We start from the raw sequence: 72089 nt of genomic DNA on the forward strand, positions 1-72089 counted from the left end.
GGTGGGAGGAGCATTGTTCATTGTACTAAGGTCCCTGGCAAACAGTTAACATAATTTACAACGACAAGATTATCAATCCCCAGGACCTTCTAATATTTTGTCTGAAACCATTACTAAGATTTATACATGAGCACATTCACCAAGGTATATATGTTCTTTCTCCTCTATTTTTTTCCTTTAGTCTGATCTCTCAGTTCATAGGATGACATGATATAGTTTAAGTACACTCATCTTTTCCCAACAAAATTTCTTCAGAAATTTTCTTGCATACATATGGATTGTTCTCCAAGGTGATTCAGCACGCAGTCAAACTGTTAGCCATTAGATTATTTAGTAATTAGGCAGGCAATTTAATTTATGTACATATACTTCATTGTATGCATATTAAGATGTAGTTCTAAAAGTATTTATTTAATCAGTCCACATAATATAATTGAAAGAGTTCAACAGCAGCTCACATCTAAGAAGCTGAGACCCTAGAACCTAATAGTTGCTTACTGAGTGTCTAAGCGGTCATAGACTGATTCAGAGAGTCTGAGAATTCCTGCAGTACCACTGGTCATCACTGTATTGGAAATTCAGGAAAGCTTCTTTTAGTAACACAGGAGACATCAATAGGGGGAACAAAATAGATAAATTAAATCAACTTAGCCACAAGAGGGAGACTAAAGTAGCAAAAAGGCCGACAATTGACAGTCAATTATGTCCTTTTGTTGAACTCTTCACTGATAGGAGAAGGTACCATTTGCATGTACCCACACTTCCCAAAGATTTTGTCACAATCTTACCAGCTATATTATAAAAGAAAAACAAAAGGAATTCAGCTGCCCATTTTGAACAGTTCTATGTTAAAGCAAGTTGACATTTAAAATCAACCATCACCATACATTTATCTCATTTTAACTGTGATTTAGTCAGATAGATTGGCACTTTTTGCAAGTGGGAAAATCAAGGAAAAATGAACATTTCCCAAGCTCATAGTTGACAGAGAACCCTACCTCTTGGTATAGATGCTTCATCCCAATGCCCAGGTTTGGTATTATTACTTAATATCTTTACTACATTATTGGTTGTCTACTATGCCACTTCAGATTTGTTCAGTGGGTTGAAAAAGAGCACATCCCAAAGCTCTTTGGGTTCCAACATCCACTGAGGACATTCCTTCTCTCCCTTTGAGAACAGTAGACTGTTAACAACTGCTGAAAGCCTTGTTCTCTTATATTCAATTGACATTTATAACATCCTTTCTTGACTAAAATATGTAGCTTTGTCAAGGCACTGAGGTAGAGCGTGTGGTTCGGAAAGGGAGCACCTTCATGGAAGCAAGTGGGTGGGGGAGCAGGGATGAAACTGTGGGAAAGGAGGTTAACTTTTTTAAATGTAAATTCAGAGATTGTCCAATTTTTAAAAAAGGAAAAATGGTGCTTCCTGAGGCTGAGGAAACATTGATTAGACTATATCATTAGCTTCAGATTCCAGAATAAAATGTCTGAGTGAATTCGATGACTGAAGTGAGAATAGAGTCTGCGTATTAACAACAAATATGTTTCTGAACTGATTTTTAAAAATTTGGTTATTTTCTTTACTTACATTTCAAATGTTACCCTCTCCACGTTTAACCTTCACAAACCTTTTATCCCATCTTTCCTCCCTATCCCCTGCTTCTATGAGGGAGCTCCCCAACTACCCATCATTTCCTGCCTCCCCTCCTCAGCATTTCCATACACTGGGCATCAATCCTTCATAGAATCAATGGCCTCCCACTCTTTCTGATGCCACACAATGCCATCCTTTGCTACATATGCAGAAGGAGCCATGGGTCCATCTATGTGTAGTTATTTTTTTTTTTTTTTGGAGGTTTTGTCATTGGGAACTCTGGGGAGTCTGATAGGTTGATGTTGTTCTTCCTATGGGGTTGCAAACTCCTTCAGTTCCTTCAGTCCTTTTCCTATCTCCTCAAATGGAGTACCTGTGCTCAGTCCTATCCGATGGCTGGCTGCAAGCATCTGCCTCTGTATTGGTCAGGCTATGGCACAGACTCTCAGGGAACAGATATACCAGGTTTTTGTCAGCAAGCACTGACAGATATACAAGTTCCTGTCTAGGCATCAGCAATAGTGTTTGGGTTTGATGTCTGCAGATGGGGTGGATCCTGAGGTGGAACAGTATCTGGATGGCCTTTTCTTCAGTCTCTCCACCAGCCTTTCTCACTGCATTTTCTTTCAAACAGGAACAATTCTGTGCTAATACCATCCAGATTGTGCCCAATCTCATCTGAACTGAAGTTTTTAAATTAAACAAAACAAACAAAAAAAACAACATTTAAAAAAATCTAACATTAAAACAAATGTTTTAACTTCTGTATTAGGCCCATCCTTAATCTTCATCACCATCATCATCATCATCATCAAAATATTAAAGTCTCTATTACAGGGCTCTCTAACACTGCTTATTCTGTGTCTATTCTTGTTAAGAATAGAAAGATAAAGTTGAGCAACATATTTTAAAAAAAAATACCAGCTGATTTTTCTATGGTTTATAACCACTTCTACTATAAACGTGTTTAGAAAGTAGATTTGAGATAATGATTTCATGTCAAATGCATACAGTGTTTTAGAACCCTAGTGAGGTGCTAGGTAGATTGTGAAAGCAAAGTCACACCATGAGCTGGGAATCTAAAGAGGAAAGACTCAGTTCCCAAATTGTCCATCAAAGTTCTGTGTGCAATGGCTTAAGCTCCTTTCCTATTTCCACCTGATATTGATCCTATGAAATCCCAATAGCCTTGCTTTGGTGCATAAGCCTTTACTGAATAGACCCTTGATAGATAATTCTTTACCATAGCATTCTATATTTCTTCCTTAAAGATTTATATCCATCTCATATTTCATGATGCACTTAGTTCCTCTTGAAGAATTTCCAAGATCTTATCTCAGTATGTTTCCTCTAAATATCAACCATTTCAAAAGCTACACAGGCTGCCCTAAGATAGTGCTCTTGGAGTTTTGTCCCTGGGATTCATAAAATCATTGTACCACAGAATGAGTCATTTAGGGAGACGTTTACTACAGATTCATGGAAAGAAGTTTAAAACATAGAGGATAGAGGTATGTTTGTGAAAGATCATCAGAGAGATTTTTAAAGGACTAGTGGAAAAAAATAAAGTGAGGAATCAATAGGGTTATGAGCTAGTTACTACAGTTGGTCCAACTGAAAGGGGTTTAGTGCCTTCTATCCATTCACTTATGCCCCTACTTATAACATTCTGGTTGGAAATATCAAAGATTTCATTCGGCATTCGTGACATCCAGGAAAAATATGCTCAGAACTTTTGCTTTGCCAGCTATGTTTTTATTTGTACTTTCTATTTCTTATGTTCACCATCATGCTATTTGTGTATGTGTTTTTGTGGGTTTTATGTGTATGTATATACATATGAGTGAGTGTTAACTAAACTATTATATATATATATATATATATATATATATATATAATTGCATATAGAGAGTATATGTAGTATAGCATACTATACTATAATTATATTAATTGTATAGTATAGTTTATATAATATACTCTATATGCTTAAGTATAGTCTAATATATATTTGTAGACTGTAAATATATTGTACATACTATAATATATAATGTATATATAGTGAAATACATGTAGTCTAATATATATATATGCTATATAAATTGTATATACAAAGATATTATATATGCATATAAAATAACTAAACTATAATCCTTCCATTTACAAGTGTTCCATAAAAATTCAAAATCATTGGAAAAGCTTCTACACATTCAGGGTAGTAAGGATGAACATTAATTAAAATTTCAAATTCTTCAATGGATTAAACTTTAATGAAGTCAGGTACCCTGAGGATCTTGTCAATAGAAACCCTATCACCAATACTTCAAGAGGTGTGTTTTAGACTCTCTATATGTCCCTCAATTCAATACAGTTGACACTTTAGATTAATTATCACTTCCTAAAAACCATTGTTTGTGTGCCCTCCAAGCTAAATGAAAGAAAGCAGACTTGACATTCCATATGCCCATGAATCCTCTTCAAACTGATTCTGTTCTAAACATTATTTGAAAAAAAATGTCCAGTCCCATCGTTAACAATTAGAATTGCCTTACAGGCTTTGGAAATGCTGCTAGCTTCCACTCCTCCAGCCTTGTTATGAGTAGTGCCTGCATATAAGTGGGACTTATTGCACGCTTTTATGTATTTTTTATGTAAATTGGTGAAACCCTTTTTTCTGCATCACATTTCTGATTTTCACTGTAAATTGTCTAAAAGTATCCAGCAAGTCCTGTTCAGAGGTAGAATGTTATATTGCCTTGAATTCTTTTGTCCCAGAAAAAAAAAAAAATTGTGCTTTTTGTTTGTCTTGTGTGGTATGTATCTTTCGTATTCTTTATTTTTAATTTTAGAAAAGAGGTCATGCTACGTAATCTGATCTGACTTGACATGCACTGTGCACATTGGATATCCATGTAATAATCCTCATGTTCTCACACCTAGTTACTCGAGTACTAAAGTCATAGGCATATTGCAACTGCCAGCTCAGTTCTTCCAACTTATAAGTGGTTTTCTCAAAATTGTTTTAATCCTCTATAAAACTATCTCAAAGATTTTTTGACAACATAAGAAAAGCTATAATGAATGATCTTTTTTCCTACTTTGCCTTACTATAATAAAATACCTGACATGTTAGAAGTAAATGTGGGATTCATTATTTACAATGGCTTAGGATATAAGAAGTAACTTCAGAGATGCCACAGCAGAGTAAATACAGTGTATCACAGCTAAGAAGCAAAGTGTGAAAAAAACAGGTATCCTCAATTTCATTCCAACATAAAGACATATTGACCTAACCACATCTAACTATGCTGTACTCAGCCCTCTGGAAATCAGTCAATGGTTTGAAATGGACCTTTTCTTTGGGGGATTGTGGAGGGAGGCTCACATCATTAAATTACTGCTTATATTGTCTCCCTTCTTCCCAGGGTTCATTCCAGGGAATACTTTCAGTTTCATTATCCTTGTGCCTTGTGTTTTCTCTATGCTATGCCATTCCTCTGCCCTTATGTTCATTGGAAGGTGTTTTCAGATTTTGAAAAATGCCTTCTCTACATCATAGCCCAACTTCCAAATTATTGCTACACTGAAACATTTCACAACTCTTTTCCCTTTCCTCATTTTATTGATACTATTTCAGAAGAAAATAAAGAAAAATTTTAATAATAATAGCTAACACTTCTATCTAGTAAAAACTTGGGTGGAAAAACTGTCCATTTGGTGTTACTATACTTGATAGAGAGTAACTCATTACATTTTGTGTATAATGAGAACTTGTTTTGCTTATCCAAACCCAGTAATTCAAGGAAGTGTGCAGTTTTATAAATAACAGCATTGTATTCCACCATGTTTACTACTCTAAGGAAATGTTATCCTGAGGCATAGCACTCTGCTATACCTACTGCCTGTAATTAAACTGTGAAAATTAGCACCTGTGTGCAGATGCTATCATTCTGCCTAAAACAATAAAATTAAAGAACTGTTCTTGCTGAAGACTTTTCAGAGAAGGCTGAGGATATTAACATATGAATCATATTCTGGAAAACTTACTATTCAGTTTATACAGAAAGCATTTTAAATATGATTACTGCAAAAATGGCATGCATACATAAGCTGATTTTAAAGCCAAAATTCACTTTAAATATAGCAGTCCAAAGCTGGGCTTTGGATGACACTACATATGGTGTTGAGATCTATGCTGAAAATGCTCCTATAAGGTTTCTCAGCAAGGAAAAACAATTTGTTAAAAAAAAAAAAAAAAAAGAAAAGAAAAAAAAGAAGAAGAAGAAGAAGATGAGCACAGCAGAGGTTCTTTTTTACATATGTAAATTTAAATTAGAGAACTACATCTGTTTAGCATGGCATTTTATGATGGTTGTTTCCCTTCTTTATCTGTTCAAAACAAGGATTATTTGATAAAAATATTGTAATTTTAGTTTTTAGTTTAATTCTTGTATACAGATTGCTACAGTGAAGCTGATTTTTAAAAATCAGACCACTTTACATGGGCAGCTTATTAGAATTGTATATTTTAATCTAAGTATTTTGTTCTCCGGTCTTTCCCAGACGTAAATAAACCAGCTTTGATTGTTCTGCTATACTTCAAAGAGATCAAAAATTTGGTTGCAGCACAAACGGCTCCCTACAGTGTACAAGGAACTCAAAAAGCTAGACACCAGAGAATCAAATAACCCTATTAAAAATGGGGTACAGAGCTAAACAAATCATTTTCAGTTGAGGAACACCGAATGGCCGAGAAACATCTGAGGAAGTGCTCGACATCCTTAGCCATCAGGGAAATGCAAATCAAAACAACCCTAAGATTCCACCTCACACCAGTTAGATTGGCCAAGATCCAAAACTCAGATGACAGCAGATGCTGGCGAGGCTGTGGAGAAAGAGGAACACTTCTCCACTGTTGGTGGGGTTGCAAGCTAATACAACCACTCTGGAAATCTGTCTGGCGATACCTCAGAAAATTGGATATAGTACTACCTGAAGACCCAGCTATTCCACTTCTGGGCATATACCCCAGACATACTTTAATACACAACAAAGATATATGCACCACAATGTTCATAGCGGCTCTATTTATAATAGCCAGAAGCTGGAAGGAACCCAGATGTCCTTCAGAAGACGAATGGATACAAAAATTGTGGTACATATACACAATGGAATACTACTCAGCCACCAGAAACAATGACTTAACCAAATTCTTAAGAAAATGGCTGCATCTAGAGAAGATCATCCTGAGTGAGATAACCCAGTCACAAAAGAACAGACATAATATGCAGTCACTGATAGTGGGATGCTAACCCCAGAGGCTTGCACTCCCCCAGAAACAACTCACAGACTGTATGAAGTCCAAGAAATAAAGAAAACAAAAAATATACATATATTCACAAAACAAGAAGACTTTGACTATTTCCATGTTGCGTTTTGTTTTGCATGTACTTTACGCTTATTGCAACTAGTAGGTTTTCAATGCATACTGTCAAGCCCTTGAAAAAAATCAAGTACTGACTAAAAAAACATATTCACATGGTTTTATGTAAAATTTATTTTAATGTCTGAAAAAACAGTACTGACAAAAATGTATAATTTTAAGCAAAAAAAAAAAAAAAAGATCTATTCCAGAAAAAAAAAAATTGGTTGCTTTATTAATAAATGGGTGTCAACATGTTAAGCAATACTTAATTTGAAGGGTATTTTCTTTCTTTTTTAAAAAAAGAGAATTATTTATTCTACTTATATGAGTACACTGTTGCTGTCTTCAGCTATGCCAGAAATCATCAGTTCAGATTACAGATGGCTGTGGGCCATCATGTGATTCCTGGGAATTGAACTGAGGACCTCTGGAAGAGCGGAAGAGCAGTCAGTTTTCTTAACCACTGAGCCATCTGTCCAGCCCAGGTATTTTCAAACAATGAGGAACATGTTAGTTTTGCGGGAAGTGGTTGCATAGAAAGAAAGTTAGCCTTGTAAAAGCTATACATCTTTTCACTTCAGGCTAGTTTGCACTGCATTTTCTCTGCTAGTGAACATATTATCTATATATACTTATCAGTATGTGTATCCTTTAATTGCTTCTTATTCTAAATAATGATAATTGATATGAATTATATCTACCTTTATATATCATTGCCTGTATCATACTATTCTAAATACACTGTGACCAAAAATTACAGTGTCTAAGGTAGATTATTGATATTGTGATCAAATGAATCAATCTTTATTTTACCCGCAATTCACTGATGCTATCAAAAGACATACAAACTTTTCATAATTAATCAGAAACAAAATTTTAGTACAATATAAATATAATCCTTACATGTACTGGCTTGATTCGTTTGCAGGTAGAACAGCTAAATGTATGTTAGATTCTTACTTAATGTAAAGAACGTAAATGTCTATATTTAATCATAAAATATTAACTATTTCAATCACTGAGGCTTTATTTTGACATAAAATTCTTCCAGGTTCTTAGAGCTCTTGTTTTGCACATATTTTTATCTCAGTTATAAAGTTATTTTTTCTTAAAAATTAATATTTCAATTTACAAAATAACTTTCATTAAGTTCCTTGTGTACATTTTATTTATTTAATTATAATGCTTCTACACCGACTTCATATTGATTGTTACTGCCTGTTTGGGCAGTACTGAATGAATGCAATGTAAGAGCTTCTTCAAGCTTCTACTTCTTCCCAGTGATAGTTACATTGCAGTGGAACTCATAAGTCTAATGTCCATTCTTATCGCCTAGCCATGTTCCAGAAAGGTGATGCAAAAGGAATTTTTTTCTTTCTGTGTGTGTGTGTGTGTGTGTGTGTGTGTGTGCATGTGTGATTTTTAGAATTATTTTGCCACTGCACATATTATTGTACTTTCTTCTCCTAAGAAGATTTGGAATAATTACATATGCTAAAACTTCATATGCTTATAGGAAGTGGCTGCAATATATGTGTACAATTAACCTTAGGAAGGAAATGTGCATTTACTAGCACTGACTGTGTGAATCACTCACTTTTAAGACAATATCACAAGTATTCTGTCCTTAGTGTATAGAAAGTAGATGGTTCCCAGGGAACAGTTCTTACTACAACCCACTTTTTAAAAATGAATATACCACAGTATGTGAGAAAGTGAGAGTTTTGGAATCATTAAATAAAATGTGGTGCTGTCGAATTAAGTGTTGCACATTCTGTTCTACATAATGAAGACAGACTAGTTTCCTAGAAAATGATGGAGCCAAGTTGTACGGAAGTAAGGATTTCAAGCTTCACAGGACAGGCTTGGTCAAGGAAATGACAACAAATATAAAAGTGTACGTGTGCAGTTAAGATATTATAAGGCTGTTAATATTACAAAATAACCAACTAATGTGATAATAAGTTATAAGAAAATTTCATAGTGCATCACCAACTATTAACAAAACTCTTTACTATCTGAGATGACAATTGAGCTGTGAATTAAAGCTTTGTTTAGTTGAATTGGCTTCAATGTGGATAAGTAGTAGTCAGAATACCTACTTATAATCTTACTAAGATACAGTTTCCAGGACAATTTAGAAATATGTTTGGATCTATGAGACTAGAAAGATTTCTTAGTGGTTAGAGATAAATACAATAGGAACTTTTAATATGGAAGTTCCATTCCTTGGCCCCATATAGGCAGTATATAACTCTAGGACACCCTCTTTGGTCCTATGTAAGCACCTCCACTCATGCATATGCACACATTCATGTGTAAACTACACATACTTAATTAAAAATAAACCACTTTAAAATAGAGTCTAGGAGTGACTGTAGAAATGTGTGTAAGAAATAAATGTGAAGGGATTTTTTTTTTTAAACTTGGAGGAATTGTGAGATATTTGGTTATAATGTAAATAACAATGGTAGAAACCCAGGGATACAAGAACATTTGGAGTGTAATTATAATGCTGCATGACTAGAAATCTTGGTGTGATTGTGACTACAAAGACAGGAAAAATTACTAATTGTGATCTTACTTTATACAACCTCACACCATTCCTCAGTTCTCATAGAGATCACATGGTATAGTCAACAGCATTATCTTTGTTTTATATTAGAGAAAGCTAATTAAAAAGTAGCTATTTTCACGTCTAGGATGTACAGTTATAGTGTTCCTTTTACACATATATTTACTCACTTATGAGGGAGGTAGTGTAGGATATGGGTTTGCTGGAGTCCAGTGTGAAAGTCAGAGGACAAAAATGCATGGACTGGCTCACTCCTTCTTTCTTATGGGTTCTGGTGTTCAGTTTCAGTTTGTCAAGCTAGGAGGTAATTGCTCTTATCTGAAAACCTGTTTTTCTGGCTTAGTTTCTTGTATACTTCTTTTTTGATATAATAAAGCCATATTACTATGCATTTGAGTGTCATGGAAAATGACCTCCTATATACAGGACTTTTATTTTAAACTACTAATCATTAAAGCTATACACTTGAGGAGGGATAAGGAAAGAAAATTGAAAATGCCAACTTAAAGAGAGCAGTCTTTGAGGATCTTAGTATGGTTGGGGAGAATAGATGAGTTTATGACAGTGAGTAAAAACAATTTCTTTTTGGCTTGCTTTTGGTTTGTTTCTGCTATTTTTATGGAGGCAGTCAGTTGAGACTGATTTACTAAAATGAGCCTATTATCTTATAATCTTCAGTTAATGCTTTCGCCAAGTCACTTTTCTAGTCAATGAGGCCAAAGTTTTTAAATAGTGTGTATTCATATCTATTTATAGGAGGAATCGTGTATTCATCAAGACTCTCCACACTATATAGAGTAACACATAACTTAGTTAAATTGGGCAGGTAAAGGTTGATGTAATTCTATAGAGTCTCAAATATTCTGCATTTAAACCCAATGATCATGAAAAGCTTCACAGAGAACACATTTCATCTGACAGTCTTGGAGTGAATAGGATTTTGATGGACAGAATTTTAGTAAACAGTATTGTAGATGGAGGTGGCAGCCTGAGGAAAGCAAGACTGGAATTCCTAAAAGTGATGTAACGTAAACTGGACAGTAAAAAAAAGGTTTAAACAAAATCTCAGGGGCATGTTTGAAAGGGCAGGGAATATCAAGCTGTAGCTAGATTTCCTCTGCAATAATCTGACTTATGTTGGAGATTCACAAGCAGTAGAATGGCAAGAAATTATATTTGGAAATAAAAAATAAGGCTGTTTTATACCCTTTTTATAGAACATCAACTACTATTTTCACTAGATTAATGTTTTCTTTTTTAAGATATGGTAGCACAAGGGGCCAATGGTTGTTTTTAAACTGAAGAGTATGTCCTATATACAATTTTTTAAATGTGTGTCTACTACATAATACCCAGGTATTTCAATCATTTAGCACTTCCTACACATTCCTAGTGTAGACTGAACCAACCAACCAACCAACCAAAGAGTATGCATTGCCTGGACCAAGAATCGCTGCACATATGTAGCAGATATAAAGCTTGGTCTCCATGCGGATCCACCAACAACTGGAGTAGGGGTTTACTCTATCTCTGTTGCCTGCCTGTGTATACAAACTAGGATATGTGGTCTGACCTCAGTGGAAGAGATAAGTCCTGCAGTGACTTAAGTTGATTGGATTGGTTCACTGGAAGGATGGGAAGGGGAGATGGGAGAATGGCTGTGAGGACAGAGAATTGTGAGGCAGGATGTAATCAGGAGTCAAAGTGAATAAATCAATAAATTAATGGAAAATTTCCACTCCAAATTAATTTTTGTTTTCTAAGAAATCTCTTGCCTTCTTCTGGCAGCCTGAAAAGCATTTATATAAGGCTTAAAATAAAATTTTGTTTCATCTGAAAGAATCTAAAACATTTTCAATAGATCCGATGCTTGCACTGTAAATGTCCTCTACTTCTAAAGGTGGGATTAACAAAATATTTATTCTTATGAAAATCTGTGTCAGTGTAGACATTTTCATAGAATACAGTGACCCGACAAATAAAAGTTAGAAATAGTTTTCATTAGTAACAGTCTAGATATAAACCATTAACCTCTATTCTTTCTTTTGCTATTCTGTATGCATATGTCTAAATAATTCATTCTGCCCATAAGTCAGTTTCTTTTCACATAAAGTATTAAATTGTGATGTTAATATTTGGGCTTTTATATTAATATATGTAAAAGCCAAACATATATTATGTTTCAGGAAAGGAATTTGGTAAGTGTTCATGCAGGCATTGTAAGCCTCATCTTTTTGCAACTAATCACTAAAAGTAATATGTTAGAAAGTGTTAAAATTTATATAATGAATGTTCAGCTTAAGTTTTTATATGGAACACACAATTCTTAAACATATTTTATTCAACACATGCTACAGGTACTGGAGATAAAATTTTTACTAACATTTTGTTTTTTCCTTTAAAAAACTAATACTTTCATAGACATAGTTTTACAAGAGTATCACTTACTAACTGTGTGACCCTTGTATCCATTGTTTTTAACTCATTTGCTGAACAAAATTTGAATTACTAAATTGATGAGACAGTAACCTTTTCTAGCTCTATTAATGGATATTGTAAATATTCTGATAATCTTATCAAATTAGCTCATTAAATTTTAGAGATTACTGGAGATAAAGCCTGGACTTTATATGAACTATGCCTGTATTCTACCACTGAACTACACCCTCAAAGTCTTTCCAAATTACTCAGAGTTAAACATGGCTAACTTTAGTGAATAATCACTGTGTCTAAAGTTCTGTAGAAAGACTCCCTGTGAACTATTTCCTCGGTTTCATAATTTACCCAGTTAATTTTCCTATTCTTAATTAATGAATCATCAAACAAAGATTGTAGACAAGACCAGCACCCCATATCTTTCACTGGTAACACCTTGATTCAATTCAGCTTATGCGATGGATCTTAAAATCCACAGTTTGAACTAATTAAATTATACTGCGTGCTTGGAATCAGAATCATAACAGATGACATTAATTTTATTTTTATTGAGTTAGAAAATTGGGGAAGTAGACACATAGAACCATGTAACCCATAGAAACGACTGTCTTTATGGTTTGCTTATAGTTGGTAGCACTATTCTTTATAATTCTTCTCCATATATAGTAAACTGATGAGTCATATTCAGAAATTCATTCTCATATCCAAAATCCTAAAATGCTCTGAATATGGGTGATTAAAATAGATAATAATTTATGCAAAATATATACAAACTTTATTTATTCAACTCAAACCTTTTAAGTGTACAGTGATAGTGGTTCAGCAGCAAGTCATTATTTATACTCTTAAATTATTTAGCAGTTATATCTTACGTTAGATGCAGGAAGGTAAGGAAATAAAATTTACACTTAGTGAGGATATTAGTGATGCCATTATGAAGACAGCAAAGAAAACTGATAGTGAAGATTGGCAAATAGTCCCCGGAAAAAGGAGAAGGATGGACTGAAACTCGCAATGCTAAGCCAGTTTGACTCAAACATGTAGTTTTTTGAGTGCCTCTATGTCCCAGTGCTTAACTATGTTACAGGCAGCTAACATGCCTTGATGGAAAGACATAGTTATACTGTAAACAAAAGAACAGAAACAAGTAGGAAAGGGAAATAATGTTGAGAATAGGGCATCCCAGCAAGAAGCTATGTGAGGTTAAGAGATCTAGACAGTAAGGTCAACTTCAGAAAAGAATTGACTATTTAATTAAATGCGTGTGTAAGCAATCTCAGCATAAGAAATGACATTGAATTTTCCATACACTTATTAATAATCTTGCTAAAGAAAGACAAAGCAGAGTAGAAGCATCTAAGGAAGTGCTCAACATCCCTATTCATCAGGGAATTGCAAATCAAAACAACCATGAGATTCCACCTCACACCAGTCAGAATGGCTAAGATCAAAAATTCAGATGACAGCAGATGCTGGCAAGGATGCAGAGAAAGAGGAAGACTTCTCCACTGTTGGTGGGGTTGTAAACTGGCACAACCACTCTGAAAATTAGTTTGGCAGTTCCTCAGAAAATTGGGCATAGTACTATCTGAAGACCCAGTTATTCCACTCCTGGGCATATACCCAGAGACTCTCCTACATACAACAAAGACACATGCATCACAATGCTCATAGCAGCACTATTTATAACAGCCAGAAGCTAGAAAGAGCCCAGATTTCCTTCAGTAGATGAATGAATACAAAAATTGTGGTATATTTACACAATGGAGTACTATTCAGATATCAGTAAAATGACTTTATGAAATTCTAAGAAAATTGATGCATCTCGAAAATATCATCCTGAGTGAGGTATCCCAGTCACAAAAGAATAGACACAATATGCAGTCACTGATAATTGGATACTAACCCCAGAAAGCTCTGAACTCCGAAGAAACACCTCACAGATTATATGAAGTTCAAGAAAACAAAGGCCAAAAAAAAAAAAAAAAAAAACCATTATGCTTAATCTTTACATACCAAGAAAACTTTGACTATTTCCAGGTTACATCTTGTTTTACATGTACTTTATGCTCATTGTAACTAGTAAGATTTTAATGCATACTATCAAACCTTTAAAAAAATCAAGTACTGACAAAAATGTATTCATATACTTTTATGCAAAAATGCTTTTAAAATCTGTAGATTTATCATTGTTTTAAAGTAAAATTGTTCAATATATATATGAAAGAGCAGAAACTGCATTGCACTTGATTTCTATCATTACATGACTACTTCTGAGTGAAAAATAAAGATGAAATTTAAAACCTCCATTGGGAATAAAATTATAAAAATTAAATCATCACATAATTAACGACTACCATTTAAATGATAAACAGAAGATATTTAATTTTAGGAGAGAGTTGGAATAATTACTTAATATACTAACATTGACAATTTTTGAGTCTTTTAGTTTTCTATTACTGAAAATATGCCTGTAAAAGAGAATTTAAAAGGAAATAATATATTGTCTTATTGTTTCATAATTTTTGCCATGGAAAATTTGCAACAACTACTTCATTTAGAGAATACTACTTACAACCACTCTGGAAACCAGTCTGGTGGTTCCTCAAGAAATAGGACATAGACACAGCTAATCCACTCCTGGACATATACCCCAAAGGTGCACCAACATATAATAAGAACACATAATAGCCAGAAGCTGGGAAGAACCCAGATGTCCTTCAGTAGAAGAATGAATACAGAAATTGTGGTACATTTACACAATGGAATACTACTCAGCTATCAGAAACAATGACTTTACAAAATTCCTAGGCAAATAGATGGAACTAGAGACTATCACCCTGAGTGAGGTAACCCAGTCACAATAGAACCCACATGATATGGAGTTACTGATAATTGGATACTAACTAGCCTGAGAAAGCTCTGAATACCCAAGAAACAACTGTCAGACCTTATGAAGCTCAAAAAGAAGAAAGGCCAAAATGTGGAAGCCTCAAACATTAGAAAAAAAGAGAAAACAAAAAGTGTGTATTCATCATATATTATTTTGTAACTAATTTTTTGAGCTATAATATTTAACAAAAGAAATAACTTAATAAAATAGATTACTACAATGTTTTTAAAATATTTTATTCTTTGATATTTTATAAAATGTATTATTTTGAAGGGATTTATTTTTTCAACATTTTTAATTCTCCCATCATTTTTAGCCAACTTTGCAATCACCTCTTTTTCCTTATCCTTTTTCCATTAAGTCTAGACTTGTTTTACAGGTCATCTTAAAATACAGAGGTAACTGATCTGTGTGCTCAGCCTCCCAGGGATCCATGCTGTGATTTTCCTGGGAAGGATCTTGTCTATACTAAAAAAGTCACTGTGAGTTTTTATGTGTACGTGTCCTATATTGTTTGAAAAATGGGTTTTCCTTACAATTATCCACTACTTTCATTCTCCTTTACTACTAAAATCTCTAAGTCAAGACTGTGGTATGAATATCCATTTTAGAGCTGTAAATGATATAACCTCTTGATTATGGCAGATTGACTATGTGGAAGTTGGTCCTTTTAATGTTCAACTACTGCAAGAAGGAGCTACTGTAATGAGAGCTGGGCGACTCTCTGATCTATCATTTACATAATGGAATACTACTCAGCCACCAGAAACAATGACCAAATTCTTAAGAAAATGGCTGCATCTAGAGAATATCATTCTGAGTGAGATAACCCAGTCACAAAAGAACAGACATAATATGCAGTCACTGATAGTGGAATGCTAACCCCAGACAACTCACAGACTGTATGAAGTCCAAGAAATAAAGAAAACAAAATAAAACAAAACAAAAAAATCTTTATACAACAAGAAAACTTTGACTATTTCCATGTTACATTGTGTTTTACATGTACTTTATGTTCATTGTAACTATTAGGTTTTCAATGCATACTATCAAACCTTTAAAAAATCAAGTACTGACTAAAAAATATATTCATACAGTTTTATGTAAAAATTATTTTAAAATCTGAAAAAAAGTACTGACAAAAATGTATTGTATAATTTTATGCAAAAAATGCTTAAGATCTGTACATTTATCTTTGTTTTGTAAAATAACGTTGTTAAAAAAATTAATTTACATCAAAAAAAAAAAAAAAAAGATTTGAAGCCAACCACTAGTAAAGAACTTTCTCCAACAAGGCCACACTTCCTAATAGTGCTACTCCCTGGGGTGTTTACTTGGGTTTTTTGTTTGGTTGATTGTTTGTTTGGTTGGTTGGTTGATTGGGTGGGTGGTTGATGTTTGCTGTTAAAAATGAAACTTTCAATATTATTGTCTCACAAAGACGCCATGTTGTATGAAAATATTTTTTCAATAAAAATGAAATTAAAAAAAAAATTATTTACAGATCCTTTTAGTCCTGTGTCCTTATAGGAAAACAATAGAATTAGGTTTTCTCCTAGTGCCTATATGATATTTAGTCAGCAATTCTTGGCTCTTTGAATAGTGCCAAGCATGGGTTCAGTTTCATAGAAATAACATTTGATGAACTCAGAAAATGTCTGGCTACTTTCAAAATAGTCATGTTCCTATTGTACCAGTGGAACTATCTTGTTGCATCAGATTTGCAGTGTTCATAGCTGGCAGAAAAATGAAATGTGAAAACATAATGTCATTTAGTCAGTAGGCATGAAATCACAGGTGAGTTGAATTTAATATCTCTATCTTCTGGAATTCAAATAGGTAGCATTTTCAGGAATATGGTTTTACCATACATTTGAATGTTATCTGGCAATAATTTTAATGTTTAAAGTCTCTGTGACTACGTTGACCAAAATCTTTTGAAAAGTAAACACCATTTCTTATACTTAAGTTTTATTTGCTACCATGGGGTATGTTATTATCTCCCTATTATAGGGTAACTACATTAATTCAACTTTTATATATTCAAGCAATATATATTGTATATATTACAAAAATTATTGTTAGTCTTTCCCTAAATATTTTTAATTATTTCAAGGACTCAAATGATATGGATTATATTGTATTAATGTTTTATTCATTTGCATACTTGCTATCTATAAAGTAGATATTACTATTTTAAGTTTGTGGGTAGAAAAATCTGACAAATGAAATACATGCAAAAATTATGGCAAGGAAAATATGCTTCAGTAAAAGAATTTTAAACTGCTACATTTTCAAAATTTAGTATCAACAGAAGGTATCAATCAGAAGGTAGTTAGAACTATAATCATTATAACATTAGCAGTGAAATTGATAGTATTAATTTTCATTACTGTACTAAAATTTGAGTTTTTTATCCTCCTTACCGTATTGATAAATGAGTCCCTGTACTCCAGGTCTGCTAGAAATCATTACTTTCTTATATGTGAACATAGAAGTAACCATAAGATGTGTCTTCAGAAAATTTTGTCTCATTTGTGTGTCCATTCTACTTCTGTAGTTGTATCTGTGTAGCAGAAATGAAAAACACCTTAGTAAAGAATCCTCTTAACCAAAGGACAATTGAGAGTATTGACTATTTAAAACCAAAACATAACCGTCTGGTGTTGGCCTATGCCTTTGATCCTAGCATTCCAGAGGCAGAGGCAAGAGGATCTATTGAGAGAAATGTAGTCTACAGAGAGAGTTCCAGGACAGCTATGGATACAAACAGCAATACTCTCTTGAAAAATAAAACAAAATTGAAACGCTTATGACATACGTCATTTGTGGAGAAAAGTATATATGTCATATGCACTTAAATACTACAGTTGCTAATTATTTAAATACTGTCTTTGTAAAGAATCTCATCAGATGAATACCACAATAATCCTGCTAGCACCTAACTGTAACATAAATATCCATTTATTTAATAGTTATATAACATTTTATTTATATGTTTTTTCTTTTATGCTAGATACATTCTGTATTTGCATTTTCCCCACCTGCTCCCATTCCCCATTCCCCTTCACTTGTCTCTACTAAGGTGCACCCTCTTCCAATCACCCTCTCCACCTCAGTGCCTTGGCATTACCCTACATTGGGAAAATGTGCCCTCACTGGACCAAAGGCCTCTTCTTATTGATGCCAGACACTGCTCTCTTCAGCTACATTTGCAACTGGAGCCCTGGCTCTCTCCATTTGTGATCAATGGTTGGTGTTTTAGTCCATGGGAGTTGTGGAGAGTTTGGTTGGTTTATAATGTTGTTCTTCCCATGAGGTTGCAAACCCTTTCAACTTCTTCAGTCCTTTCTCTAGCACCTTCATTGGTGTACCCGTGTTCAGTATGATGGTTAGCTGCAAGCATGCTCAAACTTGCTTTAACTTTTCTTTCAGGGTTCCCACACTCAGTTCAATATTTGACAGTGTATATCTGCATCTGCATTTGTCAGGATCTGGCAGAGCCATTCAGGGGACAGCTATGGCAGGTTCTTGTCAGTAAGCACTTCTTGGAATCAGCAATAGTGTCAGGGTTTGGTGTCTGCAGATGGAATGAAACTTTAGGTGCAGCACTCTCTGGATGGTGTTTTCTTCAGTTTCTGCTCCACTCTTTTTGACAGAAGGAATTATGTACTAATATTTTTATGGTTAATGGGTGACCCATTCCTCAAGCAGGGCCTATGCCTATCCATTAGATATGGTCACTACAGGTTATATCTTCTCTTTATTGGGTATTTCTGCTAATACCCTCCCTTTTGGGTCCTGGGAGCCTCTTGGGTCTCTGGCATCTGGACATTCTATTAGCTACCCTCAGTTCTCTTGCCCCCACTGCGACACTCAAATTCCTGACCCTCAACACTTCTCTACCAGCTCCTCCAGTATCTGTACTTCTCCCTTTCTCCTTCTCTTTCTCTTTCCCTCCCAGACCTCTCTCTCCTTCAACTTCCCAGAGATTATTTTCTTTCCCCTTCTGAGTAGGATAATAGCATCCACAATTTGGTGGGCATGTCTGTTTTCTTGGGTTTAATATGGCCTGTGAGTTGTATTGTGGGTATTTTAAGCTTCTAATTGGTTATTTTGTATATTAACATTTCAAATGTTATCCCCCTCCTAGTTACTTCCTCCACAAAAACCCTTCTTCATGCACCTTCTCCCTACCTTTTTCTGGGTGCTCCACCACCCACCCACTTACTCCCACCACACCACCCTATCTTTCCCCTATGCTGGTACAGCAAACATTCACAGGACCCAGGGCTTCCACTCCCATTGATGCTCGACCACATGTACAAATCCCTCCATGTGCAGTTTTTGGTTGGCGATTTAGTCTCTTGGAGCTCTGGCAGGTATGTTTGGTTGATATTCTTGTTCATCACATGGGGATGCAAACCTCTTTAGGCCTTTCCGTTCTTCCCCCAAATTCTATACTGGAGTTCCAGTCCTCAATTCTGTGTCTGGCTACAAACATTCACATCTACATCAGTAAGGCTCTAACAGAGAATATAAGGAGACATCTAAGTCAGGTTCCTTTCATCAAGGATTTCCCAGCATAACCAAGTGTCTGTGTTTGGTGGTTGCACATGGGATGGACCCTAAGGTGGGGCAGTCCCTGGATGTTCTCTCCAAAATACTTTGTTCCACTCCTTGTCTCTGCATAGACAGGGGCAATTCTGTTTTAAAATATTCCTGAGTGTGAGGCCCCATCCTTCAAGCAGAACTCTGCCTAACCTCTAGACATGGGTTCTACAGGTTCTCTCTCCCCTTTGTTGGGTATTTTAGCTAATATCATCCCCATTGAGTCCTGGAAGTCTCTTGCTTTTCTGGCATCTGAGACTTTCTGGTTGCTAACCCCCAATCCACACCTCACATTGCTACATATCTCTATTCAATTTCCTGACACTCTGTACACAGTGTTTGTCTCCTCCCCCACATAATCCTCTTTGCGTTTTTTGTACTATTTTCCTTCTATCTTCTTCCCAAGTCCCTCCTGCCATCAATCTCTCATAATTATTTTGTTCCCTCCTCCACATAAGACTGAGGCCCACATATTTTGATCTTCCATTATCTTGACCTTTATATGGTCTGTAAGTTATATCTTGAATATCTCAAGCTTTTGTCCTAATATGCACTTACCAGTAAGTACATACCATGTGTGTTCCTTTGTGATTATATAACCTCACTCAGGGCTTGCCTGCAAAACTCATGAGGTCCTCATTCTTACTAGCTGAATGGCATTCAATTCTGCAATGAACCACATTTTCTGTATCCATTCTGTTATTGAGAAACATCTAGGTTGGTTCCAGCTTCTGGCTAATATAAACAGAGCTGCTATAAACAGAGTGGAGCATGTGTCCTTGATATATGTTGGAGCATCTTTTAGGTATACGGGCAGGAGAGTATAACAGGTTCTTCATGTAGTATTATGTACAGTTTTCTAATGAACCACTAAATAGATTTTCATAGTGGTTATACCATTTTGCAACCCCACCAGCAATGAAGGACTATTCCTCTTTTTCCACATCCTTGCCAGCATCTGCTGTCACTCAGTTTTTGATCTTAGCCATTATGATTCATGTAATATTGAATTTCAGTGTGGCTTTAATTTGTAATTCTTTATCTCTATCCCCCATTTTTAATAGGGTTACTTGACTCTCTTGAGCCTAACCTTTTGAGTTCTTTGTATATATTGGATATTTGTTCTCTATTGAATGTAGGATTGTCAAGGATATTTTCCCATTCTGTTGGCTGACATTTTGTTCTAATTACTGTACCTTCTGCCTTACACAAGCATTGAAATTTTATGAGATACCATTTGTCTAATCTTGATCTTTGAGCACATGCCATTAGTATTCTCTTAAGGTAATTTTCCCCAGTGCCAATGTGTATAAAACTTTTCCCCACATCCTCTTCTATTAGTTTTAATGTATCTGGTTTTATGTGGTGGTCCTACATCCACTTGGACTTGAACTTTGTACAGGCCAATAAATATGAATCAATGTGCATTCTTCTACATGCTGACTGCAGTTGGATTAGTACGATTTGTTGGAAATGCTATCTTTTTTTCGACTGGAAGTTTTTGTCTCCTTTGTCAAAGATCAAAAGATCATAGGTGTATGTGTTCATTTCTGGATCTTCAATTTTATTCCATTGATCTACCAATGCCATGCACTTTTTATCACAATTGATCTGTAATATAGCTTGAGGTCAAGTATGATGATTCCCACAGAAGTGCTTTTATTGTTGAAAATAGTTTCCATTATCCTGGGGTTTTTTTTTTTTTGTTATTCCAAATGAATTTGTAAATTGAACTTTTCAACTCTATGAAGAATAGATTTGAAATTTTGATGGAGATTACATTGAATCACTATTGTTCTATAGTATAGCCTGAGGTCAGATATAATGATTCCTCCAGAATGTTTTTTTTATATTTTATGTATATACATTTTAAATGTTATCCTTTTTCCAGATTTTTCCTTCAGAAACCCCCTATCCTATATTTCTTTCAGCTGCTTCTATGAGAGCCCTTCCTCAACCACCCATCTACTTGTGCCCCCCAGTCCTGTCATTTCCCTAAACTGGGCCATCAAGTCTTCAAGAACCAAGGGTGTCTCCTCCCACTGATGTACAACAATGCCATCCTCTGCTATATACGTGGCTTGAGACTTGGGTCCTTCCATGTGTACTCTTTGATTTGTGGTTTAGTCCTGGGAACTCTGTTTGTTCTTACTATGGAGATTGATAGTGTTGTTCTTACTATGGGAGAAATCCTTTTATTGTCAAGAATAGTTTTCACTATCCCAGATTTTGTGTTACTCCAAATGAACTTGAGAGGTGTTCTTTCTAATTCTATGAAGGATTCAGTTATAATTTTGATGAGGATTGCATTGAATCTATAGATTGCTTTTGATAAGATGGCCATTTTTACTACATTAATCTTGCTTTTCCTTTGCTTGGTTGGAGTTACACCAAGATCTTTTATATTATTTGTGTCTATTGTGAAGGGTGTTGTTCCCTTAATTTCTTTCTCAACCCTTTTATCTGTGGTGATGTGTTTCCAGAGGCCCCACATGAAGATATCTGGTCAGGGAGTTAAAATGGCTTCCACTGCTGATGCTGCACTGGCTGTCTTTATTTTTGCCTCTGCTATGAGATTCAGGGAGGTTACAGCAGTGGGGGACAGAATAGGTGATAAGGGGTGCAGAAGAGCTTCTCACAGCTGTGACTTTGGGAAAGAAGATCTCTTTCTGAACAACAGTGTTACAGTTCTTATGACAGAAGCTCTCAGATGATGGAATAATTTCTGTACACCTTTAATTTCGGGCTGGCCCCATATAAACAGTTTTGGGATTGTTCAGAATCTGACAACAGGTGTTTCCTATTGGCTTGACCTGAAGACTTGGGAATCCTCATTTACATATTTAGGGGTGTGACCCTGCTTCTGTCTTGAGTCTATGTGACCTGTAGTCATGTCCTCAACTGCAGAAGAGGGTTTGGCGGTGTGACTATTCTGTCCTGAGTCTAATTGAACTTCCTTTCCAGTGTAGGAAGAACTTGGGGCATGACCTATAACACTCTCCCGGGACATGTGGGGTGCTTGTAGCTGTGTGAGAGGGCCTGATCTCTTGAAAGAATGAGATGCTTCCTACCATACATTGTGTCCCCCTGGGTCTTCACTTATCTTGATTGAGAATCAGGGTACCCTTCACTGCCTGCCAGTTGCCCCACATTTATCATTTGAGTAGAGAAAAGCTACTGATTTGTTAGAATTTTATATTCAGTCACTTTGCTGAAGTTGTCTATTAGCTATAAGAGCTCTCTGGTAGACTCTTTGGGGTCGCTTATGTATAAACCCATATCTTCTGCAATTAGTGGTACCTTAACTTCCTCCCTGCCAATTTGCGTCCCTTTGATCTTTTTTTATGGTCTAATTGCTCTAGCTAGGACTTCAAGTATTTTATTGAATAGAAACAGAGAATGTGGGCAGCCATGTCTTGTCCCTGATTTTAATGGGATTGCTTTGAGCTTCACTCCACTTAGTTTGATATTGGCTATTGGTTTGCTCTATATTGCTTATATTATATAAAGTATGAACCTTGAATCCTTGGTTGCTCCAATATGTTTAGCATGAATAGTTGTTGTATTTTGTTTTGTCAAAGGCTTTTTCAGCATCCAGTGAGAGGGTCATATGAATTTTCTTTGAGTTCGTTTCTATAGTGGATTACATTGCTGAATTTTTGTACGTTGAACCATCCCTGTATTTCTGGGATGAAGCCTATTTGATCATGGTGGGTGATTGTTTTGGTATGTTCTTGGATTCCATTGCAAGAATTTTATTGAGTGTTTTTGCATTGGTATTCATAAGGGAAATTGGTCTGAAGTTCTCTTTCTTTGTTGGATCTTTGTGTGGTTTAGGTATCAGTGTCACTGTGAATCCATAGAAAGAATTGGGTAGTGTTGCTTCTATTTTATGAGATAGTTTGAGATGCATTGGAATTAGATCTTCTTTGAAATTCTGATAGAATTCTGCAGTAAAACCAACTAGTTCCTTTTTTGTTTGTTTGTTTTGTTTGCTTGCTTGTTTTTTGCTGGGAGACTTCTGATGTCTGCGTCTATTTCCTTGGGTGATAGAGAATCATTTATATGGTTTATTTAATCCTCATTTATCTTTGGTAAATGGTTTATGTCTAGAAATTCATTTTATAGAGGTTTTCTAGTTTTGTTAAGTATAGAAATTTTTAGAAGGTTCTGATTATTTTTAGAATTCCCTCAGTATCTGTTGTTATGTTTCCATTTTTATTTCTGATTTTTTTAATTTGGATACTCTCTCTGTGCCCTCTGGCTAAGGGTTCATCATTCTTGTTGATTTTCGCAAAGAACCAGCTTCTAGATTTGTTGATTCTTTGAAGAATTCTCTTTGTTTCTACTTGGTTGGTTTTGCACCCAAGTTTGATTACATCCTAACCACCTTTTCCTCATGGGTGTATTTGCTTCATTTTGTTCTAGAGCTTTCAGTGAGCTGTTAAGCTGTAATGTATGATCTTTCCAATCTCTTTAAGTTTTCCTCTTAGCACTGTTTCATTGTATACCATAAGTTTGGGTATGATGTGTCTTCATTTTTATTGAATTCTAAAAAGTCTTTTCATTCTTTATTTCTTCTGTGACCAATTTATCACTGAGTAGAGCTTGGATCAGCTTCCATGTGGATGTAGGTTTTTTGTTGTTTTAGTTGCTATTGAAGACCAGTCTTAGAGAGTGGTGATTCAGTAGAATACATGGCATTAATTCAATGTTCTTGTATCTGTTTAGGTTTGTTTTGTGTCAGAGTACATTGTCAGTTTTTGAGAAAGTTCCATGAAGTGCTGAGAAGGTATATTCTTTTTTTAAGGGTGAAACATGTTGTAGATCTTTGTCAAATTTATTTCATTTATAACTTCCTTTATTTTCACTGTGTCTATGTTACTTTCTGTTTCCCTGATCTGTCAATTGGTTAGAGTTTTGTGCTAAAAGTTCCTACTATCATTGTGTGAGGTTTAATGTGTGCTTTGAGCTTCAGTAATGTTTTTTTTATAATTGTGGGTGCCTTTCTATTTGGGGTATAGATGGTCAAAATTGAGAGTTCATCTTGGTGGATTGCTTTTTTGATGAGTATGAGAGATATTAACACCAATGATTATTTGTTCTTCTCATTTTTGTTGTTAGAGGTGGAATTATGTTTGTATGTTTTTTATCTTTTGTGTTTGTTGTGAAAATATTAATTTCTTGCTTTTATTTGGTTATAATTTCCCACCTTGTGTTAAACTTTTTCTTGTCTTATCTTCTGTAGTTTTCGGTAAGTGGAAAGGTATTGTTAAAGTTGGTTTTGTCTTGGAATAGTTTGGTTTCACCAGCTATGATAATAGAAAATTTTGCTCAGTATAGTAGCCTGGGCTGAAATTTTTGTTCTTTTGGAGTTTGTTTGACATCTGCCCAAGATTTTCAGGCTTTTGGAGTTTCTTTTGGGGAATCTGGTGTTTTCTGGCTTACCTTTCTCTGACTGGATCCTGTCTTTCCTATTATCCTGTGGCTATGTGATACCGGCACAGCTGGAAACTTATGGGTTTTGACTTGTTCAGAATTTGGGGTCTTACCTTTGATCTTGAATGTGTCAGAATACCTGGCGAGTCAATATGCAACTTGGGTGTGGACTGTTTGGGTACAGATCTGGTGCCAAGGTTCAGCTCCCAGCTGAGGTGGAAACAAGAATGCTCAGATTTAATTTTTCAGTGTATTGTATTACTTTTCTACCAATTTCAAGTTATCATGAATTTGGTAGTATACTCTCTGCATGAATTGCATCAAAGTTCTTGTGTGTTAGTATTTTAAGCATAGCCTCATGAAAACTTCTACTCTAAATTACAAGAAAGTTATTGGACTGTTCTCATATTGGCAGAGCCTTCTGTGTGGAGAGGGTAGCAATAGGGGCACAGAGTAGAACTCTGTTGTGGCTTTAAAGTCTGAGGGTCTCTGGAGGTTCTAGCTCTCTACCTATACTGAAATGTTGATGATAACTTGTAAAACGCACTAAATACTTTCTTGCTCTTTCTGAAGGTAAAAAGCTGCTGGCTTAGGAGATTGACACCTGTAGTCTAACAGTTAGGTATTAAGTAATGTGGCCTCTGTTTTATCTCATCAAAAACTGTATAGCTCTAACTTTCATCTTACTATTCGGAAATTACAGATTTTATAACCTCTTGGAATGTGCTGTGACTAGGAAAAGGTCTGGTTACTATGTAAGAGCAATTAACTGATGACACATGGGAAACTGATAAGACTTCTAATTGCAATGTTGACAATGAGAACAGGACCTAATAGCAACCCCACTGTAAAAGGGCTTAATAATCACTGATACAATTTTAGGATTTCTTATAGAATTATCAGCAAGTCTTAAGAAGTTATTTATTTGTCTATATAACAACACAACAAGACAGTATATCTTCGTAGATCTCCAGAGATCTGCTGCAAAAGGGTAGACTAATACCTAGTGATTGTAATATATGTTTAATAGTAACAAGAAAATTATATTAATAGCAAGAGGCATTCCTAAATTAAATTTTTCTCAGCCTTGTCTAAAATCTGAAGTCAACCATCTCAGGAAGCTCACCTGCTAGTACTTAGTTTGTCCTATTATGCCTCCTGACAATATCTATTCTTCAGCATTTGAATTGTTGAGAACTTAGTTCTAAGCCTTCTCTAATTATTGGAAAATTTTTTCTCCTCACGTTAATAGAATGAATGTAAGCTGTAGGAACAACATGATCCTGGTCTGTTATGTCTGAAACTAAGGAAAGCCTGAGACTTCACTGAAAGGCCTTACTTGATACACAACACCCTTAGAATAAACATATTCTAATTCCAAGTCAAATTAATTAATGGTTTTACTGGGTTCTATAAATTCCTTTATGCTTTTGATATATTTATCACTTAGAGCAAGTTGTACCATGTACCTTCAATAGGAAAGAACTAAACACTAGAGAATAGAATAGTTACTACATCTAACACACATTATATTAAATTTATTATTATTATTATTATTATTATTATTATTATTATTATTATTATTAACAATAGTGATTTTTGTATTTTTGTGATAATTCAACCAACACTATTGTGCTGTCATTCATTGAGCACCACACTATTTAGAAACTTGTGGGCTGTGTATGTTGTGGTTTCACGTTTGAAAAGCTAGGGCTTCCCTGAGTTACTAATGTGCCAGTATTTAATAGAAATTAAAAGTGGATAAATACTGGGAGCATGACTTATAATTCATAAGCTATCAGACTCTGTTGTCTAAACTCTGGAGATAAATAATGGATATTAGATTCATCTCATTCAAAAGTACTTCCCTCAAGACCCTTGCCAATTGACAACTACAAAGCAATCATTTATTTTTTTTAAAACGTCATTATCTTAAGCAATAACAAATAACTGCAGAAATTCTTCTAAAATTGGATACCAAAGGTTGCCAAGCATTTTGTTATCTGAATATCAACCATGTTCATTTTCTCTTTTAGAGTTTATACTGCCATTGACTTTCATCTAAATCCGTGATGGTTTAGTTATTTCTCCAACTGTCACGTAAACAGTGTTGGTTCTTGAAAATAAAGTACCACACCCAAACTCATCACATTATAAGAGGCTTAAATCTTTTCTCTATATATTAATAAATTTCATTCAATTGATTAATTGACCAAAGTCCAAATTAATAAATTTTGCCTACTTTTTTATCACCCTACATATTTATAATAAACTCAGAAAATTTTCTCTTCTCTTTAACCTCATTTCCATATAGTAAGAGAGCATCTAGATTTGTTCTTGTAGTCACTGTTGTTTTATTTTGTTTTGTCATGTTTTTAGAAAAATTAGTAATTTTCTGTGACTTTCCTTTGTTAGCTAAAATAAATAATGCATTTTCTGAGTAAGTTACTATCAAAAAGTGCCCAAGAGAATGAATGAAAACTGTGTGAGAGATGTATGTGTATTATGCTTACTCATTTCACATCATTTAGTATTTGTCTGTCAATCAACATACAATTTTACATTTGTGAATTAAACCTAACATCAATAATTTAGTATTAACAATATCTAAGCTCTTTCAGCTCTGAAAGAATTTTACAAAATATGCTCTGATACATGCATGCATTTAAAAACATATTTAAAGAGTCTGTGGCTGTTTTGATTTGTTTGTTATTTATTTGTGGTCATTTATTGTATATTTATAACTGATATTCTAATATTCGCAAAATTATTTTGTATGACTAGTTGAAGTGGCTTACATATGAATAAATTATATTTTTCAAAATAATACTTTAAAAATTTGCAAGAAAACTCGGGTATGCAGAACAACTTCCTAATAAACAGAAATGGCAGGTGACCCATCTACAATCTTTTCATTAAGGAGATTAAGCCACATGGTTTTGGAATTTATTTTAGTCTTGTCTGTATAGAAAAACTGTAAGAAGGAAATGAGGAGAAATGATGGAAGGAACAAATCTGGTAATGAAGGGAAAAAAGAAGAATGAGACTTCTTTCATCTTACAGCCACTTAACTTTGACATTCAAGGTTATCTCACTGTCTACACTGGCTTCTGAGATTTCAGAAACCATATCAAAATTGCATTTCAGAAAAAAGTAGACAAAGAAAGAACAGGTGGGTTCCTTAAGTCTATGTTATCAACCTTCAAGGCTTCTCTGAATTTCTTCTTAACATCTTTATTTAAACATTTTTGCAAGTAATGGCTTGCTTCATCATCCCTTTGTCTCTAAGAAGGCAACAAAGAAATTACTTTGGAAAGAGTAATCTGTGAGGCAGAAGAAGTGACAAATGGATTCAGATTGGCAATCAGTACTTCCTTTTGATCATAGAGGCATACATTAACACATATGAAACCTATATGTGTAGACTTATAAACTTAAATAAGTACATGATTTTCATCTGCTTTCTTGGTAAACCTCTGCCTGGCTCCCCCTTCTTTAGGTGCTATAAAAATATCATGTTAGAAGGCTATTGAAATTTCATGAAAATTATCCCCACTCTCACCTGAGCAGTGAGGATGCAGATGCCACTGATAAAGCATCCATCCAGGGTAAATGCCTCAAGTTATTGGCTCGGGTACATGCTGGTATAAATAAGATACTATGTGTTACTACTAATCTCGACCAGGAATTATTGTATTGTTGGGTTTTAAAACAGTAGGTCCTATATTCATATTCATCAGAGACATATACCTATCATACCTGTTTTACTGAAAGCCATTGTTTGCTAGAAAGGAGGTTACACATATGTAATCGCAAATGTATCATAACTTTCTAAATGCTTCCATATTCTTTAATCTTTTGAGATTTTGGAGAGAGGAGGGGGGAAATAACACATTTCCATTAGTGCTATGAAAGCTTCCATATGGTGTTAGTTTGTCAAAATATTTCTGTAGGCGTCCTGCCGGAACTTTTCGCCCACACACATATTTAGTATGTAAGCCATCAGTAACTTCACTACTTCCTTTTGGATGTGAGCATCTTGCTTTACTGCTCTCATTTATCTCCTTAGTGGATCTCTTATAGTTACCTAGAGCTTCACTTATAAGTATATAATTTGTTACAGTGCCTATAATTTTATCAAGTGATAACTTTAACAACATTTATTTTCCAAAAGAGTTATATATATTACTGGTTATCTGAATTCAGTCATGCAATATCTCTGTCATCATTTTTCTGTGTTGCTCTGAAAGTGAATTTCTATAATTACTACGATAACAGTACAAGAAAAGCAACATCATTCAGAGATCATAGTTTGAGGAAATATTAGCCATCAGTTGGAAACTGGAGCTTGGTCCAAAGCAGGACAGCAGAGATATTCAGACATGTCATTATTATTCAAAAGTCAAAAATATATGAAAAAAAAACAAATTCACTATGATATAAATTGATATGATGGAGTAGCCTTTTAATTCAATATTATTTAATGTTAATGTTCATTTTAAACTTTGAAAACTGTGTTTTATTATTGGGTTCCATGTGATTTTTACATACATATGTTAAAAAAGGTTTAATCTTGGCAAATGCATTTACCTTCTTGAGAACTATTTTGTGTGTGTATGTGGTGTAACCATCGAAATTATGCATCTAAGAATCTTAAAGTAATGTTTCCTGAGAGAACTCGAGTTCATTTCTTGACTCACACTAGGTGAGTTGGTCAGTGATGAACTTAACCCCAGCTCCTGGTGATTCCCCTGCCATCAGATGGCTTCCTTAGGCACTGCACTCAGGAACATAATCCCACACATAGACACCTGCAAAATTAAAAACAAACAAGCCATTGAAAATCTAACCTTTTGAAATATCCAGTAGATATTGTTACCTACAGTTTCTCTACCAGATAGTAGCACACCAGACCTTCGAGTTCTTTGTAACTATAACTTGTATGTGGTTTTTTGAATCTTTCTACCCTTTAACAGTTTAGACTGATCCTCTAGTTTGAATGTTTGCTTCCATTTGTTTGGAGGAGGATGGACAGTGTATATTACTCATTTGAGAATGTCATGTATTATGATTATTTTCATTCCAACTACCCATCAGCCTACACTATCCAACCAGATTTTGTCCTCTTCATTCCTGTCAACTCTAATTGCTACCCAGAGACAATACTTTTGTTATAGATTCTTGAGCATGATAACGGCACCAGGTAAAACTATTTGATTTCATCTTATATCCACCAGAATGCTGAGATCAGGAAAACAAATGATGAAAAGTACTGACAAGTGCTAACCATGGGTGATAGGAAAATACTTACTCACCGCTGGTGGGTGTGTAAAACAGTCTAGCTACTACAGAAACCGATATGGAGGTTCCCCTAAGATAAACAAAGAATAACCACATTATTCACCAATTCCTGGGAATAAGCTCAAAGAATTATTTCTATAAAGATACCTGCTCATTCACATTTATTGTTTTTCTATGTACAATATCCTGATTGCAGAAACAGCATAGTTATTCATCAGCTGAAAATTGTAAAATTAAAAGTGTTAAATTTATACATTGCAATTTTTATTACATAGTTGCTTAAATTGAAATTATAAAATATATAATATTGCTGAAATAATAATTGTCCTATTGATACTATCTCTATTGGTTTTAAATTTCATTTAGTACATTTTATCTCAAGGATTCTATTTGATGTTTAAAGTACTCCAACATTCCTTTAAACTTTTCTTGTTATTATTGAACAATTTCTCTAATTTGTGGAAGTTCATAAAATTACTTAAAAGAGTTGTTTTATGTTTTCTAACCAAAATTGCAAAGGGCATTCTGTTGGTAGCATGTTTCTGGTTTCTCTGTTTGACTGTTAGTTGAGATAATCTTTTCCTGAACATTATTGATATTGTTATTGTTCAGAATTATCTAGACAGAAATAGACCTGTATTGATTTAAATCTTTATCTTTCTTCTGCCTTACCCATTTTACCAGAAATTCTAATCCCACAATTGAGAGCCTATAGTTACTTCCATTAATTTATCACTAGGTGGCACCCCAGGTCTGAGGTTTTAATAATTCTTGCAAGTATGTTGACACCAGTTCAACAGTAGAGGGTAATCCAAGTACATGTGTGTTTAAAGTTTGCAACTGGGGTCTTGTTCAACATTCATATATGGATACATGAGGAGGGATGACCAACCATTAAAGCCTCTTTGTGGCACCAGTGTGACCACACACCTTGACCATAGTCACCTATATTGTTCTCAGACATGTAGACTCCTGATATAGGGCAGAATCATCCTGAAGAAACAATTTCAGGATGTCAGGCCTTTCCCATAACTACTCTTACTGCAATCTCCTCTGTTAAATGAGTCCACAGTTTGCCAGAGCCAAAAATCTTATAGGTAGGACCAAGATCCACGTGTCTTTCAGCTGCCTGGTACTAGAGTCACATGGCCAACATCACTTCAACCATCCACAATTAGACATGGACAGAGAACTCTAAAAGTCCCTTGACTCTGGAAGGAGAAAAAAATTTTTTTCTGTTAATTTCATGGAACTGGGCAGAGTATGTTTAAGGTTTTGTTTAGTTTAAGATTTCAACAACCAAACACTGAGTTCTGAAGCTTGTTTAATGCGAAGTTTTACCCCCAAATAAAGGTGTTCTCAAATCATTCTTTATTATCTAAAATTGGAAAGGTATGAATGAAAGCACAGTGTGAATTGTACACACAATGTACACACAATTGTACACACAATCCTAAGTAGTCCTTGGAAGTCTTATGCTATAGGTCTATTTCAAGACTAAAAGTTATGTTGGATAATAGGCCTGACAATGAACCATAGTCTCCAGTTGGTACTGGTGTACATTAAAGAGTTCTTTTTGTAATCCCTGGCCATAGAACAAGGTTGTCACTTTCTGTGGTATAACTGTCACCACAAAACATTGCATGCTAAAGTGGCACAGTCCTGTGGTCATAGTTTGTCCTATTTATAGAATTCCTTTTGCTCTGAAGTTGGAGAAGATTTTGCAGTTGCAGTTCTGATGATACCTAGATTTGTTTCTCATTAGCACTGGCCTGGGAATATCATGGTCAAGAGAAAGTGTTGTGCACCAGGTTTCACTGTGTTAGACTTCCTGCTAGGCTCAGCTCTCAGAAAAATTTTCTTACCCTTACAAGTTAAAGTATCTTTCCTTCTGCTTGCAGTTTGTCCACTTCAGTAGGGTTTATTATGTTATTAAACAAGTTAACCTGGAGTCTCATTCATCTGTCTTGTTATGATCTTATCAGGGTAGAGCTTTCTGTGATGGGTTGGACAAATTGGTATAGATGCAATTGGTAGAAAAATATAGTCAAATTCCATCTGGTTGTAGCTGTTCCTTAAATATTTAAATAACAGATACTTTGTGTGCATTATTAATAGTATTATGCTTTCAATTATATATATGATAGGAAATGGTAAACTATAATTAACAAATTCATTATTCTATATATTTATCAATATTTATGTGAATACTTAAAAATCAATATTTTTAATTTTTTTTAAAATACATTATAACAACATTACTGGATTCACCATACTCTATGATCTACTTCATCAAATGTTTTAACACCGTGTGACACTCATGTTTTTCTAACTAAGGTGACTTCTATGAATTGAACTTCTATATTCTCAGAACTTGAATGGACAGGTATGGCATATCATGATGGTGATTCAATTGAAATATGTTTTGTCATGTCGTTTTATGATGGGTCTTCCTACATCCTGTGTCCACTAATAACTGTTTATCTTTCATGGAGATGCAATAGTAAAAGAAACTCTGACCATAGCCATCTAATAATGTGTTTAGTCCTTCAGAGAGATGTAGTAAACGTACTATTTTGTGAGTAAGAATCTAAGTTTTATAAATTCTATTCTTTCCCTGAAAGCACTCATAGTTGGGGAAATATCTTCTGAGTCTTACAGGTGGGGAGAGAAAATCTTCTAATGTCAGGGAAAATATATGCTCTTTTCTTGAGATCCTACTTACCTCCACTTCCTTACCTGAAGTCTATGAATGTTCTACAGGGCAGTCTTCTCTTCCTTTTACATCTCTTCTTTACATTTTGTACTTATATACAGATTTTTACTTACATCCCAGAAAAGGATTGAGACTTTCCCCTATCTTATTATAACCTTTTAAAACTACAGCTTGGGAAATACATGTTATATACAACATAAATAATCACATTGGCTACTTATCTATCTATTTCACAGCATATTTTTACTGAGACACTGCTGGCTTAATTATTACAAATTTTAAGTATAATTTTCTCTTTTTCTACATGCCTCAATCCTTTACAGAATACTTCCCACTTTTCTCTGAATATCATGTGTGGAAATCTCAGCACAAAGAAGCTAATTTTAAGGAAATGGATTTAAACCCGTTCTGGCTGAGTGTGGTTACTATTCCAAGCTACTGATGTCATAGCCCTGTTGGAAATCTTCAACTGTTTTGTTTGAGGCTGTCCTTCTTGATTTGTTTCTTTCCCACCTATTTTCTGTTAGAGGAAATGCACTTATCACAGTTATTTGTGGCATTTCTCAATATTCACAGATTTCTGACAACATTTTAAATTCTCAGGGACAAAGTAAATAAAAGGGGAATCTGATCATACCACTAAGAGTGTACTGATAGTTATTGTGGCACAGAATCCTGTCTCCTTTCTACTGGCTATAATTTATATGTTCTTTAAGGAATACATAGGATTCAAGTTGGAAGCAGTTTGAAGGTTACAATCATATCTTGACATGACAAAAAGAATCATAGGTGGTAATGTAAGCGTACAATTGGCATTGCTATCAAAACACTTTTAAGTGTGTCATCAATACCATACACAAAGAAATATGGAATATACGTGAAGAAATTATGTCATGAATTTAAGGAATCTCAAAAATCATTACCATTTCTACAGTCATCAAAACACATAGCAGATGATATTCACAACTTATAACCTAACATTCCTGGTGTGACCTTAGCTTCAGAAGGAGTCATTTTGAGTTACCTTTGTTTGCTTCTTGTTTATCAGCTTATATGACATAGAGTGAATTAATATTTCTGCTTTTGAGTTTATTTTTGAAAATGAAAAGTATGTAATTCATCTGTCATTATATGAGGATTAAAAGGCATTTGAAGGTACTTTGTGTAGTACCAAAAGAGAAAAATAATTATTAATAACACACAGCTATAAGCTCTGGGACCTGCAAGAGTGAGCTGCCAGCAAGTAAAATTGGGTATAACTTTACTGGATTCACTATATTGGTAAAATAGTGGCACAAATATTAAAGAAGTAATGAATCATCTTTTAAATTCGAGTTCTAGTCCACAAGATAGAAGCTAGAGTTGACACTGGCAAACAGGCAAAGAATCTGAGGTTGGCTAATTTGTGGACCTAAGGAATATCCTACTTTTATTTGATTAATGGCACATGGCAGAAAAAAATGACTCCCAAAGACATATTGCTATACCGATGGATGAGAGCATCAGTCAATCCTCATAAGATAGGCTTCTTTTTGCAGACCATTGTAATAAATGGAGAGACCCATATCTGGACTTTATGAAGACAGTGAGAGCCTTTGGAGCACTGAGCCTTAAACTGAACATCTTCCTCATACACAGGCATCAGTGCAGACAAAGAAACAGAAAGTTTCAAGAGCTAAGGTGTGAAGTGATCACAAGGGAATGGTAACACCTAAAACAATACTGATATACACATGTACCCTCATAGACATGGGAAATATGCACAGAATCCAGTTCAAACCAGACAATACAAGAAGAGAACTGGACTGAAAGCCCCACTCCTAACCAAGAACTTATTTACAATTGATACCTGTTGGAAAAGAGGCAAATTACTTTTCTCCAGTGAAGTGTCACTAGGTATTTTAATAATTTATGACAGGTCCCACAATCATGAATAATTAGCCTACACAAAGCAGATCCCATATTACTTGGCTTTTTTTCTTTTTCTTTTATTTTTCTTTTTCATTTCAGATTTCATTCCTCTCCCACTTCATACTCCAACTGTTCTACATTCCATACTTACTCCCCACTCTCTTGTCTCCCTGAGGATGTCCCCCCTCCACCCACCCAACCTGACTTCTAAAGTCCTGGGGCCTTCAGTCTCTTGAGGGTCATCGTCTCTGACTGGACTCAGACCCAACATTCCTCTGACCAAACATAAAAATTCCACTTAGTAAATTTGACTTTTTGGGCTGTCATCACCTTAACTTAAGATTATTCATTTTCAAACAAATGAATCACCTCTTTGTATTGTGCAAAAGAAATGGTAATTATTGTTTTATTAATTTATTTTCATACTAATTCATTTTTCATAATGTGCATCTATAAAAATTCATTAATACATATACATTATTGTAAAATACATGTTCACATGATTTAGATATGAAAGTATACCATAATGTGATACTAACAATCCATTGACCTATTGAACTATGTAAATTTACATGTAAAAAGAATTTCTCCTATTACACCTTTTGCTTTAATTGTATTTGTTCTAATTAAATGCCATTGTTTAAGCCTTAGAATTTAGCAACATGGGGATGTTTTATGGATTTTAACTAATTATATTCAATATGATAATGCTTTTCACTAATGACTGTCAAAGACCAGTTGGTCATTATTATGTCATATTTTGAAATGTGAGTGTGATAGATGTAATCATAATGTCTTTGTTATGTGAACTTAAGGAGAGTTTGATTTAAATTATTTGTGCTTTGTTGGGGAGAGTAGTCACAGGAGTTATAGGTACTTGTTGCCCAACCCTTGTATCTCGTAGCTAACTACAACCTGTAAGTACAGCACAAAGGGACTTGCTTTATACTGGCTGCCTCAGGAACTCAGGCATATATGCAGATATTAAAATAAGTAAACAAATAAATTGTGTTTCTAAGTTCTCTAGGCAAAAGTAAGTAAAGAGAATATTTTAAAAATGTTTTTTTAATTATATACTCACTTGTGTTTCATTGAAAGGAATATGGTAGTTAGTACTTCAACCACATCAATATCTCCTACAGGGAGTCATCAGAATCAGTGGTCACTATTGTTTGTCTCTGGGTACCAGCCCAAACAGTCCTACACTAGCTGGTATATTATAGCTCTCCTGAAGGAAGAGCAGCTGCAGAGAAAAGCAGCCGTTTAACTGTACTATACTGGTTTCTCTACTAAATACATTATAATGTGTTGCTTGTAAAATCTGAATTTGCTTTGATGTCCCACTCCAGTTGCCAAATAAACACTAGCTCTTCAGCATATGTTATGTAACAGTCACAAGCAGAGAGTTGTATAAAAATCATTTTATAGTGTGTATAGCAGTTGCTTCTTTGCTTATACATGTGTTGTTTTGTGTCTGAGAAGAGTTTTCTTGAAAGAACGTGTAATTCAGAGATGTGCAGAATTTATCTAAAGTGTTACAACAATGTTCCAATTTGAAGTGTTACATCCCTTCTAAAATTCATAGCCAAACCTATTTGTGTAATTTACATTTTGCTATTTCTAGAGAGTAGGAGACAGATGTTTGTAAGTTTTATATGCCTAGATTAAGCATCCATAGGTTGTTAACATATGTAGTTTTCAAAAATATTATTACAGCAAAACATTATTGTTCAAGTGGTTACTGATATAATGATAAAACTAATTATATATTTTTCCTGGTTTGGATAAGGAGATAAAACTGTTTCCTTGCATGATTCATGGTTTTATATATTGTGAAATCTAAAGGTTTACCTTGTTCACATTGGAAAGCTCCTTTACCCAATTCATTTTTTCAATACTTAGCACTTTTAGAAAGAAATTAATGACAGTGGTTAGAGAGTTTTTATGTCTATTTTTAATTTATTCTAACTTTTTAAACAGTCAAAACTGCAGCGACATTTCAATGTTGTTTCTTGATATAACAGTAGGTCATGCTATAAATTAGGAAGAAAGGTTAAATATAGTAGAGAACTAAGGAAAGACATTTCTTAAAATTGTCATCATTCCTGTCTTATTAAAGTACAGTGTAGCCCCATAGAGACTCTTTGTCTTAGTCAGGGTTTGTATTCCTGCACAAAACATCATGACCAAAAACCAAGTTAGAGAGGAAAGTTAGCTTACACTTCCAAATTGGTGTTCATCACCAAAGGATATTGGGACTGGAACTCAAACGAGTCAGGAAACAGGACCTGATGCAAAGCCCATGGAGGGAATGTTACTTATTGGCTTGCTCAGCCCAGGGATGACACCACCCATAATGGGCCCTCCAACACTTGATCAATAATTGAGAAAGTGTCTTACAGCTGTATCTCATGGAGGCATTTCCTCAAGGTAGGCTTTGACTATGATAACTCTAGTTTGTGTCATGTTTACACACAAAACTAGCAAGGACTCTCTTCAACTATATGTAGTTCTAAAATAGTTGCAGTAATTGCATGGAGAGTTTCTATTCAGTTTTCCTCAAGATTCATAAATAACCCCACTAGCACATTCTCTGTCACATAAATAAATTATATCTCCCCATATAATCTTATATAATGTAGTTTATATTTAAATTGTGATTCTTGGCTGTAATGATCTTCATTTTGTCCTAGAATAATTTTATGATATTTTGCCTATAGCTTATTTCTAGAATGTGATATTTTATTCAAGCAGTTATCTTAACATATTGCATTTTAGTATAAATTTGTGCTCTTGTTTAAGTTTGCATGGTTACTGGTATATATTCATTAAATATTTTTGTCTTTTAAAGTCTTTACAGTTTGTCTTCTTATTTTCCTTAATGTTCTTATTTGGATTTTATTTTTTGCTTCAGTTTTCACAATGGCAAGTTTATATCACCTGTTCATTACTTTATAAAAACTTATTTGGCACCTTAAATTCTTCATTTTTTTTTTCTTAATTTGAAACTTTTTTATTTGTGCTCTCATATAAATTATTTCTTTTTTCTCTTAAATGTTTGTAATTTTTCCTTACATAGATTTTATATTTTCTATTGAGATGATAGTTCTTAACTACATTTTCTCTCTCAAGTATAAAACCTGCTTTATGGTATGAATCTAAATGGGCTATTTCTTTAAATTGCAAAGGTTAAAATACTTTGTTTTTCTGTAATTGCCACATTATGATGCTATTATCTCAAAGCGTAATCTCTGCTTTTTGATAATCAGGAAGAAAATTGTAGTTTATTGCCATATTTTAAATATATTTACCCTATTCTTATATATTTAAGAGACATATTATTCTCACCCAGTACCTCATCATATCTTCTGTTCTCTACTCATTTTATAAAGACCCAAGGTTCTGACATAAAATGTAACTTTCCTCCACTCTGAAGACAATATTCATTCTATTTCTTTCTTTGATGAAGATTTTCTTTAGTTTTATGCTTTATAAAAATGCTATTATATCAAATTTTAAATGTTTCCCTTTTGATTAGAGCCACTAGGAATACTTTCATTATTCCTCATCTCCTTTTCATATAGATGACTCAGCGATCACATAGTATTGTCATATGTTCCCTACACATTACATAATAGTTTTAATTTTTGAAAGTCTTTTAAGTCCCCCCTCCTATAATTATAACAGCCAGATTGTAGGGTTTTTTTATGTTGAGCTCAGAAAAATGTTTTAGGAAGCACATTTAGAAAACAGTTTTCCCGTGTTCTACAAGTGAGTCTTGCCTTCCAATTACTTTCCAAACTTCACTTATACTCGTGTTTGGGCTCTTAATATTTTTCTACATTATCACTAGATTTTATTCACTTTTCTGGCAACCTCCTTATAATTTACATTATAGGATACTAGATCTCTGCCTCTGGTGTATCCTGTAAACCAGTCAGTTCAGTATTTGGTTATCTTCCTCCATTGGCCTACCTAGGAACCACCTGCTTGATTTTCCTTCTGTTTTTTTTTTTTTTTTTTCCAGATATCACCTAGAGAAATCAGACTTCACTTTTTAAATTTATTTCTTCACGTATTGCATTATGCAAAATGACTTGGAGTATCTGAAAACTGTGTGTTGGTCATTTTATTTTCTTTTGGCACATTTGTTCTCTGTTGAAGTTCTACTTCAATACTAGCAATCATCAAGAAAAAAAGGCGCGATCAGTTTATATTAGTCATTGTTATTCATCCTACCTACATTTAATAATATGTGACATAACTGAATATTATGAAACATAACTGAATATTATGAAACTGAATATTATGAAACATTTTCAGAAAATATCCAATGTTTTTAGAAAAATGTGCATGTCTTCTTCAAATTAAATTAAAGTTGTGATAATATGCTTAGGCATTTTCTCTCTTATTGTGTAAAACTTCATATATTTTATATATACACACACATATATATGTATGTATGTATATATGTATGTATGCTGGATCTTATTCAAATAAGAATACATATATATGTGTATGTGTGTATGTGTAAATGTATATGTATATAATTGCATATAAATAAGATTCTGAATTGGATTGGAGTCAGAATGTGAGAGTTCAACAATATAGCTTTCAACTCCTAGTTACAAGGAATTCTGTAGCAAATAATGAACTCCTACTTCTGTAGCTGTTAAGCAAGAAAATATGCCCACAGTGTTTAGAACTCAGTTGTATAAAGAGTTGTCTTAAATTAAATGTCTTTTTTTCTTTTCTGAAATCCTAACTTTCCAATTTCAGGTACAAGTCTAATGTGTGTGTGTGTGTGTGTGTGTGTGTGTGTGTGTGTGTGTGTGTGTGTGTGTGTGTGTATTTGTGTGTGAGTGTATTTAAGTTGCTTGAGGTACATTCGACATATTTTAGAATGGCTCTTGGTTCAGAGATTGAAAGTAAGACTTTTATAATTTATTTCAATTAATATTACATTCTGTGAAGAGTTGAATTATTCTTTCTTATTGTCCAAAACAGATACTCGAGAAAGTATATTAATACTCATTTGATAAATAAATACTACTGTTTCTGTGTTGTTTTTATATAAAATACTCTAGTACAGATATGAAATATAAAAGATTTGGATCTTAAACTCTTCTTTATATCTTTTTTTGCAGGCTCTTAATCCTGATCTACAATGGAAAAATTCCTTTTTTACCTGTTTCTCCTTGGCATAGCTGTGCGAGCCCAGATCTGCCCAAAGCGTTGTGTCTGTCAGATTTTGTCTCCCAATCTTGCAACCCTTTGTGCCAAGAAAGGGCTTCTATTTGTTCCACCAAACATCGACAGAAGAACTGTGGAACTACGGCTGGCAGACAATTTTGTTACAAATATCAAAAGAAAAGATTTTGCCAATATGACCAGCTTGGTGGACCTGACTCTATCCAGGAATACAATAAGTTTTATTACACCCCATGCTTTTGCTGATCTACGAAATTTGAGAGCATTGCATTTGAATAGCAACAGATTGACTAAGATTACAAATGATATGTTCAGTGGGCTTTCCAATCTCCACCATTTGATACTGAACAACAATCAGCTGACTTTAATTTCTTCCACAGCTTTCGACGATGTTTTTGCCCTTGAGGAGCTGGACCTATCCTATAACAATCTAGAAACTATACCCTGGGATGCTGTAGAGAAGATGGTGAGCTTGCACACCCTTAGTTTGGATCACAACATGATTGACAACATTCCTAAGGGAACTTTCTCCCACTTGCACAAGATGACTCGGCTAGATGTAACATCAAATAAACTGCAAAAGCTGCCTCCCGACCCTCTCTTTCAGCGAGCACAGGTGCTGGCCACCTCAGGAATCATAAGCCCATCGACTTTCGCATTGAGTTTTGGTGGAAACCCCTTGCACTGCAATTGTGAGTTGTTGTGGCTGAGGCGATTGTCCAGAGAAGATGACCTTGAAACCTGTGCTTCTCCTGCACTTTTAACTGGTCGTTATTTTTGGTCAATTCCTGAGGAAGAGTTTTTGTGTGAGCCTCCGCTCATAACTCGTCATACCCATGAGATGAGAGTCTTGGAGGGCCAAAGGGCAACACTGAGGTGCAAAGCTAGAGGAGACCCTGAACCTGCCATTCATTGGATTTCTCCTGAAGGAAAGCTGATTTCAAATGCAACACGATCTCTGGTGTATGATAATGGAACACTTGACATCCTTATTACAACTGTAAAAGATACAGGAGCTTTTACCTGTATTGCTTCCAATCCTGCAGGGGAAGCAACACAAACTGTGGATCTTCACATAATTAAACTCCCTCACCTACTAAACAGCACCAATCATATCCATGAGCCTGATCCTGGTTCTTCAGATATCTCTACATCCACTAAGTCAGGTTCTAATGCTAGCAGTAGTAATGGTGATACAAAAATGAGTCAAGATAAGATTGTGGTGGCAGAAGCAACTTCGTCAACGGCATTACTTAAATTTAATTTTCAAAGGAATATTCCTGGAATCCGTATGTTTCAAATCCAATACAATGGTACTTATGATGACACTCTTGTTTACAGGTAAGAAAAATTCAGCCATAATGGATCTTTGCTGACCATTATAGTGCTGGGTGTATACAACACTATTACTTTATATTGTTTCTAAATTGACACTGATACCCTGTGCTATAAATGTAACAATCCAACCTTATAGAGGATAACATAATATATGAAGTGATGAGTATATATGGGGAAGTAGTTTGAATGACATTGTTTTAAAATAGTATGCATTTATATTTAATACTATGACTTTTTAACCTCATATGAGGGATGTGACTATTATACAAGAAAGATTTATTTTAAAATTTCAAAAACATACCAGAATTTACGCATCCACATGAGTGTTCTTTCCTTCAAGGAAGTCACGTTGGGAGGCTATCCCATTAACCCAATGATGCTGCCATTGCTCAAAGCAGTTTTGGAGTTATCTTTAGAACCTTCGGCATACTAATTTGATATCCTCAGTGGTGGCAAATCTTCGTCTTTTGAGGGTGAGTTTCAATTTTGGAAACAAGCCTTTTGGAGTCAAGTCTTATGAATAAGGTGGGTGATCAAATGGGTATTGCCACTTTTCATAAAAAATACGATGTAACTATAAAGTAATGAGACTGATTCTTTGAGTGATTGAGTTATGTGCATGTATGCTGTTTTGTGTGCATGGGTTCTTAAGATACTTCCAAAGAGGCTGAACATCATATTTTGAGCAGTGAAAGTATCACTGGAGTTTTGTCCGCAGCTACAGAGACAGGACAATGATGAAGAACTTGCATCTGCTAATGAATTTCTGGTATGTTTTTCTAAAGTTCAGCCTCATTGATTTATAGTCACATCTTGTCTAAATTCCAGTTGGAAATTCACAATTTTTATTCCATATAATTTTACATATTGTTTATTATTACTCCTAAAAATGATGTAATATCACAGTTTTGAAAGTATAGCTTTTAGATCAGTTTAGTTCTCATGTACAAAAGCTAAATACTTGAAAGTAACCAGTTTTACGTTCATGTATGGAAGAAAGATTAATTTCTTAAAATAAATTTAGACTAGTAAGAAAAATTTTAAAAAGAACCTTAGCTAGCTATATCATCAATTCTGTACCAGGTTCTACCTGACTGAGTCTTAATTTCCTCATCCTTAAAAAGAGAACAATTAGGCTAAGTGGTTTCTATTATCCCTGTCATCAGTAGAAGGATGTGGTGGCACACTATGAAACATGAGTATTAGCGAAGTGAAGTTTACTCCTGTCTCACACGCTCTGCACACTCTCCACAGATGATATTCCACTGCTCGTCAATGTGGCCTCCCTAGACTTTCCTGTATTGCCTATACATTATAAGTGTTAACTCTGTAATAAACCACACACTGCTGGCAAGAACCCAAAGAAATAAATTCTTTGTGGAGAATATCGCTAAATTTCTGACCATGGTGGTTGTCATCTTTAAAACATCAGTAGCCATTGCATGGCATTTTATAAGGTTTATACACTGATATCCAACGTTTACAGTACACTCAGTGATGGGCACCATCGGTTTTGGTTATAAACACGTGCTCTTGTAAACTGCCTGGTGCATTCAGAGAACACTGTGTGGTATGTATCCCATTTTAGATTTACCATAGTTTGAAATGTCTATAATTCTTTTTCAGGAAAAATTATAGTTTCACTGTTTACTTCCAAATTAATTTTACTTTAAATTGTATTTGGTTACATCTTACAAAACAAGTTAGCTATGTAAAGAAACACAGAAAATTATTTCTGTGGAATGGACCCAGCAATTTTTCTAAACCCCAAACAGTGCCTTGATGGAGCTTCTCACCCGCACATGCTGGTTCAGTGAATTTGCACTCTTACCAAATGCTTTGCTTCTTGTGTCCTGGCTCTTGTTCATACATGCACATTGGACTCATTAAGACATACTGTAAACTAAGGGAGAATGATGAATAATGAACCATGATGTGTGTAAATAAAATCTGTTCATCCCTGCAATAGTAGACGTTATTAAAGATAGTCTTAGCAAGCCTTATTCCATAGCAGCTTATTACTGATTTGGAAGGCAAATGCTCCGAATCACAGTTCCATTCTGCTTGCTGATGTGGTTGTCAGTGTTTTCTCTCTCTTCAAATTGCCTTTCAGCCATAGAGGTGTTGTAAGTGCTAAATGGGTTTGTTTAGTAGTCAGATAATGTCACAGTCACACCTTTCGAAAGCAATTTGTCATAAATGATTTTTAGCAGTGGCTTTTATTAGGAGTTCTGCTTTGCCAGGCATTGTAATTAGTAAGCTTGTCAAGGCATAGTGCAGGCACCATTAATATAATGTGGACTGTAACAATGAGCTTTTAGCACTTCTATCCGGGTAAATATAAGATCAATTCACATCTTCACATTTCATATCTGCTATAAATGTGCTTATCTTAATGTGTATTGAAGGAGCCAGAGCTAAAGCCACAATGACTTCGCATATATGTGTTGTTTTGTTGTTAATACTAACACATTTTTCATTGTCCTTCAGAATGATACCTCCTACGAGCAAAACATTTCTGGTCAATAATCTGGCTTCTGGAACTATGTATGACTTGTGTGTCTTGGCCATATATGATGATGGAATCACTTCCCTCACTGCCACAAGAGTCGTGGGTTGCATCCAGTTTACTACGGAACAGGATTATGTCCGATGCCACTTTATGCAGTCCCAGTTTTTAGGTGGCACCATGATTATTATCATTGGTGGAATCATTGTTGCATCTGTGTTGGTTTTCATCATCATACTCATGATCCGGTATAAGGTTTGTAACAATAATGGGCAACACAAGGTCACCAAGGTTAGCAACGTTTATTCTCAGACTAATGGGGCCCAGATGCAAGGCTGCAGTGTCACGCTGCCCCAGTCCATGTCCAAACAAGCCATGGGCCATGAAGAGAATGCCCAGTGCTGTAAAGTTGCCAGTGACAATGCGATGCAGTCTTCAGACACATGTTCCAGTCAGGACTCTTCTACCACTACCTCTGCTTTGCCTCCTACCTGGACTTCAAGTGCGCCTGTGTCTCAAAAGCAGAAACGAAAGACTGGCACGAAGCCAAGTGCTGAGCCGCAGAGTGAAGCTGTCACAAATGTTGAGTCCCAAAACACTAACAGGAACAACTCAACTGCCTTGCAGTTAGCTAGCTGCCCTCCTGATTCTGTTACAGAGGGGCCCACATCTCAAAGAGCACATACCAAGCCAAGTAAGTTTCTCTCTGTGCCTGTTGAGGGAGCTAGAGCCAGACACAGGCACTCTCTCAGTGGAAGTTTAAAGGAATATTATCACTATGGTAATTCACAGAAGTCATGGGAGCTCTCTCTTAAGGGAAGCATGTCTATGAATGCAATGTGGACTCAGCACTGCGTTTCTGATGTTTGCTATGGAAAAGTAACTGTTTTAAATGTGTAGTGTGTATAGGCAACCTTTGTGTAATCTATTTGTTTTCCTTTTGAGAAATCACAACAAAAATTCACACAGGAAATTGAAATTTGAAATTCTCCTCCTGTGTCTGGTACATTCACTTCAGGTCTTTAGAATATTTCTAAGGAAGATATGGTACCTTCAGGTACATGCATGAAAGCTACATAAATAAAATGGAAAACCTGGGAGAGTGAGAGAATGCAACAGTGCCTTCTACTAACCTAAGGCTAATATACAAGCCCTTTTACTGTAAGTCATATATACTTTTAACTATGGTCACAGGGTCAAGAGATTTCTCAGTCGGTAAAGGCACCGAACCAGACAAGCTTGACTTAGTGAATGGGAACCAATAATGGAAAGAGAAGATGAACTTCCACAAATTGTCCCCTAACAGCAGTTCTAGCTCCAACCCCATCCACATGAAATAAATAACAATTTTTTATGTAAAATCCAACCATAAAAATTAGATGTTTGTAATTCAAATATAACTGTTTATGAATAATTGAGATTTTTCAATGACGGCACTGTATTATTTCAGCAGCAATTATGTTGTAAAGAACAAGTTAATATTTTAATTTATTATTCAATTTAAGCATTCTCAGGCTAAAGTAGGTAACCTTCTAAAGAACAGTCTTGGTTCAGGTGCCAAAATTGGTCAAAGCGCTTTTTTTTTTTTCATAAACCAGATTCTTAAGTAGAAGATAAAATAAAAGAAAATATGTTCTATAATTACCATATATGCTAGGCCATAGAAATATAAAGGTGATCACATTTATTTCAAGTACAACTCTGCTGTTGAATGAATGTATGTCATATTTTTTTAATACAAGAAAAAGAATCAGATAAAAATGTAAGCCTGTTTCAAGCAGGTGTTTGCTTTTATCACCAAGAAAATAAAAAACTTCTAAAGGACGATCCATCCCATTAACAAATAGTAAAAATCATTACTAATTAACCAGACTGACTTTTTCCTCTTATTTGGTATAATTTTGCTGCTGAATACTTGTCTTTTAATGTAAATGCATTTTTTCAAAACAAAAGCCTGTGGTAAATGTAGACATATGCACTGTAGAGGTTATGCATTATTTTTATGATCAATGTAAAACTATTTGTATGTTTCTTGGAACAAACATTCTTGAAAATTCAATGAAGTAATGATCCATAGATATATATCTTTAGGGAGTTATTAAATGATGTGCATGGTTTTATTTTTTAATTTTTATTGAATATTCTCTGTATTTACACATCAACTATAATTACCTTTCTCCCCAATCCAGTCCCCTCTCCGACTACCCTTGCTTCCATGAAGGTGCTCCCCTTCCCAAACACCTTCTCTCACCTCAACACTTTAACATTATCCAAAACTAGAAAAACAAGCCGTCACAGAACCAAAGGTCTTCTCTCCCATTGAAGACAGAGAATGCTATTCTCTGCTACATATGCAACCAGGGCCATGGGTCTCTCAATGTGTACTCATTGGATGATATTTTCGTCCCTGGGAGATGTGGAAGCTTTGGATGGTTGATAATGTTGTTCTTCCCATGGGGTTGCAGACCCTTTCAGCTTGTTCAGTTCTTTGTCTAGCTCCTTTGTTGGGGTCCCCTGTTCTGTTCTGCAATCATCTTCATCTGTATCAGTATGGCTCTGGCAGAGCCACTGAAGAAGCATCAATATCAGGCTCTTGCCAGTAGCACTTCTTAGCATCAGACAGAGTGCTTGATTTCACTGGCTGCATATGGGATGGATCCCCAGGTGAGGCAGTCTCCAGAAAATATTTTCTTCAATTTCTCTTCCTCTGTTTGTCCCTTATTTCCTCCCATGAATGTTTTTTTCTTCCTTCAAAGAAGGACTAAGGCATCCACATTCTGGCCTTTCTTCTTTTTGAGTTTATTAACGTCTGTGGATTGTTTCTTGGGTAATCAAGCTTTTTGGGTTAGTATTTGTTATCAGTGACTGCATACCATATGTGTTCTTTTGTAATTGGGTTACCTCACTCAGGATGATAACTATTATTTCCCACAATTTGCATAGAAATTTTATAAAGTCATTGTTTTTAATAGTTGAGTACTACTCTATTGTGTAAATGTACCACAATTTCTGTATTAATTCCTCTGTTATGGCTGCTATAAAGATAGTGGAGCATGTGTCCTTGTTATATCTTGGAGCATCTTTTAGGTATCTATGTGCAGAAGTGCTAAAGCTGTGTCCTAAGGTTGTACTGTGTCCAGTTTTCTGAGGAACTGCCAGACTGATTTCCAGAGCTTGCATTCCCAACAACAATGGAGGAGTGTTTCTCTTTTTCCACATCCTTGTCAGCATTTGTTGTCATCTGAGCTTCTGATCTTAGTCATTCTGACTGTTTTGGGGTAAAACCTCAGGGTTGTTTTGATTTGCATTTCCCTGATGACTAGGGATGTTGATTATTTCTTTAGGAGCTTCTCACCTATTCAGTATTTCTCAGTTGAGATTTCTTTGTTTAGCTCTGTAACACATTTTTAAGAGTATTATTTGATTTTCTAGACTCTAGCTTCTTGAAATCTTTGTATATATTGGATACTAACCCTCTATCAGATGTAGGATTAATAAAAACCTTATCCCAATCTATTGGTTGTCATTTTGTCCTTTGGAGAGTGTCCTTTGCCTTACAGAAACTTTGAAATTTCATGAGGTCCCATTTGTTTTATCTTGCTCTTAGAGCATGAGCCATTGGTGTCCTGTTGAGGAAAATTTTCCCTGTGCCTATGTGTTCTAAGCTCTTCCTCACTTTATGTTCTATTACATTCAGTGTATGTGATTTTCTGTGAAGGTCTTTGATCCACTTGCACTTGAGCTTTGTACAAGGAGACAAGAAAAGATTGATTTGTATTCTTTTGCATGCTGACTGCCAGTTGAACCAGCACCATTTTTTGAAGAGGCTGTCCTTTTTCCATTGAATGTCTTTAGCTCCTTTGTTAAATATCAAGTGGCCATAGGTGTGTGGGTTCATTTCTGGGTCTTCAGTTCTCTTCCATTAATCTACTTGCCTATCTGTGTACCAATACCATGCAGTTTTTAATCACTATTGATCTTTAATACAGCTTGAGTTCAGTGATGGTGATTCTGTTGGCATGTTCTTTTCTTTTTGAGAATAGTTTTTGCTATCCTGTGTTTTTTGTTATTCTAAAGAAATTTGCAAATTGCTCTTTTTAACTCTATGAAGAATTGAGTTTGAACTTTGATGGGGATTTCATTGAATCTGTCGATTGCTTTTGTCAAGATGGCCATTTTTTCTATGTTGATCCTTCCAATCCATGAGCATAGGAGATCTTTCTATCTTCTGAGATCTTCAATTTTCTTCTTCATAGACCTGAAGTCTTCACAGATCCTTCACTTGCTTGGTTAGGATCACACCAAGGTATTTTATATTGTGATCATTCTGAAGGGTGTCAATTCTTGAGTTTTTCCTTTATATTGAATATTAACCCTCTTCTCAACTCTATGTCATCAACATATTTAGAAATATAGATTGAGGATATTTTATTTCTTGTAGACATTTGAAAATCCTTAGTGTTGAACAATTCGAAATTTGACTAAAATCATTAAATAATTATTGTTTTATTATTTTCATTATAACTCTTAGAGTATATTTACCAAATACTTGGATCATTTTATCTTAAATATAAGCATCCAAGACTGATTTTATTTTTGGGAAACTTTAGATTTCAAGAGATCAACAAAAACTAGCATATCCAGAAAGTCATCTGATGTTCATGTGTATAAGATACAATCATATGATTGCAGTTTTGCTTATGGAGAAAATGTTATTTACTATAATGTCTGATATAGAAACAATGAATAGTTGACTGAATGTATAAATTGATAGATGAATGCATGAGTAGTTCTTGCAATAGAGGTATTTAATTACAATTATGTATGGTTCTGACTAATTAAGTTTATGTCATGTAGTATATTCTTTACTTAACCTGCAATATATATATGTGGTCTTCTTTATTGTTTTTTACTAGAGGTAGAATAGATATATTATTGTTATATACTTTTACTTCATTATTTGACTTTAATTTTAGGCCTGAAACATTATCAGCTGGTGAGAAACAAACAAAGAAAGTGAATGATGTGTTTGTCATTAAAGTGCTTTTAAAAATTACTAACTCAGTGTTTAGATAAAACATTACATATCTCTCTCTGAAATACTTTGATTCTTTTTGAATATTTGTTCTTTGAATCTATATCTTTGAATACTATATAATATTTTATGTTGTGTCATATAGGGGTATATAGCCATCAGAGTTTTCTCAGGAAAGAGCAGGTGGTTTTGATGACAATTCTATTTGGGAAGTACAACTTGATTAATATGTAAATATGATGGATAAAAATGTGTGAATTATATGTGGAACTCAGTAACCATGAAACCATCTAGTTTATTTCTTATAGAATATTTTCCAAAATTAAAGAAATCAAAGAGGTCTCACTAGCTAATACATTAAACCAATTTATTTTACCTACTTCTAAGATATAGTTTAACAAAGTTTTAGAATATAGTTTTGAAACATCCTGTTACCTATTTTCACACAAATATATTCAGTAAAATATTTGTATTTTCTTTGAAAAAATTCTCATTCAAAACTTTAATATAGCCTATTTCCCTCTTTAGTTTGAAGCACTCCTAAAGTGATTGCCATCAACATAATTTTATTTGGTTTTATTTGATTCAATTGCAGAAGTATAAGCTTTACTTAGAAATTAAACAGATAATAATTTTTATTAATTAATTATTTCCCATTTCCTAAATTTTAGTATCCTCTTTTTGCTTAGTATCAGGTATAAATTTAAAAAAAAATTCTTTAAAATGCATATTCTTAAAACTTCTATACACATAAAAAATGATGTATTTGTCTTAAAAATGAAATTTTTAACTATTTCAAAGAAGGCAACAAACAAGAGTTAGTTGGTTTTTCTTTTACTTTTTTTTTTTTTTTCAGCCTCAGTGATTTACAAGTGCTCTATATAACGCTAAGTTATTTATGGGCATTCAAGCCACACAGAGGACAGTTCTTTTCCTTAGCTGTTCACTGTCATGAGAGCAGCCCTTAGCATTGCATACTTTCTGTGAGCCTGAAAAATGTTTGGTGTAAAGACTTCAGTAGAGCTGTGGGTTGGATGGCGAAGTATGACACTTTTCTTCCTAGTAGCTTATATTAATTTTTAAGTAATATTGATAATAATGATAATGATCATCGTAATAATAATTACATACATTATAATTTAAGTGAAAAATAGTTTTGGATGTCTTTTATGAGTATGAAACATGTAATTAAGGAGGCAATTAAGCTGGAGATACAGCTAAGTGCTTAATTGAACTTATTGTTGTTGCAGAGGACCTGGTTTCACTTTCTAGTACCTGCATGGTGGTTTATTACCTGTGATTTCAGTTACTGAGGACTGGGGACCCAGTGTCTCTTTGGACTTCATTAGTGTCCTCAATGTGTATGGTATACATAATTTCCCTCATGTGTATAAATGTATACATAAAACAAAAAAAATACAGTTCTAAAATAAAAGGTAATATCAAAATTCATAAAAGAAAGAGAAAACCTCAAAATCAACAAGATTTTTATGTCACTTTTAATGACCATTTCCAGAATGTCCCAATTCTAGACCCATAGCCAAAACACGTGAACAAGAAAGCTCCCTCAGTTATAATTTTATAAGTTCTATGAGTTTTGTATTTTTTCATTGTTTTCCACAGGAAATGTCTGCTTTTAGAAGAACAAAAATGTACACAAAACGTTTTATTAATATGTTTCCATGATTCAGCCACCCTAGTAATGTGGCTTCATTACAAATGTAACAGACATTACCAGTGTATAACTAGAAGTGTATTAAAGCATTACATTATCTCATGGTGATGATACAAATGCATTTGAAATGTTATTAAAACGTACTAGTCATCATAACTAATGAAGTGGAGAGTAATTGTTATGGGTGTGTTCAGCTGTTTCAGTCATAAACCTGTGATTTTTAAATGTACTGTTTTGGGTGTGGTTAAGCTTCTTACCTCCTTTAACACATGCATTATATAATTGATATGATTTTGCTCCATATCATACAGTTAAATGATTACCAAAATATTAGAATTTATTGAAATTATGAAATGCAGTTTGATTCAACCATAATCAAATTCTCTATTTTCTCTCTATAACGTTTATGAAAATCCTAACCTATAGGGTCTATTGTAATGTCAAATAAATATTTGTGCTCAATAAGTTTATATATAAAAACAGATCAATATTTCAACTTTTCCTAACATATTTTATAAAATATGGCAACTATCACCAAAGACACTTAACTTCTTTCATTTTGAAATAATTAATAGTATTTTCATATGAACATATTTTTTAAAGGAATGTAATATGTCCAGCCAGGGTTGTATTATGATATTGAACAGTTATAGATAAATAGCATATATGGATAAAACTGTATGTAGGATCTAATATGTACTCTTTTACTTATAAATGGATGACATAAGAGTAGTTGAAGACTAGATATTAGCTGATGGTTAGTACTGTTTTGTATATCTCTGTGGTAAGTATGTATGAACTCTTTTGTCTACTTAGACCTCTGTAGCTTCTGTGTTTTTCATGGGTAGCTCTGCATTTGAAATGTTCATTCTGGGATGAATAGAAATAGAAACCAGACTGTCTCATTGAAATACACTGATCCTACATTAGGAGATATATATATATATATATATATATATATATATATATATATATATATATATATATATATATATATATATTAAAGTTATACTTGTAAATATATCAAATAGCTTTAAAATGTATAATATAACAAAGCTAATTGTTGTACACGTGATTGTTCAGTTCAGCAATAATGAGTAGGATGTTATGAGCTGATCTTAAAAAAACAAAACAAGTAAAGAACTAATTATGACCTTGAAAATCTCCTTCCCAGATGCTTTGCTGACGAATGTTGACCAGAATGTTCAGGAAACACAGGTGAGAAGCTTACTAATAGTTATTTACTTCAAAACCCACAGGGATTTTCTACTGAATGTAAATGAAAATCTAATTGCCGACAGGCTAGTGCCTTGATTTGAGGTTGTCTATTAAATCAATTAGGTGTCTGGACCAACTGCTGATGAAAGTGAATGTTGCTGAGATAAAGGTAGTTTGAATCCTGCCATTAGTGTAACCCTGAAGCAACTCTTGCAGTCATTGCTGATATTAATCACTTTTGTACCTTGTGCACACATAGATACCTTTGTGTGAATATACTGACCCATGCCTGACACCTCTTGGTCAGGACATCTTCAGCCATGCCTTTCATCCCTGTCCTACTGTGGGTTGAGAGAACATTTTCCTGATTAAAATGATACTCCTTTACACTGCTATGCAAAATGAATCAAGTGAAGGTCGAATGAGCCTTCATGGAGGCATTGTTTCTGTCAGCCATCAGTTACTCTTCTGGAGTTTGTTTCTTTCTTATTTTTTTATCTTATTTTAAGGGAGATTTTGATTTCTTTATTTTAATTGAATCAGAATGTGTGCTTAGAGAGTGGAGGGGCACTGAAGCAATCTGTCCAAACAGCTGGAAGTTTAGGTAACTTTTTTGAGGTTTCAAAAAAGGGGGTGTCTTTTAAAATTTTGAAAAACAACCTGCATATTTTCAATATCAAAGGTAATTTTAACCCCTTACTGTAATACTAACAAATCTTAATTCTCTCAGAGTATCATAATATTTAGTTGTAAGTTCTATTTCTAAACATGAGCAAACAGTTTTTTGTATCCTTTCTTTCCTGACACCATTCTTGAGTTCCTTTTTTTCCCCAATAATCTATTTTTTATTCAGTTTGCATTCAGCTCACGGTCCCCTCTCCTATCTCCCCCCAATCCCACCCTCACAATTCTCTCCCTCTATTGTTCCTTCCCCTTCTCCTCAGAGAAGCAGAGTCTCCCTAGGCTACCACTCTATGCTGGGATATCTAGTTCTGGCAGGATTAGGTAAACCATCTCTACTGAGGCCCAAGCCAGCAGTTCAGGTAGAGGGAAGGGTTCCAATGGCAAGTGATAGAAACTGAGACGGGCTCTGCTCCACTTGTTAGGAGACCTACATGAAGACCAAGCTGTACATTAGCTACAAATGTATAGAGGGTAAAGGCCCAGCCTCTGCCTGCTCTTTGGTTGGTGGTTCAGTCTCTGGGAGACATATGGGCCCAGGTTAGGTGACTCTAGCTTTTCTTGTGGTACTCTTGATCCCCTGAAGCTTGCTCACTTGTTTCCAGAACTCTTTTGCAAATCTTCCCAAGATCTCCCTGATGTTTTGCTGTGGGTAACCCAGAGACATAAAGACACACATGAGTATGCATCCTTGAGTTTCTCAAGGGATAGATGGCTAGGTAGAAACCTAGAAGCTCAGCAAGTCCAAGTGTAACAGTCAGACTGGCTTGCAAAGGATGCCTTGCCTCTTATCTTTCCCTCAGTTCTCCATCTCTTTCCATTAGTTCTCTGGTTCTTCCTTTCTTTCTTCTCTGTTCTTCCCCCTTTTCTATTTAACTTTTTGTCTTTTTCTCATGTTAAAAGTCTATATTATTTTTATTTTGAGCATCCTGCTGATCTGAGCCTTAGGGTAACTTTAGTAAGAAATTAGGGGCGGGTTATTGCAGTACCAGAAGCATTCCAAAGTCATGTTCAATGTTATTGGGCAGATAGAAGCAGAAGAGTGAATACCCAAGACAGATTCAAATTGCCAAGTACAAATTTCCAAACACATTTCAAGGGCATTACTAATCACTGTGACTGTTCTGTTTTGTCATTTGAAGTGGAATTTAGAGTTCACCTTTGTCCTTACTTTGAAGAATCTCTGGACTGCTACAAAAATAAAATTCTCTCAATTTGATAGATTCATAAAATTATAAAAAATGAATTTTCATCACACCCAATTTAGTGTTATTTATAGAAAGTTTGAACGTGATTAAAACAAATTATAAATATGTGTCAGCCACTACCTACAACCGCATAAATATAGGAATCTATAGTATCATGTACTTTATGTTTTTCTTTGAGTGAATGAAAAAAGATAAAATATGTTGCTATTTAAATTTCACTTTTGGTATCTATGTGTAATTATTTTTATTGAATATTATCTGTATTTATATTTTAAATGTTATCCAATTATTCTCCCACTCCCACTCCTCCCTCTTGTTTCCTTGAATGTGCTCCCTCTCCCAATCACCTTTTCTCACCTCTATGTTATGGCTTTCCCCTCCACTGGGAAAATGAACCTTCAGTAGACTAAAGGCCTCTCCTCTCATTGATGCCAGACAATGCTCTTCTCTGCTATTTATGCAACTGGAGCCATGGGTCTCTGCATGTGTACTCATTGGATGGTGTTTTAGTCCATGGGAGTTGTGGAGGGTTTGGTTGGTTGATAGTGTTGTTCTTCCCATGGGGTTGCAGACCTTTTCTGCTCCTTCAGTCCTTTCTCTAGCTCCTTTATTGGGGTCCCAATGTTTAGTCTGATGGTTAGCTACAATCATCTCTATCTGTATCAGTCTGGCTCTAGCAGAACCTCTGAGGAGGCATTCATATAAGGTTCCTACCATTAAGCACTTGTTGCCATCAGCAAGAATAATTGGGCTTAGTGGCTGCATATGGTCAGGCAGTCTTTGGATGATATTTTCTTCAATCCCTACTCCTGCATTTGTCCCTGTATTTTCTCCAGTGAGTGTTTTGTTCTCTCTTCTAAGAAATACTGAGGCACTCATTCTAGCCTTTATTCTTTTTGAGATTCATAAGTTCTGTGAATTGTTTCTTGAGTATTCCAGCTTTTTAGGCTAGTATCCACTTATCAGTGAGTGCATACCATGAGTGTTCTTTCCTGTCTGGGTTACCTCACTCAGGATAATAGCTTCTAGTTCCATCCATTTGCCTAAGAATTTTATGAAGTCATTGTTTCTAATAGCTGAGTAGTCCTCCATTGTGTAAATGTACCACAGTTCTGTATCCATTCCTCTGTTGAAGGACATCTGGGCTCTTTCAAGCTTCTGGGTATTATAAATAAGACTGCTATGAATATGGTGGTGCATGTGTCCTTCTTAGATGTTGGAGCATCTTTTCGGTATATGCCCAGGAGTGGAATAGGTGGTGACTTTTAAAATATTTGTAAGAAATAAAACAAATTCTTTAATGTCATAAAAATATTTTATTTGCAGTTTTGAATTTTTTATTTTTTATAATCATTACCAAGAAAATTTACACACAAAAGGAAAAAAATTAAATCAGTATTAAAATTATTTACTCATTATTCAGTTTTCATTCCATTCATATATAAGATTTTAGGGTATTGAATGACTTATTTATAAGTATTCTTGGAACATTTAAGTTATTTTAGCTATTTCAAGTCTATCATTCCCACATGGTCAAGGTCAATGCCCTTCTGAGAAAACTGCGGCCCCAGCTCTTTCTTACATATCTCTTTTGAATGTAAGTGCTCTTTTGTGTGTGAATGAAGTGCCCCTGAGCAGACAGTGGCCTTTGAGCACAGAATCATACCCACAGGCCAACTCAGGGCTTACATACTGAAGCATTTATTAAGGAGAATTTTATCACAAAGAGTTTTTGAAACAGAATTTCATTTCACAAAATGCCTTATTAAGTTCTTCATTGTTTGTTTTGTTTTGATTGTTTTTACCTTTAAGGACCTAAGTTCTGAATAAATATGGTATACACAGATCCAAAAGTATTTAAATTATATAAAATTATTATGGGATAATGTCACAAAATCCAATTACTCAATGATGACTTAAGAACGCTGCATAAGTTTTATGATAATAACTAGGGCAATTTGTATAGTTAACAAATTTGTATCCTTTAAAAATAACTCATTAAAGCAAAAGATGCCTTGTATTAATATGTTAGAAAGAGGCCTTGTATACAAAAGTTAGGAGATTTCTGTACACTGATAATAAAATGCTGTCCGTGATAATTTATAAGATGTATAGACTCAATACAGTAAAAATATGTATGCTTTCTCTGTGTTTGCGTGTGAATGCATTTACAGACTGTGTCATAGTTTATATTAGCTCATAGCAGCCTAAAAATAAGTTTTGTTTATAAATTTGACCTCTTTATTACATTTTATTATGAAATAAGTTAATTCTAAATTCAAATTTTTGTTACATCTTATCTATTAATGGACTATATGCAATGAATACAGTTGTTCTAAAGAAATTACTAATTTCTTCATGTTTTTGTATAAATGATGTGAAACATACATGAGTTTAATGATTAGATGTTCAACTATCATATGTTATAACCAAACTAAAATATAACACAGAACATATGACTGTGTGTGCTAAACATTTCTTATAAGGAACATTTTACCTGTAGTCAGCAATTTCTCTATGTGAGACGTGCATAAATTAGATGCTGGATAGCTTTTGCTTCCTACAATAATTCTCTTCACATGCATGCATGTTAATGTGTTTGAGTGTTTGTGTGACTGAACATGTGCACAAGCCACAGTTTTCCTGTGTGTGTTGTCTGTGTGACTGTATATGTACATTAGACATGATATTGCTGTGTGTATGTGTGTGTATGTGTATTTATTCATATGCATGAGCCATTATATTCTCATGACTGTCAAAAGTCAGCTGCAGAAGTTAATCGCCCATGTGGAGTCCAGGAATCAAAATCAGGTTACCAGGCTTTCTGGCTTGTAGCATCTTGTATCTTTACCTGCTAGGTTACATCACTGTCCTCTCTTTCTTTGTCAAGATTGGAATTTAAAGAAATATTCTCAACTTTGAGATGTTTGAAACAATCCTGGAGTAAATGATAAGTTTGAACTTTAAATAATTTTAGGAACTGATTTTGTTAGTTTTTTTCCAATTCATCTTAAAATTAACCATGCAGTGCCGCTTGTGAATTCTTCTTATTCATACTTTCTGTGTTTGTTTTATGAGTGAAGAAATAATTAGTGAAAATAAACAATATTAATTGTTAAGAGGACAATGAAGTCTCGTGAAATTTTAATGTTACAGAATATAAAGAGTGTGGATTGCCTAAGTTTTGGAAATGTTAATAAATTCTGACGGAAGACATTCTTTTTTTTTCTACAAAGCAACAAAGGTATATATATATATAAACATATATAACAAGTGACATGGATCAATGAATATAAGGAATTTTACCTAGATGCTGTTTGGAAAAATGAAGTAAGAGGTAACTCTGGCCTGTAATTTAGGTTTGACTCTAATGAATATGAAGGCTTTATGTACTTGGATTTGCTTTTGATGGTTATTTTTCCACATTTTCTAACTTTGGAATGATCACATAGCATCTTCCCTATGGATAGAGGTGTCTGTACCTGACCTGTACCTTTTGTTCTTTTCTGCTTGTGTTTCTCAGCTCTGCAGCTTTAGAATTTCAACACTACTATCTTACTGATTTGTGTTTTCTTCTTTTCCTTTCTTTGATTGCAGAGGCTGGAGTCCATATGAAGAGCCCCACTTCTCTCTCTCCTGCGAACAGTTGCCCCCGATATTTTTACTGGATAAAATTTGAAAATGTTTCAGTTCACAACAGTGGATTGTTGAACTGCTTGTCCCAGAAGGAAATGCTCATGGGAGCCAAAGTGACAATGTCTCTGATGCAGTGCACCTGGTTCCCTCGCAACATGGTCCATCCCCTTTGAAAACCAAATTTTTTTCTTCTGATCTACAAGTATTTTTTTTAAAAAAGGAAAGAGAACAATGCCTTCATTGGCATTAAGTTCTGTATCAATCCATCCTACATTGCCATCCATGATTTAACAGACTGTAGAATCTTGAATAATCTATATCACTTTAACAAATAAATGTTTTACTATGACACAATTTGCACATTGCCTTATTTTGGGGAATACCTTTTGTTTCAAGACTAAATGGTGGTGTGAATCATTATACATGATAACATGTTTTAATAATCAAGTCCTTTTATAACTACGAGGTAAAAATATCTTATGAAATTCCAAATTGATCAATAATGGAGTACATTTTTCTTTATGATTGTGCCTATGTCTACAGGAGGGGAGTGCAACTATTTCAATTAGCTTATAAAAGCTGCATATTTCCTGTAAGATGCAAAGTGTTCAGGACTCTGTTTCCCAATGGGCAATCAGAGAGCAAGTAGTTTGGAGAAATGTTGATTGACTTTGGTTTTCTTAAAGAACAAAGAAAATGGTAAAAAATTGAATAACATTGTCAGGCCTATGTGTCATGATCAGGGAATTTTTCTCCATCATTTCAAAATTTCAGAGTAAATAAAAAAGATCTTATATCAGTATTAACACCAGAATATGTAGAAATATAATATCTTTAGGCTTACAATATGAATAAATCCACATTCAAATGGTATCCAACCATAGCCGTTTATATTAGACTGAGGCATCAGGAATAGTTTCTGTTCTTCTTATTATAAATTGTCATAATTATCTGAGTAAAACTTGAAGCTGCATATGACCTGTCTTATTTTGGCATGAAAGGTAAGTTTGATGAACTGTAAGTAGCAATTCTTTTTACTATTGAACTTAGTTTTTTTTTTTTTAATTTAGCAGATCACAGTTGTTTTACTCCACTTTGAAAGCAGCAGCCTACTACACTAGACAAAAACACTTTCATATCCTTCCAAGACATGACAAATGTGTGCTTGAAATGGCAGTCACTTGCTTGAGTTGAACTGTTGGTGATGATTTCTGATGTGGGAAATAGTTTCATTCTCTGTTGACAAGTTTGATACCCTTAAAAAAGCTGGTGTCTGTGTGTGTGTGTGTGTGTGTGTGTGTGTGTGTGTGTGTGCACAAATGTTTATGTAGAAGAAATGAAAGTACACCAAACAATGAATACTGGCATAGAATCTTTCTTCAAGTATGTTTCTTTGTGATATAGATTGCAAGACACAATGAGGTTTGTATATCACAGTCCAGAGCAGTATTTCAAGGGTTATTTTGGAGATGTTCCCACTGGTTCCCTTACTCCATTCTTGATTTTCTTGTTGATGATACATATCTAGTGTTTGCAACCTGGTCTGTTATCTACTTCTTTTTTAAGAATCATCATAGTTTCCTTTTGTATAGAATTTACTTTTAATGTATTAGAATGAAAATTATTTAGTTGATTAATCTACATCTTCAACACTAAACAAAATCTTGCATTTACATCATATCCAACCATGCTTTAAGTAAGCTCTTATAATGTTTACATAAAAATAATTATTATGAAAATTCTCCATATATGATCTCCAGGTATCCAATAAGGAAGAATTTTGTGCAATGACATACCTGGATACATTTAAAATGTTTTGATATATGCTCTGTATTTGTTTTGTACATTTTGTGTGCATGATGTATGAATATGCATGTTCCATGACATACATGTGGAAGTGAAGGGACAACTTCTATGAACAAGTTTTCTCCTTCCATCACATATACACTGGAGACTGAATGCAGATTATCAGAATTGGTGGCAGAAACCTTCACCCTATTAGTAATCTCACTGGATTCACAGTCCCCAGTATTAAGGATATGGAAGAGAACATAAGAAAGATTAATGATCATCAACAAAGTTCTATAAAAATGAAACAAGATAATTTGAAGATGAATAGAAAAACACATTTGATTCATTCTGTGATGATTCAAGTACATAAATAATGAGTGGCAGCAAATATCAACCACATAATTAGGGTGCACACACAGAACTCTTGTGGATATTTTCATGTCTATATAGCTTTTCAGTTGCATTATGGTGTTACATGTGTGGATGCTCACAGAAGTTCATAGGCAGCATGTGAGCCAAAATCATTTACAAAACATAGCAAGAACATGAATAGTAATTAAAACATGGAGTGTTATTTGTCATATATATGCAAAACTTATCAATTGTTGGCCAAATTAGAAACTTCAATGTTCAAGCTTCAAATCAAAAACTTTTTATAATTTGAAGAATTGAGAAAGACTAAGAAAGTATAATTAGGTCAAAAACTATAACATAAAAATTAAAGTAATTTTAATGTTAAGTAATAGTTTTACAAATGATAGACTATATTTTACAGTAATTTTGATTTTAATTTAATGTACAAATAGTCACAACTTATGTTTATTGCTTTGAAACCTGTTTTTTTCCCAAATATACTTGAATACTCAGATTATTTTAAATTTGTGTTTTATACAACTCTTGGTTAATTCAAATCTTATTTTTACTCTTATCTAAAGGATGTATGTATTAGCTTTTTAAAAATTTTCTGATGAAATATAATATTCATGACATAAAATCTTTAAATTCAGTTAGAGCCAAAGTCTTTCAACAACGTCCTGTGGCACAAGTGAGTGTGATGATCAGGCTTTGCTTTATACTGATTTTCATGAAAATTTTTACTGTCAGGAACATTTAGCACAATATATGAAATGTTTGACCAATTCAATATATGACAGGAGTGTTAACTACACTGATAATTTTGTTGTCATTTTATTCATATAGCAATAATAATAATTTCTCCATCCCTACCTAGTTCCTGATTAACTCTTCAAACTTTACTCACTGTGAATTTTTAAATGTAGATATTTTATGTAAGCAAATAATGTAATACATGCCTTTTGTATCTAGCTTATTCCAATTACAAAATTTAAAGTTACTTCACATTGAAGCATAAATAACAGTATTATAATTATTTGTTATAATCACTCATTTTATGGACATATATTTTTCAATCCTTGGCTACTGTTAATTATGTCAAAATGTGTAATGTTGTCCAAGTATGATGCGATCCTCCCTTTACAATACTTCGCACTTGTATTTAGATGTTGAGCTGCTAGGTTATGTGACAATTTTTGTTCTGATTCTTTTTTCTTCTTAAATATAATATTAATAAATTACTGTATGATGTCAATTACACTACATTGTATACTTTCCATGAAGCAATATATGAATATTATTTGATTATTTTTATAATTTTTATACAAGTCTAAGTCACAATTAAAAGGTTCTTAACCATGGGAATATATTTGAAGACACATTCAATTAGATAACATTTCTTTTTGCTATATTAATTTCATTGTGTAAATTGTGTGTCTGCATGCTACAGGATATGTGTTGAGGTAAAAAAAAAAGTTTGGAGTCAGTTTTTTACTTTTCCCATACAGATTATAGGTATTAAATTGATGTTACCAGGAATTTGCCTTATTTCAACCACAAATGAACATCCATATATGTTATATATGTGTGTGTGTGATGTATATACATATATACACATATATTCATATATTTCTTTGAAAAAATATTATTAGGAAAGTATATATATTCTTTCTATTGTGCTCATTAATTTAATGATAATTGAAAAACTTATTCTCCAACCCAAGGAAATATTATTTTGTTTATTTTCAATTTTACAAATTGATTTAAAGTAATTTTGCTCAGATGTGAAATAGAGAACCATTCTTTCAGGAACATCAGAATACACTGTTTATTGTTCTTTGTCAAACCATTCTACCTTGCTTACAATCAATTGACCCTCAACAATGTATTATTTCAGGCATCTTGCAACTTTCCACTAGACTTTTTAAAAAATATTTTATTGGATATTCTCTGTATTTATTTACATTTCAAATGTTGCCTCCTTCCTTCATACTATTCCCTTTCTCCCCTCCCCCTCAACTTGTTTCCAGAAAGGTGCACCCTCTCCCTGTCACCTTCTCCACCTCACTGCCTTGGCATTTTCATACGTTTGGAAAATGTGCCTTCACTAGACCAAAGGTCTCTTTCCACATTGGTTTCAGACTCTTCTATCCACTGGAGTCATGAGTATCTCCATATGTGCAGAATGGTTGGAGTTTTAGTCCATGGGAGTTGTAGAGGGTTTGGTTGATTGATAATGTTGTTCTTCCCATGAGGTTGTAAACCCTTTTTGCTCCTACTGCTCTTTCTCTAGCAACTTAATTGGGGTCCACAAGTTCAGTCCAATGGTTATCTGCAAGCATCCTCAAGTGTATCTGTATGACTCTGGCACAGCCTCTGATGAGGAATTCATATCTAGTTTCTGCCAGAAAGTAGTTCTTGGCATCAGCAATAGTTCTTGGGTTTCTTGGGTGTATATGGGTGTGTTCCCAGGTGAGGTAGTCTCTGGAGGATCTTTTCTCCAATCCCTGCTTCTCTATTTGTCCCTTTTTTTTCTCCCAAAAACGTTTTGTTCTTCCTTCTAAGAAAGACTGAGGCATCCACTTTCTGACCTTCCTTCTTTGTGAGATTCATAAGTTCTGTGGTATTCTGAGTTTTGGGACTAGTATAGACTTATAAATGAGTATATACAATGAGTGTTCTTTTTGTGACTGTGTTCCCTCACTCAGGATGATAGTTTGAAGATGTTCAATATCTCTGGTCATCAGGGAAATACAAACCAAAACAAGCCTAAGATTCCACCTCACAACAGTCAGTATGGCTAAGATCAAAAACTCAGGTGACAGCAGATGCTGGCAAAAATGTGGAGAAAGAGGAAAACTCTTCCAGTGTTGGTGGGGTTGTAAACTGAAAAAACCACTCTGGAAATGATTCTGGTGGTTCCTCATAAAACTGGTTGTTGTACTACCTGAGGACCCAGCTATACAACTCCTTGGCATATACCCAAAAGAAGCTCCAACATCTAACAAGGACACATGCTCAACCATGTTCATAGTAGCATTATTTATAATAACCAGAAGCTGAAAATAATCCAGATATCCTTCAACAAAAAAATGGATACAGAAATTGTGGTACATATACACAACGGAGTAGTACTCAACTATTAAATACAATGAGTTCATGAAATTCCTAGTCAAATGGGTGACACTCAAAACTATCATCCTAGGTGACGTAATCTAGACTTTTAAAAAAATACTATTTGCATTTACATTTCCCCTTACACCCTTCAATTTCCCAACCTTCATCACATGTATCCAGGAAGGTAAACCTTCTCCCAATCACCATCTCCATATCAGTGCCTTGGTATTCGCCTACATTGAGAAAATGTGCCCTCCCCAGACCAAAGACTTTTTCTCACATAGATGCCAGACACTGCTATCTTCTGCTACATATGCAACTGGAGCCATGGATCTCTCCATGTGTGCTCAGTGGTTGGTGTCTTAGTCCATGGAATTTGTGGAGGGTTTGGTTGGCTGATACTGTTGTTCTTACCATGACATTGCAAACCCTTTCAGCTCCTTCAGTCCCTTCTCTGGCACCTTCATTGGGGTTCCCATATTCCGTTCGATGCTTATCTGCAAGCATGCTCAGCTGTATCTCTATAACCCTGGCATAGCCCCATAGGAAGCATCCATAAATGGTTCCTGCAAGTAAGTACTTCTTGGCATCAGCAATAGTGCTTGGGTTTGGTGGATCCCAATGTGAGGCAATCTCTGAATGATCTCTTCTTCTATCTCTCCTCCTCTATTTGACTTTATATTTCCACCTGTGGGTGTTTTGTTCACCCTTCTAAGAAGGACTGAGGCATCCACATTTTGGATTTCCTTCTTTCTGAGCTTCATATAAAGTCTGTGAATTGTTTCTTGGCTATTCATATCTTTCTGGGGCTACTATCAGCTTATCAGTGAGTGCATACCATGTATGTTCTATTGTGACTTGGTTACCTCACTCAAGATGATAGTTTCTTTCCATCCATTTACCTAGGAATTTCATGAAGTTATTATTTTTGATAGCTGAGTAAAACCTCATGTGTAAATGTACCACAATTTCTGTATTCATTCCTCTGCTTAAGGCCATCTGTGTTCTTTCCAGCTTCTGGCTATCATAATTAAGGCTGCTATGAACATGGTTGTGCATGTATCCTTTTCAGATGAACTTCTTTTCAGTATATGCCCACGAGTTGTATAGCTGTGCCCTCAGTGCAAGGATGGTTCAATATACGGAAGTCCATCAATATCATCCACTATATAAACAAACTCAAAGAAAAAAGAAACATGATCATCTTTCTAGATGCTGAGAAAGCATTTGACAAAATTTTAACACCCCTTCATTTTAAAAGTTTTGGAAAGGTCAGGAATATAAGGCTCATACTTAAACATAGTAAAAGTAATATACAGCAAATAGTAACCAACATCAAACTAAATGGTGAGAAACCTTAAGCAATTCCACTAAAATGAGGGACCAGACAAGCCTGCCCACTTTCTCCTTACCTATTCAATATAGTCCTGGAAGTACTACCCAGAGCCATCAGAGCAAAAGGAGGTAAAAGGGAGCATTTCTTTAGGTGCTTCCTGGCCATTCGGTATTCCTCAGTTGAGAATTCTTTGTTTAGATCTGTACCCCATTCTTTAATAAGATTATTGATTCTCTAGAGTCTAATTTCTTGAGTTCTTTTTATATATTGGATTTTAGCCCGCCATCAGATGTAGGATTGGTAGATTGTAGATTGTTCCCCGGTCTGTAGGCTGCTGTTTTGTCCTCTTTACCATATCCTTAGCCGTACAAAAATTTTGCAGTTTCCATGAGGTCCCATTTGTCAATTCTTGTTCTTAGAGAAAAAACCACTGGTGTTCTAGTCAGGAAATTTAATTGGCTTGTGAAGAGGAAGTTAAAGCACTCAATTTTCTCTTCTTTACCTTTTATAATCAATATTATTTTCAATGTTTAGGACACCTAGAAATTCAAGACTCATGTCATGTTTCACTTTTCATTTTTGTTAACAGGGTATTTCTGTTGGAATTTTTGAGTAATTCTAAGAAAGTGAGGACTGTGATGTATAATATCAAGAAATCAAGAATACCAGAGCTCATAATTCATGATGATAATCATGAAAATTTTTCCATGTTGTTGTATCTTCCTTAATTTCTTTTAATTATGATTTATTGTTATTCTAAATATTGATTTCATATCTCATGAGCTAACCTAGATTCTTTCATTAGTTCTTACAGTTTTTAGTCTGTTTCTGCTAGGTTTTGTATATAAAAACTTGTCATCAGTAAATGGAGTTTTATTTTATTTTTCTTCTCTTCCAGGGTGAGTGCTTTTGATTTTTCTTTTTAACTAATTTTACTGGCTAAAAACAGTAAAACTAAAAATAAATATCTTTTTTCTTCTATCTATGCTACTAGCAAAAATATTTCAGCCTCATAAAATGAGAATGATGTAATCCCTAGATTTTCCATATAGTTTTCTTTTATTAGGGAAAGTCTCTCTGCTATTATATGTCTTGCTAACTTAAAAATGTGATGTTCGTCAAATTTTACTTTTTGCTTCCTTTTTATTGGTTATTCTCTGCATTTATAATTTTGACGTTTTCTCTTTTTCCTAATTGTATGGCCCTCTCCCTCCCATTTTTTCCATGAAGGTGCTCCCTCTCCCAACCACACTCTCCCACTTCAGCACATTAGTGTTCCCCTACACTGGGAAACGAGCCTTCACTGGACCAAAGGCCTCTTTTTCCATTGATGTCAGAAAGTGCTATCCTCTGCTGCATAACGATTATTGTGCATATTTATTTTATATTTTTACATGTGTATTATCTTAGGATATTGCATCAATGTATGTTCTCGTATACCATAGCACTTCTAGGATAAAATTTCTACAACCATTACCTGTTATACTTTTAAATTTTAACTGCTTCTGATTTGCTAGGATTTAGAAGATTTTTGGTTTAGGAGTAAAATGCATTTCTTTATAGTTCTATGTCTTTCTTATATCTCCATCTGTTATTGTTCTCAGGATGATATGGGGCAATAAAATGAACAAAGATTAATTTCTCAGTTTTGATTTGTTAGAATTCACCAGTGAATCCGTTCCGGTTTTGTTTTTTGTTGGTTGAAATTTTTTCATTATCCATTAATCAAGTTTCTTGTATGATATAGAAGTATTTCTTTCTCTTTTCCAAGAAATGTTTGTATCTTATATGTTATCATGATTTTCTCATTTCATTCTAAGCTATTGAACATGCTGGTATATATTTGTACATGTTATTCTCCAAACTCGTACTGTTTCATTAGTGGTATTTATTTTGGCATGTAAAAAAATCCTTCAACTTTTTGTAGGCCTGTTTATCATTCATTGCATTCTTTCAATGGTAGTTTTAGGTGGTTTTGGACTTGACGTTTGTACAGGTAAGTTAATTAATCACCACAATGCTTTTTGACCATGTCATCTTTCTATCACTGCAGAGTTCCTTTTTTTCTCTTAATGGCCAGGTCCTCTAAAGGAAGCACGATGCTCCCACCCTTTGCTTGTTTTCGCAATGAAATCATCTTTCAGGCACAGTCTGTTTGTTTAAGCACTGGACAAGCATGCAAACTCTCTTTGTATCTTGTTCTCTTCTATCCTTACCTGCTTTTTGATAGAAAAGATTAACTCATTTTCATTGAAAATTGTTAATGAGAACAAACATAACTCACTACTCTTATTTGGTTTTGTGTGCCTTTATCTTGCAACACAACACTGAATTACTTTGGATATATAAATCACATTGAATTTTGCAAGCTCTAAAATATTTCTTCCCTAAATTTAGCCAGACTTTTTATTATAATTTCCCTTCAAATGTTGTAAGGTTATTAGTTATTCCTGCTATGCTTTAGAACACACAAAGTCTACCACATCTCTGATTAGAGAACTGATTTAGACAAAACATATTTTTAAAAGACAGAAAGCATAAGGCATCTATGAGGTCTAGTAACCCTGCTCAGAATGGTGAACAGTATGTGAACAGGTAACGATGTCGATACTACGCCATTATGTCTGTTGTACACATAGGAGATGAAAAAGGACAACTGAAAATGCTATTCTGACATCCTGTCATCTTCATTGTTCAGCCTTCACAGAATTCTTTTGGTTACTGTAAACTTTGACCTTTATCAAGAGATCTGGGTTCATAGGATATGACTATTTTCATTTTCGTTAACATATCTGGAAGAATTTAAACTGACCTGCTCACCTCCACATTAGGCTAATAATCTTGCATGTCAGATTCAGTAGCATTTTATAAGTATAGTGCAAATCGAAAAATGGGACCTGAAAGTCACAAAGTGACACACACTTTTAGACATTTGTATAGTTATGCTTTGTGATAATCTAAAAAAAAATTGAGTTCAGGATTTGCATTTTCTATGTGCGGAATCGGCACACGGTTTTGCTTTTGTCAAAATTTCCACCTCTAATTAGCTTGTCTTCATGCTTTGTTTGTGGATTTCATTACTTCAGTTTCATTTCATTTGAAATTTACTTCAAAGGCCTAATGCCAAATATTCTTCTGAATCTGATTAATTAACCTGAATAACAGGAATTATAAAAATGAACCTATTACAAATATTCAAACCAGAAACACCCATGTAATCAGACTCAAACAATATTTCTTTTGCTGCTAAACCAGATAGTAAATTGTTGAATATAGCTATACATCATGGCCAAAGCTACAAGAATACTAAAATATGATGTCTTCAAAAGCATGAAAATACAAATATACCTGCATCAGTAATTCATGCACAGTCTTTAATAAGAAAATTTATTTGTAGACTAGTATTAATTTCTGTATATTAGTGTATTAAATATATTCATGGAGATTTTAAAGATGTTTTTAAGCTTATAGTTGTTGTTATTTATATTTGAAGAAAAGAAAACATCAAAGACAATTACAAACAATATGTCTGACTTGACATTTTATGACTCCAAGAATTTGACATGTATAATTGTTAGAGAAAAATTTTTAATTTACCGATCAAGTTAGAAAAATGCTAATACACTAAAGATCATGTTGCTTTTTATAATAATTTAGGTTTAAACATGTTTAATTAGGTTTTTCAGTTTCATGTGTATGAAATTTAATATATAATTCTGTGATTCTGCAAAGTATAGCACAAGACAACATATTAACAAGTAAAATGTTACCTTAAGAATTTCTACTTTTTGACGTACTCATTTATCATTCAAAGTACTACTCATTTACCATTTAAAGATGTTATCCTGCAACTTGAGACATAGAAATAATCTATGTACTCAAGAACAATCTAAATGCTGATGACTAAGTATTGAAGAAATATGGAGAAATATTTTTCTCAAATATAGATATCATTAGGGATTCAAGAGCCTGAATCTGGAAATGGAGTACAAACCAGCCAAAGGACTTACTAAACAAGACACATAAAAAGGGTTCACAGAGTTGTAGTTCTAAAGCTAAATAAAATGTAATAAAAAACCACCCAATGAGTACATTAAGAGAACCACACTATGATATGATCCCAGTTTGAGCTAATATAGTATTTTTGAACAGCGTCAACTCAAAGCTATATTACCAATCACTCATAGCTGTTGATGTTGTTTCCAGAACTATGTAGTTGAAATTCATTTCCTAGAGATCAATCAAATGCTACTAAGCTCTAGGATTTAGCACCCAATAAACCCAAGCACTATTGCTGATGCCAAGTAGTGCTTATTGGCAGGCAAGAACCTGATATGGATGCTTCATCAGAAGCTTTTCCAGAGCCATACTGATTCAGAGGAGGATGTTTGCAACTAACCATCGGACTGAACACATGGACTCCAATGAAGGAACCAGAGAAAGGCCTGAATGAGATGACAGGGTCTGAAACCTCATGCGAAGAACAAAAACTAACTAACTACACCCACCACAGGTTCCAGGCACTAAAGTACCAACCAATGAATTCGCATGGAACAACCCATGTCCCGAGGTACTTATGCAGCAGAGGATGGCATTTTCTGACATCAGTGGGAGAAGAGGCCTTTGGTCTAGTGTAGGCTCATTTTCCCAGTATAGGGGACCGCTAAGGTGCTGAGGTGGTTAGGAGAGGGAGCACCTTCATGGAGGCAGTGGGAGGGGGAGGGGGAATGAGACTGTAGGTAAAGGATAACATCTGAAATATAAATGCAGAGAATTTCCAATAAAAAAATTTGGGGGCCAAAACCAACCAACCAAATAAACAAAAAAACAAAAAACAAAACAGAACAAAAACAAAAACAAAACAAAACAAAACAAACAAACAAAAAAAAAACAGTACCAACCAAACAGAACCCGTAGATCTCCTAGGCACAAAACCACCAACCAAAATGTACACATGAGGGGACCCATGGCTCCAGCTGCATATGTAGCAGAGGATGGTGTTGTCTGCCATGAATGGGATGAGAAGCCCTTGGTCCTGTGAAGGCCAGATTTTCCAGTGTAGGGGAATTCCAGGGTGGTGAGGTTGGAGTGGATTGGGGTTGTGGGAGCATCATCATAATAGTAGGGGGATTAAGTTTTTATAATATTATATTATAATAGCGATAGAGGTGTTCCCGGGAAGAAATAAGGAAAGGGGACAACATTTGAAATGCAAATACATAAAGTATTCAAAAAATGTGATAATTGTCCCTTCCCACTGAGGCACAACCAGGCATTCTAGGTAGGGTGAAGAAAATCCAATGGCAGGGAACAGACTAGATGCTCCTGGTTTGGGTGATACTGAAAGGGGCTCATTTTCTCTGAGGAACAGTGGAAGGGGCAGTGGAGGTTGGAATATGTAAGGGTAGAACTGGAAGGAGAAGAGAGAGGGATGAAAAGTGAATTAACAATAATAAACTATTTAAAATGTGATAAATTGTCACATATCTTGTTAATAAACATAATTTTTAAAAAGAAATTTGGTGTCAGGAATTTTTCTCAATTAGTTTCCTATTGGCAATATCTTCTTCTTTTTTTTTTTTTTTTTTTTTTTTTTTTTTTTTTTTTTTGCTGTTTCATTTTTTTTTTTTTTTACTCAATGAAAAATTTCAGGTACTAAAAATTTTGTAGAATATTTCTATTTATGATATGTAGAGCATGTATGAAATTGAAATTTGTTGTTAATTTATATCTTTGATTTTGAAGTTTGAACATTATGCTTATTTTTCATAATACAAAACATCCAAATAGATCAACATTCTAATCATCTGTTTTGTATATTTATTCAAAAAATATAATTTGATCTCTCTATATTCTTTGTCTGTTTTTAGTAATGCTGTTACTTTCTTCTTTCTCTTCATTTTTACTCTTAAAGATTTATTTCTTTTAATTATACATGTGTGTATGTGTGTTCATGTTTGTGTGTGTGTGTGAGCATGGGTACACAGGCACATACATGAGTTATGGTGTCAGAAGAGTTCATAAGAGGGTATAAGATTCTTTGAAACTTGAGTTTCAGGTAATTGCGACAATCCTAGTATGGGTAAGGGTTACCTGAGTTCTTCTTTAGGACCAGTACTGAGGCGTGAGGGTAATCCGGCTGAGACATCACATTGACGGCATTTCCTCCCTCCGTGTTTCATATGAGTCTCTCTAGGAACTGCATCTAAGGAAGAAGAGGCCTTTCCACATAGGGAAGTGTTGGCCTGCAGTTAAGTGTTTACCAGTAGCTGCTTTCCCATGATGCAACTCCAAACAAAACCTCAGGAACACTCTTGTTACTGAACTTTAATCCAGTCTCTCTAGTCTTTCCTTTATTGAGTGCATGGAGCTTATCCCTTAGTTAACAGAAAATTTCCTCATAAACATTTGTGACAATAAAGAGTTTGCAGGCTTTCTGGGATTTCAGAAAAGTTTCCACTTTTACGTTTTTGTTTTGCTTTGTTTTCATTGTTTAGTAAATTTTGTCTGCTGTTCAAGTCCAGTACAGCCTTCACCTCATAACCTCGGGTCAGCTACATAGTCCTATGGTTTCCTTGAGGGTTTTGAATTCCTCTTTCTCTGTAAATATGAGAATGGGATTTAAATGTCATGATAATGATTTGCCTCTAACAAAATTGGATATAATTTCTTTACATTTATACCAGAAAATTAACTATATCCTAAAGCTAAAGCTTTGCAATGAAATACAGGTTTTAAGAATGATTACTGGCAAATCAAGGCAATTTTCTTCATCTTGTTAATTTATTCACAATTTGGAAAAATTTGCTAAGGTACAAATATTTTTCTAAATAATGGCCAAATTTTGGGCATGAAGTATTGGCACGTCTGGTAAAAATGAAATTGTAATTATTTTTTATTCAATTTTTATTTTCTATTAATATGTTTTCACACGTGTATGATGTTAGTGCATATATATGTGTATGTGTCTGCATGTATGTGAATGGGAACAGGAACATGCTACAACATGTGCTATCGTTTTGAGGACAACATTTTAGAATCTGTTGTCTCATTCCATATTTCAATCTAGGAACCAAATATAGGTTGTCAGTTCTGTGTATCAAAAGCAATAAAAAGCACTCTTAGAATTTGCAAATATTATTTCAGGATCCATTCTGTTTAATAACATAATTTCTTTTTGTTTCTTTTCTAGCTATTATAGTTTTAATATAGTAAGTTAAACAATCCCCTTACCTACTATCAAGTTATTCTGTATAGATAACACTATTTATAGTAACCTCAACCTTAGTTGGAACCTCACAAGATTAAATCATAGAAATCATATTAATAGGTCATCTAAGGACAAATATCAAGTAGTCATTATTTATTGTCTTCCTTACAGTTTTAAGTTTTATTCTCTCTATAATTTTAAATTAAACTGACATTGATGCAAAGCAAGGTAACAAATTAAAATTCATAATTTCAAAAATGTTTTCAGAAAAACGCTTTCTTTTGTACAAATTATCATATAATTTTGTTTTATTTCTTTTGTGAATACAGATAAATGCTCTTTAAATAACAGTAATATGTAACATTTGAATCCCTTATAATCTCATCAAATAAATTCCAAACATTGCTATTAAAAGGCAACAATATCATATAGTATATTATTCCTTTCATGTATCAAATACACAAATTTATGATTAATTACCACTGATAGTAGCTTCTTTCCAGAGATTGATTGAAGTGAGATTTTTAAAAAATTACAGGTAAATAATAAGCAATTGTTTATCATTTTTAAGTAAATAACGTGATTATTTTCTGAATTTTCAGTAATATCAATTTTGGCCAGCAATGCGGCTCCTCTTGTAAATGTCCTCGCTATCAAGCCTCATGACCAAACTTTGAACCATAGAATCTGGTAAGGACAGAATAAACCTCAGAAAACTGTCTTTTGACCTTGACAAGCAGTCCAGGCACACGTGCTTCCTTCCTGAAACCCATAACATACAGAAGTAAATGTAAATTGTTTTAAGATAGAAATATCTAGTTTGACATTACTATGTTCTTTTTCCTGTTTTCAACCTGGCATCCTCTTTAT

At 34.3% G+C, this 72089-nt stretch overlaps 1 protein-coding gene across 1 annotated transcript; it reads left to right on the top strand.

Annotated features, from left to right (window-relative positions):
* Positions 1-40067: 40067 nt before the first annotated feature.
* Positions 40068-57390, top strand: LRFN5 (leucine rich repeat and fibronectin type III domain containing 5; the record flags this gene model as incomplete). The annotated part of the gene is made up of 4 exons (XM_080924906.1): positions 40068-41452; positions 43940-44652; positions 51843-51886; positions 57373-57390. 4 exons carry the CDS (start codon positions 40068-40070, stop codon positions 57388-57390), a joined length of 2160 nt encoding a protein of 719 aa, XP_080781032.1.
* Between the last annotated feature and the right edge of the window lie 14699 nt (positions 57391-72089).

This window comes from Micromys minutus, assembly GCF_963924665.1.
Source record: "Micromys minutus genome assembly, chromosome: 1".
Lineage (NCBI taxonomy): Eukaryota > Metazoa > Chordata > Mammalia > Rodentia > Muridae > Micromys > Micromys minutus.